At 33.3% G+C, this 65536-nt stretch overlaps 3 protein-coding genes across 15 annotated transcripts; 1 reads left to right on the forward strand and 2 right to left on the reverse strand.

Moving 5' to 3' along the window:
- Window positions 1-3613: 3613 nt before the first annotated feature.
- Window positions 3614-5734, reverse strand: LOC108332137 (elongation factor 1-delta). Its single transcript, XM_017567283.2, has 8 exons — window positions 5597-5734; window positions 5235-5343; window positions 5019-5135; window positions 4837-4924; window positions 4587-4716; window positions 4359-4472; window positions 3926-4087; window positions 3614-3809 (listed from the first exon to the last, which is right to left on the reverse strand). Coding segments are annotated over exons 2-8 (699 nt in total). The 5' UTR covers window positions 5321-5343; window positions 5597-5734; the 3' UTR covers window positions 3614-3807.
- Window positions 5735-35435: 29701 nt separating this feature from the next.
- On the forward strand, window positions 35436-47228 carry LOC108323422 (uncharacterized). 13 transcript variants are annotated; one of them, XM_017555878.2, is made up of 28 exons: window positions 35436-35670; window positions 35760-35934; window positions 36012-36139; window positions 36243-36359; window positions 36610-36756; window positions 36932-37324; window positions 37409-37563; window positions 38914-39035; window positions 39148-39239; window positions 39374-39620; window positions 39699-39768; window positions 40348-40511; window positions 40617-40687; window positions 40788-40958; window positions 41382-41453; window positions 41600-41701; window positions 42005-42094; window positions 44299-44374; window positions 44447-44540; window positions 44622-44691; window positions 44853-45032; window positions 45453-45575; window positions 45665-45748; window positions 45837-46021; window positions 46140-46278; window positions 46359-46418; window positions 46500-46604; window positions 46685-47228. In XM_017555878.2, the coding sequence occupies exons 1-28, from the start codon at window positions 35569-35571 to the stop codon at window positions 46796-46798; spliced, it is 3648 nt and encodes a 1215-aa protein (XP_017411367.1). In that variant the 5' UTR covers window positions 35436-35568; the 3' UTR covers window positions 46799-47228. The 13 variants fall into 13 exon arrangements, 12 of the variants coding, with proteins under 12 accessions (XP_017411367.1, XP_017411368.1, XP_052732891.1 ...); XM_017555879.2 differs by having other exon boundaries at window positions 36932-37309; XM_052876931.1 differs by having other exon boundaries at window positions 36932-37309; window positions 39699-39762; window positions 40363-40511.
- Window positions 47229-53027: 5799 nt separating this feature from the next.
- Window positions 53028-53902, reverse strand: LOC108323420 (calcium-binding protein CML37). The gene is made up of 2 exons (XM_017555871.2): window positions 53342-53902; window positions 53028-53186 (listed from the first exon to the last, which is right to left on the reverse strand). The coding sequence occupies exon 1, from the start codon at window positions 53804-53806 to the stop codon at window positions 53384-53386; it is 423 nt and encodes a 140-aa protein (XP_017411360.1). The 5' UTR covers window positions 53807-53902; the 3' UTR covers window positions 53028-53186; window positions 53342-53383.
- Window positions 53903-65536: the final 11634 nt, after the last annotated feature.

The following is a 65536-nucleotide window of genomic DNA, read 5'->3' on the forward strand; positions in this document are numbered from 1 at the left end:
CTTGTTCTAACATTAATCCATTAAAAACCCCTTTGAGCCTTAGGTCTATTTTCCTTGTTTTCAATCATTGTCAAATGAGAAAAAAAAGAAAAATCATATTTCCTTACTTAGGAAAGAAGAAGGAGTAATTGATTGTGTTAGAAGTAAGTGATGAATAGGTGTGTGGGTGAGTACCTCACCCATAAAATAATAAAAATGGCAAAAAGGAATATGAAAAGTTAAAGTTTTGATAAAAAAAATGGAAAAGAGAATGCAAAAAGAAAATCTTCCTTGAGAGAACATCAAACAGTAAAGTTGATTTTGAAAATCAAGTGTCATTACTCTTTCTATATCAATTTCAAAAAAAAAATCCTACCTCTGCCTTGGCCTTAATATAACCTTCAGAAAGCCCTCATGATCAATAATTGCATGTTTTCTTAAGTATGTGAATGTTAGAGTTTTGTAAAATATCAAGGGTGTCTACTTACATGAGTATTTTGAGTTTAAACACAGTCCAAAAACAACTAAGAGAGTTGGGAAGAAATAAATACATTTTGCCTTGAGGGATATATTTCATATTTGATTTTCTTGTGAATTCAAAAGGTAAACTCATGTGTGAAGAATAGAGTGATTTCATTTGCATGTCCATGACAAGTTGATTTCTAGATGATTGATCTATATCTAGTGGTATTCATTCTTTTGATCCAAATACAAATATGGAATAAAATGACCCAGAAGAAAGTCTTAGAATTAATCAATTTTGCCTATGAGTGCAAAAGGATAAGTGTGGGAGTGTGATGAGTTCATATTTATGCCCACATTTTAGGTTTTATTTCAAATTCTTAGTGGAACAATTATGTTTAAATGGTTGATGTCAAGAGGATTTGTGACAATTGAAATTATCGGGTTTGGGAGTTAAAGAGGCATAAAAAGTTATTTTTAGTGCATAGATTATTCTTGTATGTTATAATGTTTGTTGATGCAACTAAAGTTAATGTTTGAATGATTAAAAGGGTTAAATTTAAATGTCCAATATACAAAATACTCTCATTGGATGCTAAACTCTGGTCAAAGTTGGTCCAATATGGTCAACTTAGGGCTCCTATTCAATTTTGAAAAGAAAGAAAAAGCTAAAGTTCAATTAGAGAAAATTTATGGACTTCTGTGCAATTTTGAATAAAATAAAAAGGATTGAAATATAATTTTGGACAAGTTTAAATCTGTTAGATATTTTAAAAGATAATTTGGAGAAAATATATCTTAAGATATTTTATTTGATATTATTAAATAATTATCTTATTTAACTATATCAATAAATATCAAAAGATAATATTTGGCAAATCTTTTTGAATCTAGAAAGATATTATCAAATATTTCTCAAAAATTGATTAAATCTGTTGAATATTTGGAAGATATTATATATAAGATAAAAGATTTTATCAATAGAAGATTCAGAGTCCAAGCCCAATCAAGCCTTTATTAAAGGCATAAATCATAACTCATTCATCCACCACTCCTCTCACTTTTATTTTACCATGTATTTCACTCCATCCGTGAAGGGCTAAGCTCCTAGTACCATTATGAATTATGAGGTTAAGTTGAATTAATGAATTTGTTTCTTTTGATTATGGATTTGAGTTATTTTTCTTCTATGTCTTTTATCTCTCAATCGTATTAAAAGCAATGATTTTTGCATTATAAGGTGTTTGAATCTACATGCATATTAATCATATGAGTTCAAGGGTTTCTATGTCTTTGATTGAGAATTTACTTTGATTAATTAGCTTTTAATTTGGTAAGGAGATTTAAGAATAGATATGATTAAACACAATAAGATTTGATTGAGAATGTACTTTGGTTGAACTCATTGTGAATAATCTATAAAGGTCTTGCATTTGATTGAGAATCTACTTTATTAACTGCATGATCGCCCTCAAATTAATTAAAAATGTACTTTAATTAATTTGAAACTTGAACAATAATTAATTGAATAATTATCTAAGATCATGAATCTATATTGAAAAAACAATGGAATCAACCTATTTCATCATAATTATTTCTATGTTTCTTATTTGTTTTTCAAACATTAACTTCATTAGCATAGTTTCTCGCTTTTATTCTTGAACAGTGCATAACATTCATAAAAGTAAAATATTGAAAAACAATTTCGTATTCATTGGGAGACGACTTAGGGTTATTTTAACCCAATCTACTTTCTTAAATACTATTTGACAATAGTGAAGTTGCCTTAAAAAGTAGTATTAATTTGATAGTTTCAATGACAACATATCACAAATTCATATAACATTTTGTCAAGAGGAATTGTTTTCCATTAACCCAAATATTTTCAACTTACATCAAACTTTTTACAAAGATTTAAATGTGTGAGAGGTTTATCATATTTTATTAATAAAATATGTTCTTGCAAATTATTTTTACACTCCTTCAAATCAATAAGATAAACTTTTTCATCAATCTACACCAAGATCATATCTCCTTTATCTCCTTTTCATTTTCATGCAAGGAGAGCGTAATTGTCATAAAAAAATATTACAAGCATTATTAAAAACCTAAACAAATATACGTTTTTGTACTCATACATTTTGTAAAAAGATTAAAATAAATAACATTTTCCCTTTAAGCAACCTCAAGAAATATAAAATACTTACATGTTTGTCTTGTGAATTTTCATTTGTTTTTTCTTTTCCTTATTTTCTCTATTTTTCTCCTTTTCCTATTTCTTTTTCTGTAGAAAAAGTATATAATACTTAATTTAATTGACCTAAATCTGATTAAAATTTGTTAATTCTTATGTTGTGCTGAAAAAAAAATAAAAGAATTCAAATGAAATCATTACTAGTGTTCGCAATAATTTAAAGGAGTAATTTTCTCTATAGAAACAATTTATGTCTTTTCTATATAACAAATTTCCAATTTTGTTCACTGGAATACTTTTCATGTGCATATCTACGTAAGAAGCTAAATATGGAGAAAAGTATAATAATCGATAAACATATCAATTACTCTCTCACAAATAAATGCAAGGAAAATGGCAAAAGAAAATCGTTTTATTATTAATATGCTCAAGTACACACTACAGAAAATCAGGAAAAAAAAACAGGTTACACACTGACGGTTTTAATATCTAATAAAGAAAGTTATAATAATTAAAGCTACGTATTAGCATTGAAGAGTCGATAAAAGCAGAAGTGTTTTTGACAAAATAGTGTGATATAAGAAGTTTTGGAGGGAGCGAACTTTTTTGTTTGTCTCTAAAGCAGGGTAATAATATCCTTGAAGGATGGAGGACTGGACCTATCATGAAAACAGGTAGGTAGGGGAAGGCATTTCTAATTTTTTTCTTCCTTGTATTTTTTTTATTATTGTAAAAAAATTATAGAAGAAAGTAAGAAAATATTGTTGGACTGTTTTATTCGACGATGTTGTTTATGGATTGAATGGATCATTAGTAAAAACATAAAGAATTGGGAAAGATATTAGTGGAAGCGTCAAACTGCTACACCTATAGGAGATGATTGAAGGTGACAATGAGAAAACACTAAGAATGAGTTTGAAATTTGAGACACGATTATCTGCAACTACAATTTGAAAATAACGAACTCAACACGCATCAGACGATTAAAGCCTAAAATTATTACTCTCCAAATAATCCAACGGCATCACACAAATAGACCAATGTATAAAAAAAACAGTAACAAGCAGGCTTCTAAAAACAAAACTTCTCACATGAGAGCTTTCCCTACAACATAATTTCTAAATAGCGCAATTCCCCTCGCTGCCATGATTTTCAAATCCCACGATTGTTGATTCTGTAACAAAGGTTACGAAATTGCATTAGAACAAGCAGCAAAACCATAAACAATATGCAACAGAATACAAAACCATTTGGGAATTACTGAGAAAAAAAGCCACTTAAAATACTTACAAATTTTATTGAAGGCAACAATGTCACAACTCTGGACATATTCATTGATGGGCTCAACTGTGAGATGTTCCTCAATAAGAGTGTCGACAGAAACTAGGTCATCCACGATAGTAAGCATAATTTGCAGTTTCTTGATGCCGTACCCAACAGGAACAAGTTTGGCTAAGACACAAAAACAATTGATATCAGAACCGAAAAAGAGGAGCAGACATGATAAGCAGAAAATAAAAGTACGCAATGCAAACATAATGGAAAGAAAAAGTATGAATTCTCTCTAAATGAAAGACTTGAGAACACAACATTTACAAATACAGAATATTGAATCATATAATTCAACTATTTTAGGAAGTACATCAAAATGAAAACAGTTAAGTTCAAAATACGTAAAAATATCAACAACTAAAGCCAAAATATATAAATAAAAATGACATACATGCACCCCAAAGCAAGCCTTCCATGCTAACAGATCTCACTGCTTCCTCGAGCTTCTTCATGTCCGTTTCATCATCCCATGGTTTCACATCCATCAGAACAGATGACTTCCCGGCTGAAAAATAGAGTCAGCCGAAAATCAATGCACGCACAAAGTGCTATAAACAGGGGAGGGGAGGGGCGGCATAAAGTTCAAAGATAACAGGTAAATGACAATAGTGAAACTTACATTCTTTCTTTTTTCCAGATGCCTTCGCTGCAGCTGCCCGTTCCTCCGCTGCCTTCTTCTCTTCCTCTGTCTCTTCACCAAACAAATCCACATCATCATCATCATCATCGTCATCCTCAGCAGCAGCAGCCTGAAAAACAACGTACATTAAATGAAAGGTCAATAAAATATTATAGTTAACCCACACAATGCTAAAAAGAAATGAATCCAACACCACAATCGAAATATCTATCATAAGAAAGATACTTGCCTTTGTATCAGCAGCTGGGGGAGTTGCAACAGGCTCAGCAACAAGAGATCCCTTAACAGTGACACCAGATCCCTCACCAGAAACACCACTGTAAACAGAATATTGGCATTAAAATATAATCATCTCACGTGCCAAGTAGTATACATATAATTGGCGAGCAAAGTCAAGGGAAGCGAACTTACGAGATTCTCAACAAAGCATCAATGTGCTTGAACCACCTAGACACATTGACATACTCAGTTGATGGAGCAGTTGGCAAAGCTGCATAGACAGTGAGATCATCTTTTGAAGCTTGGTACCTATAGAGCACGTGAAATGGGACAATACACAAAAAAGAAAGATAAGAAAAAAAAATAAAGAAAAAATACAAAAGAAGATGGATGAAAGCAGTGACATACCCGGTGATGTAACTGCGTGAGAGAAGGTACTCATCAAGCTTCTTCAACCCAGAGGCAGAGCTAAGGTCGTAGAATGTGACTGCCATGCTTGCTATGTGCGTTAATTCTTCTACAAAATATGCATAAAACGAATTGTAATATCAGTTTCAAAAAAAAAATTAGAAAAATTAGATCTTCGATTGAAATCCATTAACAGACTGCTTCGAACTTCGAAGTGACCTAAAAAGGCATTAAACCACACACAAAAATGTAATCCCACCAAGAGAATTTGGAAATTCGGAGAGGAAAGTGTTGCAATTAGGATAGGTTTTGGGAACCCAAATTCCACAGGAAAAAAATATGGATCGAAGGAGGCTTCTTACCAGTGCGAGAAAGGCAAACGAAGGCAGCACAAACGAGAGACTGACACAGTGAATGTGAGAGAGAAAGATAATCCCGTTTTAGTTGCTTCAAACTGAAACCCTAACCCGAATCTGCAATTCGGGGCATGGGCCATCATCAAATTGGGTTACCTGCCATTTTATGTTGATATGGAATTGCTATTCTCACCTTTTTTTTCCTAAGTTTACTACAACACATATTAGGCTAAAATATTTATTTGGTCATAATATTCAATATAATTATTTAATTAGGTTTCTTAATTTTTATTTGATTCAATTAAATTTTCATTTTTTTTAAAATAATAAAATTAGATTCTAATGGTTAACTACGTTAAAATCGTTAACAATGAAGTGAAAATGACTGAATTAGTACTGGTGTGTCCAATTTGAAAATATAATTTTGCTTATTGACTTTGATTTACCATATAAGAGTTTAGAGTGAGACTTTGATGTACACGTCTTTGCTTCTTCTTCACCTCACCCTTAGTATTTCTTTTGTTCTTCCTTTTGACTGGGAGAGAGTACACATAGGAGGTTTTCATCTTTCTCATTTTCTTTTTACTTTTTCTTATACAAAACCACATTCAAGCCACCTCTCTTCCTCTTTTTCTTCTTCTCCTAAATCCTTCTTTTCCCATCCATAAATGAAATAAACAAAACATTATTCTCCTCAAAAAACCACAACACAAGTAAAGCCTTTCTTCTCTCAGTTCCTTCATTCTTCTTTCTTTTTCACTTTTCGTTCTCCCCTAAATTTTCTTATGTTCTTCCCCAATCCAATACACTTCGTTGAGCCCTAAGTTAAGTGACCTTACTGGTGGGAGCAGATCCCCTTCATAGGGTCAGCTTGTGCTCGCCATAGCTGACTTAGTAGGAGCAGTAGTTATAGTGATGAGAACCTAAGTAGGTTCTCGCTCATTTCCCTCCATCAACAGCGTCGTTTAAATCTATTTTCACTTTAAGTGAGTAGGCACATTCTTTATGTACTAGTCGCTAGTCATTCCTTCTATGAACAAGTTTGTCGTGATTGTAAAGAGCCACCTTTGCCATTATTGGGCCCTCGATGGATCATCCCATTTGAACCCTAATTCATGATACATTTGTGAGGTGTAGTAGTGAATTATGAGTCCATAACTCCTTATGAGAGCATAAAGGACCTTCCTAGAGGATTACTAGGAGCATGACAAGAAAGGAGACCTCTGTAAGACCCGTGAAAAATATAGTATTTAGAAATAAAATAGTTTTGAGACTTTAGTATTTTTGTTTGGTAATTAGTGTTCTTGTGTGTACATTTTTGTTATAGCATAATTGTTATGTTATTTATTTTATTTTATTTTAATAAAGTGCAACACATGTTTGGTATGTTTGTTGGATTGTGATATGTGTGTTATTATCAATGTAATGTGTAGGCTTGTTGGTAGAGATGGTTGTTTAGGATTAAATGATTTTGGGTTCAAATATTATGGAGAAGAGTTTAAAAGAAACTTAGTTTTATTTGTATTTTTGCCTAGGGGCAAAAAGGTCATTTACCTTTATTTGTAGAAATTAAAATAGGGGAAGTAGGAAGGAGAAGCATGCAAAGTTATAAAATATAAATTGGAAGTTATAATTTACATAAATAAATGATAGATAAAGATTGGGTAGTTGTCCTTTTTAAAAGTTTGTTGAGAAAAGATAGGGAGATTTGTTGTTTTTTTGGGTGTAGATAATCATATCTTTAATGCATGTGTATGTATGAGAATGTGCTTCTATACTATGATATGGTGAATATCATGGTGGTTGTTGTTGGGTTTTCTCAAGAGAGTATGCATGATTGTTGTTGGGTTTTCTCATGATGGTATGTATAGTTGTAAAAAAGGATGAAGGTATGTATGTATGGGTGAGAGTTTTAACATGTAGATGTGTGTGATAAAGGGGTGTGTGATGATATATGAAGTATATTTAGTGAGGTTGGGTGTAATGTGCATGATGATGGACTTTTAGATTATACCTTTGATGTGTGTGTTTAGATAAGATTTCTTGTATCTATAAGGCATGTATGCATGAATGATGTGTCGAGTATGTTTACACGTGATTTAAGTATTGGTGTTTTGAACACTTGATATTTGTCCAAAATGAGTTTGGGTTTGGCGATAATCGATTATCTTACGTGGTAATCGAATATTTGTGCGTCGTTTTTCAGTTTCATCACTGGAATAATCGATTATCTGGGATGATTATCAATTATCCTTTCATATGTTGTATATCTAGAAAATTTTTTTGGAAACCTCTCTAGAATAATCGATTATCATTAGGTGATAATCGATTATCTTAGTGTATTTTTTCTAGAAACATACGGTTAGAAGAAGAATGAAGGAGGGACAAGCTTCAAAGGCTGCAGAACATGATGTTGAGCAGGGAATGGAGCTAGTTGCTATGTTTGGGGTCAATTAGACACCTGATTGATGATGAAGCACAAATATGTGATGTGAAGCACTAAGGTATGTGGTTTATCAATGAGCATGAGAGGTGGAAGACGTGTGTCTGCTTGTTGTACCTAGCAAATCCTGAGACTATCTGTCGTGCAATATGGGATAACAATTCTCTTTGGATTTATGTGTGAAAAGGGAGTGGTGTTCGAGTGTTGAACCTTCTTTGTATGGGGAGAATGATGTTTTGCCTAGTCCTTGTGTGATAGGGAAACAAGTCCTTTAGCCACGAAAGAGGACTTGAGCAGGCCTGTTTGGGGAAGGTACAAGTGACTTATATGGGAAGCTACAAGTGTGTGAGGTAGGGTACATGAGTGTGACCGAGTCTTTTCATGATGGAGTTCATGGGGTTGTGGATGCTCATGGTGATGTTCATGATGGGGATATTCATGATGGTATGTTCATGAGGGGATATTCATGATGGTGTGTTCATGATGGAGATATTCATGACAGTGGTACATTTATGATGATGATCATGGTGTTGAAGATGCTTCTAAGAATGCTATGTTGATAGTGATGTGACTATGATAGTGATGGTTATTGTAGTGTGTAGTTAGCATAGGTGCTTATTAATGGATAGACCGTTGGTCTATGTGTGTGATGTTTGTGGTGGAATCAAGGATCGAGGGATCGCTGTTGATTTGCATTGACGAGGGAATTACTGATTTATTGTGTTGTTAGTGCTTAAGATGGGGTTGCTTCTTGATGTTATGTATTGTTATTTATTAATCATATATTGTATTGTTATGATTGATGTCATTAACATCTTACTCCATACTTGTTTGTGTTTGTATGTTTGTGAATGAAATTATCAGCGATGATCGTATAATGTATTATACATGACCATATGATATTGCAGATGTTCCAGAAGTATGATAAATTTGCGAGGTGACACGTAAAGATTTGGGTTTTCTTTAAAAGTTCTTTTGTTTATACTTTTGAGAAAATGTAACTCATAATCATCTTTATGTCTTTGAATATTTTAATTCGTGAATAATGTAATTTGGACATTGCTTTCGGAACTTATATAATTTTGAATTATTTTCGCACTTTTAAATATTGAGGCTTGTGAAAAATATGTTTCCGCACTATAAGAAAGTTTTGAAATGTTCGGTTTTTGTAACAACTCGTGACACCCTGAATTTAGGGTGTTACATATTGGTATTAGAACCAGGTTTTCGAAAAAACATTGGGGTCTTGGGGAGTAAGCTCGTCTAGCTTTTTTTTTGGGACTGTAATGCATGCTTATGTGGATGATGTTCATTGTTGTGTAGATTCCCTTACGAAAGAATCTAAAACTATTATATACATATTGTGATTACTTATTATATTTTCGCTGTCAAGGTTTTGTTATGCTTGATCATGTATGTTTAGACTACTTTAAATGATTCGTTTTGTTTTAAAATATGATGTGCATGGTTGAACATTGATACATTATCGTTGAAGCTATCAAATTAATACTACTTTACAAGGCAACTTCGATATTGCCAAGTTAGTAGTCAAGAAAGTAGATAGGGTTAAAGTAACCCTGAGTCATTTCCCAACGAATACGACAATTGCTTTCCAATACTTAACTTTTATGAAGACTATGAAAAGGTTATAAATGCTATGCAATGCTTAAAAATAAGAATGAAAATATATCCTAATTAATTTAATGTTGAAGAATGTTGTGAGTTTAATTGAAGAACAAATGTGAAAGTTAGAAACAATTATAACGAAGTAGGCTAATTCCACTGCTTTTCCAAGAAAGTTTCATCATCAGTTATCCACATATTATTGCTCAATTGATTATTGTTCGGGTTTAAAATTGATTAAAATACATTCTTAATTAACTCTAGGGCAATCTTACAATTAATCAAAGTAGATTCTCAATCAAAAGCAAGATCGTCCTAGATTATACACAATAAATTCAACCAAAGTACATTCTCAATCGAATTATATTGTGTTTAATCATGTCTATTCTTAAATCTCCTAACCAAATTAAAAGTTAAATAATCAAAGTAAATTCTCAATTAATTATAGTTGAAATTTTTACCACCAATCAAAGTACATTCTTAATTAGTAGTAAAAACTTGTTTAATCATATGAAAGTTCCTGAATTCAATCAAAGTACATTCTCAATCAAACCTAGAAACCTTGAGCTCATATGATCAATATGCATGTAGATTCAAACACATTATGATGCAAAAATCATTACTTCTAATGTGATTGAGAGATGAAAGACATGGAAAGAGGATAACTCAAATCAATAATCATAAGAAATAAATACATTAATTCAACTTAACCTCATAATTCAAAATGAAATTACAGTGGAATAACCTTAAAAGCTTAGCCCTCCATGAATGGAGTGGAATACATGGTAAAATAAAAGTGAGAGGAGTGGTGGATGATTGCTCTTTTTCACGTATCTGATATGGACCTAAACACCTATATGCAACCATTCACACCATGGCAATGTCCTTTAGGTGCAGATTTTTCAAACCCAAACCCCAGATACTTGAACCTGAATGTGTAACCTCTTCATACTCATGAACAACAGGATTCATGCATGCCCATGCAAACAAAACGAAAATTCAATACTCCATTCCCAAAAATTTGAAACCTGTGTTAGATTAGATGAGACCCTTACCCTGAAACCTAAGCCCAAACCGAGAATTGTCAATCTCCTCTAAATCTTCACTACCCCATTGCATAGTTTTTGAGAAACCATACACCTACACTTGTATTCTCCTAACAATTCGCAACCCTAACCTGGTGATATGCCATAAAAAGATACACCATGCAGACTCTAACAAGATCAACACATAAAATTAGGGTTAAATCCCCTTACCTAGATAAGTTTTATCCCTTCTTCCCAACGTCTTTCATCCTAGGGTTTTCTCCCATTTTTGCTCCTTACTATCTCTCTCATGTTGCCTCAAAGTGCTCTCAGTTTTCTCCTTTCCCCCTAGTTCTTGCTGTGTTTTTCGTCTTTAAACAATCCCTAAAGATAACCTTTATTATCTTTTTAACCTTTCTGTTACCACCGAAACTCTTGGAGATGAATCTCATGCCTTCTATTATATTTTTCCTTATCTTCTTCTCTTTTTGGTTTGCATTTTCATCCCTACCTTTCATTTTCTTGTTTCAAGAATCTCCTATAAAGATTCAATATTGTTATTTTTACTTCTACAACCAAATATGTTTCTTTATTCTTTTGATTTGGTTTTAAAACTTTGTTATGCATATAATTCGTGGGTGTAACACCCTGCTTTTTGATATGTCACTGTGTAAAATATTTTCCCAACTTTTCTATAAAACATTCATTTGAGATGATCAAACTTTATTCAATTAAAATGCAAAACCAAATCATAACTTTAAACATCGTTTGTTCAAAACGAAATTCTTGAATTATCTCTTTTACAATAAAAATAACGAGTCTGAAATGACGAAGGGTGCACTATACTCAACATGAGCCGAAGCCTTTTGGGCGAGACATCCAACCCTCTCAAGTCCTCGCGCATGACGAAGGGTGACTCTTGAATCTCTATCTCTACACGAGACTCAACATCCTTAACGTAAAGCTCACACATGACCGACCATAGTACAAAGAAATTACGTAATTTTGCACTCTCATCACAAATCAATACGCATTCTCAATAACACGTATTATACAACAAGTCTAAGGTTTTAAAAGAACTCTCATTCTATTGCATACTTAATCTCTATCATATGCATTGCTCGTCTCATCGCCAATCTTGTAATTACAAGGTCAACTTCTCTTCCTACTAACCATACTATAAATCAATATTTAAAAAATAATAAACCCAAGTGATGCCATACCATCCATTCATAAGTAAACCCTTCCAAATTAAGAGTAAAATATATTTTATGAATTAACATGGTGTCAATACCCAATTTCGTCCGGGTAAATAAAACTCATCACAAAAATAACTAAAAAAAAACATAAAAAACCAAAATGAAAAATACTATTTATTTTACTTTTTGCACCCCCAAATTTTCTTTTAAACACTTAATCCAATGACCCAAAATAATCTCTTACTTTTTTTACTTCCTCACCACCCCTTTTCTCTTATCACACCACACTTTCCACATCACTCTCCACATCACCATCCACATCACCCTCCACATATCATTCCACATCATCTACCTTTTTCATTTACCTTTTCCACATCATTTCCATATTAATTTTATATATCAACTTTTCTAATTTTTCCACTTACATTTTTTAAGGTTTAATCATTCACTAAGTCCCTATTTTCGCATGGAATCTCAATTTCGTCCCTTTCTTTCTGAAAATCTCAATTGGGTCCCAATTTTATGAAAATTGCAACAAATCGATCCTTTCCGTTAATTTGGCTGGACGGCGTTAAAAAAATTGATGAGTGAATTCTGAGATGACGAACGAGCGCTCGTCCAGCAGCGAACGAGCGCTCGTCCAGCAGCGAACGAACGCTCGTACAGCAGCGAACGAGCGCTCGACCACCGAACGAACGGTTGTCCAGTGTGGAACGAACGGTTGTCCAGCAGTAAGAGGTCGACGAGCGTCCGTTCTCTGGTGGACAACCGTTCGTTCCACACTGGACGACCGTTCGTTCGGTGGTCGAGCGCTCGTTCGCTGCTGGACGAGCGCTCGTTCGCTGCTGGACGAGCGCTCGTTCGTCATCTCAGAATTTACTCATCAATTTTTTTAACGCCGTTTGACACTATTTAACGGAAAGGATCGATTTGTTGCAATTTTCATAAAATTGGGACCCAATTGAGATTTTCAGAAAGAAAGGGACGAAATTGAGATTCTATGCGAAAATAGGGACTTAGTGAATGATTAAACCCATTTTTTAATTATATCTTCTCCATCAACATTTTTTTATTATCCATTTTTCTCCACCTTATTTTTCCACCCACTTTTTATATTATTTCTTTCACTTATTTTCCACATTAACTTTTACTATTCACTATATTTTATTTCACCTAATTTCTCCACCAACTTTTTATATTATTTCTTTTACTTAATTTCCACACCTAATTTCTCCACCAACTTTTTATATTATTTTTTTCACTTATTTTCCACATTAAATTTTACTATTTACTATATTTTTCTCCACCTTATTTTTCCACCCACTTTTTATATTATTTCTTTCACTTAATTTCCACACCTAATTTCTCCACCAACTTTTTATATTATTTCTTTCACTTATTTTCAACATTAACTTTTTCTATTCATCTTTTTTTTAATTATATTTTATTTCATCTAAATTTTCCACCAACTTATTATATTATTTTTATTCATCAACTTTCTTCATCCTTAACTCTATAAATACCTACATTCCCTTCACTTCACACACACAATTACATAATATCCATCTCTTCTCTCTCAAAACCTCTTCATTCCATCCCAAAACTCTACTTCATTTTTCTCTCACATTTTACTATTACCTAATCCCTCTATACATAGTAAATCCCATACCACATTTCTACTATAAATTCATCTTCTTCACCATCAACCTATCTCTCCTTACAACTTATTACAAGCAAAGTTTTGCTTCATCTTTCAAATCTTCAACAAGGTACACATTTTCTTTTCATTCTATTTATATGCATTTTGATCATTTTTTTTAGTTTATAAATTTATCCTATTTTCTACCACAATTTTATCCTATGCTTTTTTCTCACAATTTTATGTCATAGATATTTCAACTCACCTCTCTTCTTGATAAAAAGAAAACTAAAATATAAAAATTAAAGATAAAAAGAAAAATACAAAATTAAAAAAATTAAAAATTACAAAAATATGTTTTAAAGGGTTAAGCACATGTGTGATCGCACGCATCGTCCTTGTAACACCCAAATATTTTAAAGGGTATTACTGATAGTAGAGACTAAATTAATTTGATATCTCATATAAACAATCATACTTTATTTCAATTACTCCAAAGTACAATACCAAACTTACAAACTTTAAACAATATAGTCTTCATCATTGAAATTTCAACTTATAAGTTTTACACAACATAATCTTCCCAATACAAATTTATTCTTTTTACAAAAATCCCTGAAAGTTTTTCCCCGCATCTCTCTCATCTCTAAGCTTTTTCAACCGCATCTGCAACATTATCTAATCACATATAACATGAGTTATATGATCATAGAACAAACAAATAAGGGTAAGCCAACCATATCATATCAATCATTAAACTTGTAATAAGAATAGTTCAAACATGTATTTCTACAATTACTAAAATATCATTACCCCGATGTCATTAATTCATCATTATCAAAATCAACTTCCTCAATTTCATAAACCTTACAATTTTACCATGCTTACTCACGAAGCCTTATGGTCAGACCGCTCTCTGCCTGCTTCCTTAAGCCTCACCTGTATACTATGTATTACTCTCTGAAGCCTTATGGTCAAACCTCTCTCTGCCTGCTTCTATAAAACTTATGAACCACATATTTATGTCAAAGCCTTATGGTCAGACCACTTGCTGCCTCCTTTCATAAACCTCAGGTGTTACTTTGATCATATCAAGCTCCCATGGTATAAACCGAACATACTACTTCCCATAGGAAACATCATTTCATAAGCAATGATTTCTTGTATCTACTCCAACATTTCATCAAATCAACATTTCATACCCTCTTATCCACTCCAACATTTCATCAAATCAACAATTCATAACTTCTTCTCCGCATAACTCAATCATGTTCATTCTCTAATCATAATTTGACAATAACCTATTTTGGTGTCAATAAATTAAACATATTGCCAGATATCATACTTCCTATTATAAACTCATTTTGACCATACCGAGTATAACTCAACATATTTTCACCAAACACAGATCATGGATCAACCAAAATATATCAACATATCTTAGGAACTACATATTAAAGTCTGGGCTCAATGTAATGATAAATAAAATATATATGAAATTTTTACCATGATAATATTATGCATCTACAATCAACTTGTTTTATTTTATTTTCATCCTAGTAGAGATTTTTTCTTTACCCCAATTGGTCACCGGAGAGGACCCAGATGTCTGAACGCATCAAACTCACCTTCGACGCCAGCACATATGACTAGTCACAACTGACTGGACCAGGCCAGGGCTGCTCTATGATCAGGGATGTGCCAACTCAGGTTTTTAAGGTTCCTCTATCCTACCAACAAAAGGAGGCCTTCAATAATTAACAATTTATTTATTCAATTTATCTGCCTTGTTTTCTTATGCTCTAAATCTTAAAATGCCTAATTTTACTTCCTCTCACAACAACCTCAAACATTGTTTATATATTTAATACCCATATACAAGCTATTACAGAACTCTTATTCCAAACCTTCCAACAAGATTAATTTCAGCCAACAAACTCATTCAATAAATTCATCACAATAAATATTCATAATAGAATTCATACAAAATAATTATAAACAATTAACAATAATAAAACATTACTATAAATGGTCATATAAGAATACAATATTTGACAATCATAAAAATAATCTTAATATAAAAATTCATGGGGAAACAAGAAGTTGAATCTGGCAGAGCCGGTTAGACAACTTCTAATCCATCCATCAATACAATATAATTAAATAACAAGAACAATACATGTCTGGGGAAATAAGAAGTTGAATCTGGCAGAGCCGGTTAGACAACTTCTAATCCTTCCAAAAATGCAATAAAATAAATAAGCAAAGAAATAAATAGTTTGGGGAAACAAGAAGTTGAATCTGGCAGAGCCGGTTAGACAACTTCTAATCCTTCCAAAAATGTAATAAAATAAATACGGAAGGAAATAAAAAGTTTGGGGAATCAAGAAATTGAATCTGGCAGAGCCGGTTAGACAATTTCTAATCCTTCCAAAAAAAACAATAAAAATAAATAAGGAAAACAATAAAATGTTTGGGGAAACAAGAAATTGAATCTGGCAGAGCCGGTTAGACAATTTCTAATCCTTCCAAAATACAAAAATAAACCACTAATAACATACAATTGGCATAACATAATCAACATCATATTTTACAACTATCACACTTGGATATTAATACAAAACATACTCTTATTTAAAATTCAAAATCATACAGAAACAAAATACTCCATATTCAAGATTTAAAATCAGACAAAAGAAAAATTATAGCATATTCAAGACTCAAGATAATACAAAAAGAAATACTCAAAGTTAGCTTCCCTTACCTCTATTCCAGACTTAGTTTCCTCTTCTCAAACCGTTCTCCGGAAACTTCCAGAATTTCCCCTCTTTAACTATAATTTCCTCCAACTCTCTTCTCTCACAATTTCTCTAGAATTTTGGTGCAAATTTTCAGCCTCCCCCCCTTGGCTATTTATAGCCAAAAAAAAATTTACTATTCATTTTTTACTATTCATTTTTACTATTCACTTTTACTATTCATTTTTACTATTCAAAAATTATTTTTTTATTCATCATTCTTATCTCTGAATGATTAATTCTACGTGGAGTGTTCTCTTCCACAATTTATTTTAATATTTTTTTTTTAACTATTCACTATTCACTATTTACTATTTACTATTCACTATTCACTTTTCTTAAAAAAAATCCTAAATAAGTTATCAAAATTTTGAAGCTCTCCCTCTAGAATTACTATAACTTTATATCAAAAAATTTACATTTTTCTATCCATTAAAATTATTATTACTAATAAAATGTTAAAATTTACAATTATAAATATTTTTTTTTATGGATCTTACATTTTAACTTACTAACATTTTCAAGGATCTTACAATCTCCCCAACAACAATTATTTTCGCCCTCGAAAATTATTTATTTAAACAAAGACTAAAAAAAATTACTTACAAAAGAGATATGGATATTCCTTTATCATAAATTCTTCCAATTCCCAAGTCATTTCCTGTGTGTCTTCATTCCAAAGTACCTTTACCGTGCGAATATCCTTCCCTCTTAACTTTTTCATTTGAACATCTAGTATACGCACTGGGCCAACTTCCATTGTTAAATTTTCCTTGACCTGAATTTCATCAACTTCTGACACATGCTTTGGATCTGGAATATACTTCCTCAGTTGGGATACATGAAAAACATTATGCAAATTTGTCAATCGAGGTGGTAGTGCTATCTCATAAGCCACTGGTCCAATCTTTTTGAGAATTTGATACGGTTCGAGAAATTTTGGTGTCAGTTTCCTCATCTTGATAGCTCTCCCGACTCCTGTAGTTGGCGTTACTCGTATGAATACATGATCTCCTTCTTCAAATTCTAACGGTCTTCTTCTTTTGTCGGCATATGACTTTTGTCTACTTTGAGTTGCTTTCATCCGATCTTGGACTAATTTTATTTTTTCTGTGGTTTGTTGTAATAGCTCGGGTCCCACTATCAGTGCTTCCCCATCTTGAAACCAACACAACGGTGTTCTACATCTTCTTCCATATAAAGCTTCATATGGTGGCATACCAATACTGGAATGATAACTGTTGTTGTAAGTAAATTCTACTAATGGTAGTATCTCATTCCAACTTCCAAGATGATCTAATACACAAGTTCTCAGCAAATCCTCCAAAGATTGAATAGTCCTTTCTGTTTGACCATCAGTCTGAGGGTGATAAGCCGAACTCATCTTCAACTGTGTTCCCAGAGCCTTCTGTAGCGTCTGCCAAAACCTTGAAGTAAACCTTGGATCTCTGTCTGACACAATGCTTGTAGGTATGCCATGCAACCTCACTACTTCCCCGATGTATAACTCCGTCAGCTTTTCTAGTGACATACGTTGATTAATAGGTAAAAAGTGAGCGCTCTTGGTTAGTCTATCAACGATAACCCAGATAGAATCGTGACCTTTTGATGATTTTGGTAAATGTGTTACAAAGTCCATCGAGATACTGTCCCACTTCCATTGAGGAATGTCTAACTGTCGTAACATCCCACCCGGTTTTTGATGCTCCACTTTTGCCTTTTGACACACCAAGCAGGCTGCTACAAACTCGGCCACATCCCTCTTCATTCCATTCCACCAAAATGACTCTTTCAGGTCCTTATACATCTTAGTCATACCTGGATGTATGCTAAGACGACTTTTATGGCCTTCGTCTAAAATTAAATGTTTTAATTCACTCTTTGCAGGGATACACACTCTGTTTTTAAATCGAAGTATGCCATATTTACTTAGAACGAACTCCTTAGCTTGATCGGTGTCCAACAACATGATCTTTTGCTACAACTCTTGATCCATCGATTGCTCAACCTTCACTTGTTCTAAGAAGTCACTAGTGATTACTAAATGACTACACCATATGTGATCTGGGTTTAACTGCAACCCCAAGTTCATATCACGTAACTTTTCTAACAGTTCTAATTCCTTCACCATCATCGTTGTTATCTGAGCTTGTCTCCTACTCAATGCATCTGCCACCACATTGGCTTTTCCTGGGTGATATAAAAGCTCGAAGTCATAGTCCTTCATATATTCCATCCATCTTCTTTGTCGCATGTTCAATTCCTTTTGATCGAACAAATACTTTAGACTCTTATGGTCACTAAAAACTTGGAAACTTGCCCCATAGAGGTAGTGTCTCCATGTCTTTAATGCAAATACTACTGCTGCAAGTTCGATGTCATGCGTTGGGTAGTTCTTCTCATGCGCTTTTAGCTGCCTAGATGCATAAGCTACAGGTCTCCTTCCTTGCATTAGAACGCACCCCAATCCTTGATATGACGCATCGCAGTACACCTCAAAAGATTTGCTAGAGTCTGGAATGATTAATACTGGTGCTGACGTTAGTCGTTGCTTCATATTTTCAAAACTGGCTTCGCACTTGTCAGTCCACAGAAATGGTTGATCTTTACGAGTTAACTGAGTTAGAGGACCTACAATCTTGGAAAACCCTTCGACAAAACGTCGGTAATAACCGGCTAATCCTACAAAACTTCGTACTTCAGTTACAGTTTTCGGCCGCTCCCACTTTAGCACAACTTCCACTTTTGCTGGATCCACTGAGATTCCTTGAGCAGAAATCACATGACCCAAAAATTGTACTTTCTCTATCCAGAACTCACACTTTGACAGTTTCCCATACAGTTGATGTTTTCTTAAAATTTCCAACGCCACCCTCAAGTGTTCTGCATGCTTTTCCTTATTCTCTGAATAGATAAGAATATCGTCTATAAATACTACCACGAACTTATCTAAACATGACCGAAATATTCTGTTCATGTAGTCCATAAAAATCGCTGGGGCATTCGTCACACCAAACGGCATTACCACGTACTCAAAGTGTCCATAGCGAGATCTGAAAGCCGTCTTTTGTACATCTTCCGTCTTGACAAGAATCTGATGGTACCCAGATCTGAGATCAATTTTTGAAAACACCTCTGCTCCTCTCAACTGATCTAATAGATCATCGATTCTTGGCAAAGGATATTTGTTCTTTATTGTAACCTTGTTCAACTGTCGATAATCCACGCACAACCTTGAACTTCCATCCTTCTTCTTCACTAGCAATACAGGAGCTCCCCATGGAGACACACTTGGACGGATAAACTTCTTCTCCAACAGATCTTCGATTTGCTTTTTCAACTCTGCTAGTTCGGCAGGAGCCATTCTGTATGGAGCCATAGAAACCGGGCCAGCTCCGGGCACTAGATCTATTGTGAAATCGATCTCTCGACTAGGTGGTAAACCTGGCACTTCTTCTGGAAAAACATCAACATATTCTTCTACCACAGGTATTCCGATGATTTGTTCTTCAGTATTCTCTCTTTTCTCCTGAGCTAACACCACATAGCAGGTAGCTCCATCTTTGATATCCTTCGCAGCGACTCGAGTTGAGCTTAGTTCTAAATCATTCAAATTTAGAAACTCTATATTTTGTTTCCCACAATCAATAAGAACGTGATTGGCAGTCAACCAATCCATTCCCAAAATAATGTCTAGATTTTGAAGGGGTAAGCAGATCAAGTTCACTTTGAACTTGCGTCCTGCAATTTGGATCGGGCATCCGACACAGACTGAACTGGTCGTAACTGGTCCCGATGCTGGTGTAGAAACTACTAATTCACACCCTAGATCAAGCATTGGTAATCCGAGTCTTTCTAAACATGCTAGGGATATAAAGGAGTGTGTGGCTCCAGAGTCAAACAAAACATATACGCATTCTCCTAACAACATACAGGAGTGTAAGATTAATGTACCTGGCTTAGTAGCCTCTTCTGCAGACATTGCGAATACTCTTCCTGTTGCCCGGGGCTTTACTTCAGCAGAATCTTGTTGTTGTGGTTCTCCCACCTTCTTTTTCTTTGGACAAACATTAGCAAAGTGTCCCGGATCATTGCAGATGAAACATCTCTTCCCTTCAACTTTTTCCCCAATAAGTTTAGGGCAGTCACGTCTGAAATGTGCCCCTCCACACTCAAAACACTTCACCGTTCCCCGATATGATAATTGTGGTTTTTCATAAGGTTTTTTGTTGAATTTCATTGAAGATTCTCCCTTTGCAAGTCTGGAAACTCTACTTGGATCAAACTCCAACAATTCTATCATTCTGGCTTTCTCTACCAATGCTGGAAACTCTTGTATTTCCAATGGCATAAGTACCTTCTTCAGTTCATGCCTTAGTCCTCCCTCGAATTTTCGACATCTCCATTCTTCTGTGATATTCTGAGTATAAAACCTCGAGAGATAATTAAATTTTACTACGTACTCTTGTACTGATAACCTCCTTTGTTGTAAGGTCAGAAACTCCGCCTCCCTTGCAAATTTTGCACTGTTTGGAAAATATTTTTCCAAGAACCTTATCTTAAAGTTCTCCCAATTCACAGCCTCACCACGAACCGTCATCAACTGTTGCATACTTTCCCACCAATATTCAGCTTCACCCACCAAAAGAAATGATGCATAAGTTAATTTTTGTTCTTCTGAGCAAGTTATTACCCGAAAAATCTTCTCATTCTGCCTTAGCCAAGAGTCAGCCTCATCAGGAGTAGCCTCCCCATTAAATTTAGTTGGATCATGCCTTAAGAAGTCATTCAAGCTAGAATGATTTTGAGGTACTTGATCAACTTGTTGTTGCTGCATCTTTGTCGAGTTTAAATGATTTCTTCAAAAAGATAACAATACAATTTAGCATATGATAATCAATTTCCTCCAATAGTCATTTTCATCATAACAATTAATAGTTTTACTAAGAATAATAATTTCACTCCCCATAGTCCCAAAATACTTTCGAAAACCATTGCTCTGATACCATAATGTAACACCCAAATATTTTAAAGGGTATTACTGATAGTAGAGACTAAATTAATTTGATATCTCATATAAACAATCATACTTTATTTCAATTACTCCAAAGTACAATACCAAACTTACAAACTTTAAACAATATAGTCTTCATCATTGAAATTTCAACTTATAAGTTTTACACAACATAATCTTCCCAATACAAATTTATTCTTTTTACAAAAATCCCTGAAAGTTTTTCCCCGCATCTCTCTCATCTCTAAGCTTTTTCAACCGCATCTGCAACATTATCTAATCACATATAACATGAGTTATATAATCATAGAACAAACAAATAAGGGTAAGCCAACCATATCATATCAATCATTAAACTTGTAATAAGAATAGTTCAAACATGTATTTCTACAATTACTAAAATATCATTACCCCGATGTCATTAATTCATCATTATCAAAATCAACTTCCTCAATTTCATAAACCTTACAATTTTACCATGCTTACTCACGAAGCCTTATGGTCAGACCGCTCTCTGCCTGCTTCCTTAAGCCTCACCTGTATACTATGTATTACTCTCTGAAGCCTTATGGTCAGACCTCTCTCTGCCTGCTTCTATAAAACTTATGAACCACATATTTATGTCAAAGCCTTATGGTCAGACCACTTGCTGCCTGCTTTCATAAACCTCAGGTGTTACTTTGATCATATCAAGCTCCTATGGTATAAACCGAACATACTACTTCCCATAGGAAACATCATTTCATAAGCAATGATTTCTTATATCTACTCCAACATTTCATCAAATCAACATTTCATACCCTCTTATCCACTCCAACATTTCATCAAATCAACAATTCATAACTTCTTCTCCGCATAACTCAATCATGTTCATTCTCTAATCATAATTTGACAATAACCTATTTTGGTGTCAATAAATTAAACATATTGCCAGATATCATACTTCCTATTATAAACTCATTTTGACCATACCGAGTATAACTCAACATATTTTCACCAAACACAGATCATGGATCAACCAAAATATATCAACATATCTTAGGAACTACATATTAAAGTCTGGGCTCAATGTAATGATAAATAAAATATATATGAAATTTTTACCATGATAATATTATGCATCTACAATCAACTTGTTTTATTTTATTTTCATCCTAGTAGAGATTTTTTCTTTACCCCAATTGGTCACCGGAGAGGACCCAGATGTCTGAACGCATCAAACTCACCTTCGACGCCAGCACATATGACTAGTCACAACTGACTGGACCAGGCCAGGGCTGCTCTATGATCAGGGATGTGCCAACTCAGGTTTTTAAGGTTCCTCTATCCTACCAACAAAGGGAGGCCTTCAATAATTAACAATTTATTTATTCAATTTATCTGCCTTGTTTTCTTATGCTCTAAATCTTAAAATGCCTAATTTTACTTCCTCTCACAACAACCTCAAACATTGTTTATATATTTAATACCCATATACAAGCTATTACAGAACTCTTATTCCAAACCTTCCAACAAGATTAATTTCAGCCAACAAACTCATTCAATAAATTCATCACAATAAATATTCATAATAGAATTCATACAAAATAATTATAAACAATTAACAATAATAAAACATTACTATAAATGGTCATATAAGAATACAATATTTGACAATCATAAAAATAATCTTAATATAAAAATTCATGGGGAAACAAGAAGTTGAATCTGGCAGAGCCGGTTAGACAACTTCTAATCCATCCATCAATACAATATAATTAAATAACAAGAACAATACATGTCTGGGGAAATAAGAAGTTGAATCTGGCAGAGCCGGTTAGACAACTTCTAATCCTTCCAAAAATGCAATAAAATAAATAAGCAAAGAAATAAATAGTTTGGGGAAACAAGAAGTTGAATCTGGCAGAGCCGGTTAGACAACTTCTAATCCTTCCAAAAATGTAATAAAATAAATACGGAAGGAAATAAAAAGTTTGGGGAATCAAGAAATTGAATCTGGCAGAGCCGGTTAGACAATTTCTAATCCTTCCAAAAAAAACAATAAAAATAAATAAGGAAAACAATAAAATGTTTGGGGAAACAAGAAATTGAATCTGGCAGAGCCGGTTAGACAATTTCTAATCCTTCCAAAATACAAAAATAAACCACTAATAACATACAATTGGCATAACATAATCAACATCATATTTTACAACTATCACACTTGGATATTAATACAAAACATACTCTTATTTAAAATTCAAAATCATACAGAAACAAAATACTCCATATTCAAGATTTAAAATCAGACAAAAGAAAAATTATAGCATATTCAAGACTCAAGATAATACAAAAAGAAATACTCAAAGTTAGCTTCCCTTACCTCTATTCCAGACTTAGTTTCCTCTTCTCAAACCGTTCTCCGGAAACTTCCAGAATTTCCCCTCTTTAACTATAATTTCCTCCAACTCTCTTCTCTCACAATTTCTCTAGAATTTTGGTGCAAATTTTCAGCCTCCCCCCCTTGGCTATTTATAGCCAAAAAAAAATTTACTATTCATTTTTTACTATTCATTTTTACTATTCACTTTTACTATTCATTTTTACTATTCAAAAATTATTTTTTTATTCATCATTCTTATCTCTGAATGATTAATTCTACGTGGAGTGTTCTCTTCCACAATTTATTTTAATATTTTTTTTTTAACTATTCACTATTCACTATTTACTATTTACTATTCACTATTCACTTTTCTTAAAAAAAATCCTAAATAAGTTATCAAAATTTTGAAGCTCTCCCTCTAGAATTACTATAACTTTATATCAAAAAATTTACATTTTTCTATCCATTAAAATTATTATTACTAATAAAATGTTAAAATTTACAATTATAAATATTTTTTTTTTATGGATCTTACATTTTAACTTACTAACATTTTCAAGGATCTTACAATCTCCCCAACAACAATTATTTTCGCCCTCGAAAATTATTTATTTAAACAAAGACTAAAAAAAATTACTTACAAAAGAGATATGGATATTCCTTTATCATAAATTCTTCCAATTCCCAAGTCATTTCCTGTGTGTCTTCATTCCAAAGTACCTTTACCGTGCGAATATCCTTCCCTCTTAACTTTTTCATTTGAACATCTAGTATACGCACTGGGCCAACTTCCATTGTTAAATTTTCCTTGACCTGAATTTCATCAACTTCTGACACATGCTTTGGATCTGGAATATACTTCCTCAGTTGGGATACATGAAAAACATTATGCAAATTTGTCAATCGAGGTGGTAGTGCTATCTCATAAGCCACTGGTCCAATCTTTTTGAGAATTTGATACGGTCCGAGAAATTTTGGTGTCAGTTTCCTCATCTTGATAGCTCTCCCGACTCCTGTAGTTGGCGTTACTCGTATGAATACATGATCTCCTTCTTCAAATTCTAACGGTCTTCTTCTTTTGTCGGCATATGACTTTTGTCTACTTTGAGTTGCTTTCATCCGATCTTGGACTAATTTTATTTTTTCTGTGGTTTGTTGTAATAGCTCGGGTCCCACTGTCAGTGCTTCCCCATCTTGAAACCAACACAACGGTGTTCTACATCTTCTTCCATATAAAGCTTCATATGGTGGCATACCAATACTGGAATGATAACTGTTGTTGTAAGTAAATTCTACTAATGGTAGTATCTCATTCCAACTTCCAAGATGATCTAATACACAAGTTCTCAGCAAATCCTCCAAAGATTGAATAGTCCTTTCTGTTTGACCATCAGTCTGAGGGTGATAAGCCGAACTCATCTTCAACTGTGTTCCCAGAGCCTTCTGTAGCGTCTGCCAAAACCTTGAAGTAAACCTTGGATCTCTGTCTGACACAATGCTTGTAGGTATGCCATGCAACCTCACTACTTCCCCGATGTATAACTCCGTCAGCTTTTCTAGTGACATACGTTGATTAATAGGTAAAAAGTGAGCGCTCTTGGTTAGTCTATCAACGATAACCCAGATAGAATCGTGACCTTTTGATGATTTTGGTAAATGTGTTACAAAGTCCATCGAGATACTGTCCCACTTCCATTGAGGAATGTCTAACTGTCGTAACATCCCACCCGGTTTTTGATGCTCCACTTTTGCCTTTTGACACACCAAGCAGGCTGCTACAAACTCGGCCACATCCCTCTTCATTCCATTCCACCAAAATGACTCTTTCAGGTCCTTATACATCTTAGTCATACCTGGATGTATGCTAAGACGACTTTTATGGCCTTCGTCTAAAATTAAATGTTTTAATTCACTCTTTGCAGGGATACACACTCTGTTTTTAAATCGAAGTATGCCATATTTACTTAGAACGAACTCCTTAGCTTGATCGGTGTCCAACAACATGATCTTTTGCTACAACTCTTGATCCATCGATTGCTCAACCTTCACTTGTTCTAAGAAGTCACTAGTGATTACTAAATGACTACACCATATGTGATCTGGGTTTAACTGCAACCCCAAGTTCATATCACGTAACTTTTCTAACAGTTCTAATTCCTTCACCATCATCGTTGTTATCTGAGCTTGTCTCCTACTCAATGCATCTGCCACCACATTGGCTTTTCCTGGGTGATATAAAAGCTCGAAGTCATAGTCCTTCATATATTCCATCCATCTTCTTTGTCGCATGTTCAATTCCTTTTGATCGAACAAATACTTTAGACTCTTATGGTCACTAAAAACTTGGAAACTTGCCCCATAGAGGTAGTGTCTCCATGTCTTTAATGCAAATACTACTGCTGCAAGTTCGATGTCATGCGTTGGGTAGTTCTTCTCATGCGCTTTTAGCTGCCTAGATGCATAAGCTACAGGTCTCCTTCCTTGCATTAGAACGCACCCCAATCCTTGATATGACGCATCGCAGTACACCTCAAAAGATTTGCTAGAGTCTGGAATGATTAATACTGGTGCTGACGTTAGTCGTTGCTTCATATTTTCAAAACTGGTTTCGCACTTGTCAGTCCACAGAAATGGTTGATCTTTACGAGTTAACTGAGTTAGAGGACCTACAATCTTGGAAAACCCTTCGACAAAACGTCGGTAATAACCGGCTAATCCTACAAAACTTCGTACTTCAGTTACAGTTTTCGGCCGCTCCCACTTTAGCACAACTTCCACTTTTGCTGGATCCACTGAGATTCCTTGAGCAGAAATCACATGACCCAAAAATTGTACTTTCTCTATCCAGAACTCACACTTTGACAGTTTCCCATACAGTTGATGTTTTCTTAAAATTTCCAACGCCACCCTCAAGTGTTCTGCATGCTTTTCCTTATTCTCTGAATAGATAAGAATATCGTCTATAAATACTACCACGAACTTATCTAAACATGACCGAAATATTCTGTTCATGTAGTCCATAAAAATCGCTGGGGCATTCGTCACACCAAACGGCATTACCACGTACTCAAAGTGTCCATAGCGAGATCTGAAAGCCGTCTTTTGTACATCTTCCGTCTTGACAAGAATCTGATGGTACCCAGATCTGAGATCAATTTTTGAAAACACCTCTGCTCCTCTCAACTGATCTAATAGATCATCGATTCTTGGCAAAGGATATTTGTTCTTTATTGTAACCTTGTTCAACTGTCGATAATCCACGCACAACCTTGAACTTCCATCCTTCTTCTTCACTAGCAATACAGGAGCTCCCCATGGAGACACACTTGGACGGATAAACTTCTTCTCCAACAGATCTTCGATTTGCTTTTTCAACTCTGCTAGTTCGGCAGGAGCCATTCTGTATGGAGCCATAGAAACCGGGCCAGCTCCGGGCACTAGATCTATTGTGAAATCGATCTCTCGACTAGGTGGTAAACCTGGCACTTCTTCTGGAAAAACATCAACATATTCTTCTACCACAGGTATTCCGATGATTTGTTCTTCAGTATTCTCTCTTTTCTCCTGAGCTAACACCACATAGCAGGTAGCTCCATCTTTGATATCCTTCGCAGCGACTCGAGTTGAGCTTAGTTCTAAATCATTCAAATTTAGAAACTCTATATTTTGTTTCCCACAATCAATAAGAACGTGATTGGCAGTCAACCAATCCATTCCCAAAATAATGTCTAGATTTTGAAGGGGTAAGCAGATCAAGTTCACTTTGAACTTGCGTCCTGCAATTTGGATCGGGCATCCGACACAGACTGAACTGGTCGTAACTGGTCCCGATGCTGGTGTAGAAACTACTAATTCACACCCTAGATCAAGCATTGGTAATCCGAGTCTTTCTAAACATGCTAGGGATATAAAGGAGTGTGTGGCTCCAGAGTCAAACAAAACATATACGCATTCTCCTAACAACATACAGGAGTGTAAGATTAATGTACCTGGCTTAGTAGCCTCTTCTGCAGACATTGCGAATACTCTTCCTGTTGCCCGGGGCTTTACTTCAGCAGAATCTTGTTGTTGTGGTTCTCCCACCTTCTTTTTCTTTGGACAAACATTAGCAAAGTGTCCCGGATCATTGCAGATGAAACATCTCTTCCCTTCAACTTTTTCCCCAATAAGTTTAGGGCAGTCACGTCTGAAATGTGCCCCTCCACACTCAAAACACTTCACCGTTCCCCGATATGATAATTGTGGTTTTTCATAAGGTTTTTTGTTGAATTTCATTGAAGATTCTCCCTTTGCAAGTCTGGAAACTCTACTTGGATCAAACTCCAACAATTCTATCATTCTGGCTTTCTCTACCAATGCTGGAAACTCTTGTATTTCCAATGGCATAAGTACCTTCTTCAGTTCATGCCTTAGTCCTCCCTCGAATTTTCGACATCTCCATTCTTCTGTGATATTCTGAGTATAAAACCTCGAGAGATAATTAAATTTTACTACGTACTCTTGTACTGATAACCTCCTTTGTTGTAAGGTCAGAAACTCCGCCTCCCTTGCAAATTTTGCACTGTTTGGAAAATATTTTTCCAAGAACCTTATCTTAAAGTTCTCCCAATTCACAGCCTCACCACGAACCGTCATCAACTGTTGCATACTTTCCCACCAATATTCAGCTTCACCCACCAAAAGAAATGATGCATAAGTTAATTTTTGTTCTTCTGAGCAAGTTATTACCCGAAAAATCTTCTCATTCTGCCTTAGCCAAGAGTCAGCCTCATCAGGAGTAGCCTCCCCATTAAATTTAGTTGGATCATGCCTTAAGAAGTCATTCAAGCTAGAATGATTTTGAGGTACTTGATCAACTTGTTGTTGCTGCATCTTTGTCGAGTTTAAATGATTTCTTCAAAAAGATAACAATACAATTTAGCATATGATAATCAATTTCCTCCAATAGTCATTTTCATCATAACAATTAATAGTTTTACTAAGAATAATAATTTCACTCCCCATAGTCCCAAAATACTTTCGAAAACCATTGCTCTGATACCATAATGTAACACCCAAATATTTTAAAGGGTATTACTGATAGTAGAGACTAAATTAATTTGATATCTCATATAAACAATCATACTTTATTTCAATTACTCCAAAGTACAATACCAAACTTACAAACTTTAAACAATATAGTCTTCATCATTGAAATTTCAACTTATAAGTTTTACACAACATAATCTTCCCAATACAAATTTATTCTTTTTACAAAAATCCCTGAAAGTTTTTCCCCGCATCTCTCTCATCTCTAAGCTTTTTCAACCGCGTCTGCAACATTATCTAATCACATATAACATGAGTTATATAATCATAGAACAAACAAATAAGGGTAAGCCAACCATATCATATCAATCATTAAACTTGTAATAAGAATAGTTCAAACATGTATTTCTACAATTACTAAAATATCATTACCCCGATGTCATTAATTCATCATTATCAAAATCAACTTCCTCAATTTCATAAACCTTACAATTTTACCATGCTTACTCACGAAGCCTTATGGTCAGACCGCTCTCTGCCTGCTTCCTTAAGCCTCACCTGTATACTATGTATTACTCTCTGAAGCCTTATGGTCAGACCTCTCTCTGCCTGCTTCTATAAAACTTATGAACCACATATTTATGTCAAAGCCTTATGGTCAGACCACTTGCTGCCTGCTTTCATAAACCTCAGGTGTTACTTTGATCATATCAAGCTCCTATGGTATAAACCGAACATACTACTTCCCATAGGAAACATCATTTCATAAGCAATGATTTCTTATATCTACTCCAACATTTCATCAAATCAACATTTCATACCCTCTTATCCACTCCAACATTTCATCAAATCAACAATTCATAACTTCTTCTCCGCATAACTCAATCATGTTCATTCTCTAATCATAATTTGACAATAACCTATTTTGGTGTCAATAAATTAAACATATTGCCAAATATCATACTTCCTATTATAAACTCATTTTGACCATACCGAGTATAACTCAACATATTTTCACCAAACACAGATCATGGATCAACCAAAATATATCAACATATCTTAGGAACTACATATTAAAGTCTGGGCTCAATGTAATGATAAATAAAATATATATGAAATTTTTACCATGATAATATTATGCATCTACAATCAACTTGTTTTATTTTATTTTCATCCTAGTAGAGATTTTTTCTTTACCCCAATTGGTCACCGGAGAGGACCCAGATGTCTGAACGCATCAAACTCACCTTCGACGCCAGCACATATGACTAGTCACAACTGACTGGACCAGGCCAGGGCTGCTCTATGATCAGGGATGTGCCAACTCAGGTTTTTAAGGTTCCTCTATCCTACCAACAAAGGGAGGCCTTCAATAATTAACAATTTATTTATTCAATTTATCTGCCTTGTTTTCTTATGCTCTAAATCTTAAAATGCCTAATTTTACTTCCTCTCACAACAACCTCAAACATTGTTTATATATTTAATACCCATATACAAGCTATTACAGAACTCTTATTCCAAACCTTCCAACAAGATTAATTTCAGCCAACAAACTCATTCAATAAATTCATCACAATAAATATTCATAATAGAATTCATACAAAATAATTATAAACAATTAACAATAATAAAACATTACTATAAATGGTCATATAAGAATACAATATTTGACAATCATAAAAATAATCTTAATATAAAAATTCATGGGGAAACAAGAAGTTGAATCTGGCAGAGCCGGTTAGACAACTTCTAATCCATCCATCAATACAATATAATTAAATAACAAGAACAATACATGTCTGGGGAAATAAGAAGTTGAATCTGGCAGAGCCGGTTAGACAACTTCTAATCCTTCCAAAAATGCAATAAAATAAATAAGCAAAGAAATAAATAGTTTGGGGAAACAAGAAGTTGAATCTGGCAGAGCCGGTTAGACAACTTCTAATCCTTCCAAAAATGTAATAAAATAAATACGGAAGGAAATAAAAAGTTTGGGGAATCAAGAAATTGAATCTGGCAGAGCCGGTTAGACAATTTCTAATCCTTCCAAAAAAAACAATAAAAATAAATAAGGAAAACAATAAAATGTTTGGGGAAACAAGAAATTGAATCTGGCAGAGCCGGTTAGACAATTTCTAATCCTTCCAAAATACAAAAATAAACCACTAATAACATACAATTGGCATAACATAATCAACATCATATTTTACAACTATCACACTTGGATATTAATACAAAACATACTCTTATTTAAAATTCAAAATCATACAGAAACAAAATACTCCATATTCAAGATTTAAAATCAGACAAAAGAAAAATTATAGCATATTCAAGACTCAAGATAATACAAAAAGAAATACTCAAAGTTAGCTTCCCTTACCTCTATTCCAGACTTAGTTTCCTCTTCTCAAACCGTTCTCCGGAAACTTCCAGAATTTCCCCTCTTTAACTATAATTTCCTCCAACTCTCTTCTCTCACAATTTCTCTAGAATTTTGGTGCAAATTTTCAGCCTCCCCCCCTTGGCTATTTATAGCCAAAAAAAAATTTACTATTCATTTTTTACTATTCATTTTTACTATTCACTTTTACTATTCATTTTTACTATTCAAAAATTATTTTTTTATTCATCATTCTTATCTCTGAATGATTAATTCTACGTGGAGTGTTCTCTTCCACAATTTATTTTAATATATTTTTTTTTAACTATTCACTATTCACTATTTACTATTTACTATTCACTATTCACTTTTCTTAAAAAAAATCCTAAATAAGTTATCAAAATTTTGAAGCTCTCCCTCTAGAATTACTATAACTTTATATCAAAAAATTTACATTTTTCTATCCATTAAAATTATTATTACTAATAAAATGTTAAAATTTACAATTATAAATATATCTTTTTTTTATGGATCTTACATTTTAACTTACAAACATTTTCAAGGATCTTACAGTCCTTGTGCTAGAAACCTTTTCTTTCTTTCATAAAAATAATAACAAAAACCAAAAAATATTTTAAAGGTTAGGCACACGTGTGATCGCTCGCATCGTCCTTGTGCTAAATACCTTTTCCTTTTTTAAAAAAAAAATACCAAAAATATGTTAAAGGTCAAGCACATGTGTGATCGCACACATCGTCCTTGTGCTGAAAACATTTTCTGTTTATTTTGTAAACAATACCAAAAAATATAAAATCTTCAAAAACCAAAAAACATCAACACTTTTAAACAACAAACAATCTTCCTAGCCAGAACTACGTGATCCTTGATTCTCCATCAAAAGTGGAGATACGTAGGAGCAATGCCAGTCCTTGTCAGGTTCACTTCCCAAAAATCCAAAATCATTTCTTAAACAAATTTCTGAAACAAACTTTTCAAACAATTTCAAAAAGAACTACGTAACCCTGATTTCTCATTTTGAATGAGAATACGTAGGAGAAGGTCAATCCTTGTCGGGCCTAAAAAACTAAAAAATATATTTTGTTTATTTAGAATTTTATTTTAGGGAATAGTTAAACATTTTGAAAACCACATCCATATTCGCGCATTTAGTTAAAGGTACTGCCCTATGGCAGGCGTTGTAGGGTGCTAATACCTTCCCTACACGTAACCGACTCCCGAATTTAGAATCTCAATTTCGCAGACCATGCCTTATCATTTTATGGTTTTTCTGTAGTTTTCCAGAATAAACTATGGTGGCGACTCCAAATCTTTTTTCAAAACCCGCTCGTTTATCTTTTCTTCGGGTCGTCGTCCCGTCGCGATCCCGGTTGCGACACATGGCAAAGGAATTCCACACATTGGAAGAATCATTATGTGGCAACCACAAATGCATTACAAAATTTAGAAAAGACAAAGCAGCGAGGCTTACAAGGATTAAAGTAATTCCCTGCCTCTACATTCAAACCACTCTTCTAGCATTAAAAAAAATAAACTTCAAACTTGCAAAGTCACGGTCTCCCTTTAAACTTCCCTTTTTAATTTTATACTACCAAGGCGTAAGACAAACAATATAACCTATTCAGAAAACTAGTTATTTGAGAAATTAGTCTTGATCGCAAAAATATTAATTTTTGGTGCATTTTAGTGACACCTAGAAAATTGGGGTGTTATATTAGTTGAGAAATTTATGTTAGTATTTGAGTTGTTTACACCATTTGACATGTTTCCTTATACGATTTTGTCTAGGAAAGAGTACAATCTTTTCTGAATTTAAATCCTCAAGAGGCACAACAAAAGTAAATCAGATAAGAATGGATGATGACGCCAAAATTTAGCAGATTGATAAGTCAGATAAAGATTCACCATAAAGTGTTGAGTTTGGTATCGCGCAACGGAACGTTTTAAAGAGCATGATAACGGTCAATAATGAAGAGGGGAGGGGTGAATTGGTTCTTTCAAAAAATTATGAATTCGTCAAACAGTTTAAACGCAAGAGTTATAGAGTCAAAGAAAATCACACAAAAGACTATCCTGGCTCGAATCAACAGATTCTACGTCCAGTTGTTAATCACTATAAATAGTCGTTAACCTTTTGGACTAAAATGTTGTTTCATATTACAAACAGATTATTCAAAGATAAGAAATAGAAAACACCTTCCCTCGCACACAATGAAAGAACCTACCTCAATCAACTTGAAGAGAACCACTTCGACTTTAGATGCACTAAACGGAAGCTTCTCCTTTTCACAAGATTGGACTCTCTAAGACTTTGAGAACTTCCTCAGAACTATTCTGTATTCTCAAAATGGCTCAGTTATTTTTCTAAGGGTTTACGAAAGGGTATATATAGGCCAGGGGTAAGAAACTGAAAAACCTATGCCCAACTGCTAGTGATAATCAATTATCATAAGTGATAATCGATTATTTGAGGCCGTTATGGGTTTTTGAAAAAGTGATAATCGATTATCCTAGTGATAATCAACTATTTGTGCACCTTGGACAATATTAAACCAATAAGTGATAATCGATTATCCCCTATGATAATTGGTTATTTGCGCGAGCAACCCCTTTCTATTTTAGCTTGTGATAATCGATTATCCCCTTAGATAATCGATTATTGCTGTGATGAAACTCTAGTTTGAGATGCTTCTGAGCTTTTTACAATTACAAAATGAATCCTATACAATTGTTTCTACAAAGAATGATTTTAACATTGATACAAAAGATTCTTCATGTCTTCAACAGTAACATCATCAAAATCACTTCAAGACACCAATGTTTCTCATTGGTATCATAAAGATGTTAATTTTTGATAAGAATCAGAGTTCTAATCTAATAACCGAGAGAATCCTCTCTTAAAGAATGCAAATGCAAACAATATGACTCAAAAGTGTCTACATATGTGTTTGATTCCCTTATATATAGGTATAAATGTTTAAGGCACCTAACAAATCCTAAAAGAAAGCCGAAAGACATAAACCCAAAAATAACTCAAAAATTTTAAAGCAAAAATGAATTATTTACAATTAAAAGAAAATTACAAATAATTTTAAGTGCCTAAATTATTGTATAATTATGCTTTAAGCCATGATCTTCATGTCCCTTGAATTCCAATCTTTATGGAGCATCACGAGCCTTAAAGAGATTTGTTCTTCCAACTGTTTGTTCTTTGACCTTGTCATAGGTCATTTGAATTGCAATCCTCAAGTTCTTCTTCTATATGATGAAGAGATAGTCCTCCATCATATTCACTTCAATATCAATTGAAAAAATGTTTCATGTTCATGTTAGTATTTGAGTTATTTACATCATCTGACACGTTCTCGCTTTAATGTCAGTTAAGAAACATCTCATGCTAGATTTGAGTTGTTTACATCATTTGACAAGTTCTCGTGTTAATGTTAGTTGAGAAAATGTTTCATGCTAGTATTTGAGTTATTTACACCATTTGACACGTTTCTGTTTCAATGTCAATTAAAAAACGTTTCATGTTAGTATTTGAGTTGTTTAAATGTGTCCTTCAATGTCAGTTGAGAAAACACGTTTGAGAGATAAAAAAGTTTAAAATGATTTGGTTAAAAAGATTACATCTATTCTTTTTTAAAGTGTTTTGACTAAAATATATCAAAATTTCAAACGAATTCCAAATTCACATCAAACTTTAAAGTTTAAAAATATATTTAACCTTAAAATAATTTCTTGTAATAAAAGTTTAATTAAAACATTACAAGAAAACCAACTATTTAATATATATTTACTATTTTTTGGAATATACTGGAAGTAGAAAAAATGTCTAGTATTCCATTAGAAGTGTGAAGGTGTTTTGTTATCTTTTTCTCGTAAATATAAAGAAAACTATGGGCAGCTCGAAATCTCGAAAAACAAAGCATATCCCCTCCAGCGGCGCAGTATAAGACGCAACACTAAAATGCGCTACCAACTTGTCCCAATCGACGGGCAATGGCTATTGTGCGCCAATCGTGCGTTGCACCGAACTGAGAAGCAGGCACGGCAGAATAGTAGGAAAAAGACGAAGCAAACAAAAACACACACCAATTAATGAATTAATAATAATTAGCAACAATTAATAATTAATTAATAATAACATGATGACAGTCAGCTATATATAATATATATTAGCAACAATTAATAATTAATTAATAATAACATGGTGACACACTCACCTATATCTATATATATATATATATATATATATATATATATATATATATATATATATATATATATATATAATCATAACTAATAAAAAAATCAAACCAAAAATCTGCAAAAATCGATCATTTCATTCATATCCCCTTTCTTTCTTTATTCTCTCTTCTTCTTGTTATGTGTGTCTGTCCTTGAAGCTAGAAGAAGGACACGAAGCAACAACGAAGAAGAAGCATGGTTTCAACGAGACGCAACAGTGGATCTTTCTCCAACGCCAACAAGAGGCCGTCTTCTTCTGACGACAAAACTCCCTCCCCTTCCCCCAAGCGCCAAAAGGTTTTACCTTTTTTTTTACCCCTTTCTCTCAATAATCTCTATTTCTCGCTCGATTCACCTCTCTGATTCGCTCCCTTATGTTTTCTCAGGTCGACAATGTTGCTGCCGCCTCGGAGAAACCGATGCCGCCGGCGGAAAATTCCAAGGATTTGGGCATGCGGGAGCCTCCCGCTGATCCCGGAGAATGCGAATCTCGAGACGCTCAGATCGCCGGTGACGTCAATCCAGACGGCAAGGCCGATCCCACGCCGCCGATCGCCGATGGTTCATCTTTGCCACTAACACTTTCATCTTCAGTTTGTTATTTTTTTTTATAATTTTTATTGTTTTGTTGCGTGAAGGTTCTACACCGACTGTGGTTGCTGATAAACCTAGGGGTTCGTTCTCTTCTTGGGCTATATATCAGAAGCAAAACCCGAATTTCGAGGCTTCTGTTCCCTGGTGCAGACTCTTGTCTCAATCTGCGCAGGTAAATTTGTAATATTTTATTTCTTTGTTATTTTTGTTTCTGAGTGAATTGGGGGTCACTGCAAATTTTGTTTACTTGGAGTTTAATTTTATTATTGCTGCAGAATCCCAATGTTTTAATTTGCACACCCAACTTTACTATTGGGTCTAGTAGGGGTTGCAATTTCCCGTTGAAGGACCAGACTATAAGTGGAAATTTGTGCAAGATCAAACACACGCAGGTACACACATCTCTTGGAGTCTGAGATTGTGCGAGGAATGGAAGGATTGTTTTTTTTTTCGACCACAAGTCTTGACACTTGCCAGTGATTTTTTTTTTCTTTTGTGTTGTTTGAGATGTGCGTGAATGCTTGTGCGAAAGTGTGTGCTTGGTTTGCTTCCTTCCTTTTCTTTTTCTTTACAGTTGTTTGAGGTAAATATCGTAGGATATGTATGTGCAGTATGATTACTGTTGTTTCTGGAAATGATCAGCGCGAGGGAAGTGCTGTGGCCGTGCTAGAAAGTACGGGTAGCAAAGGATCGGTGGTAGTGAATGGCACGCTCCTCAAGAAGAGTACCAGTTATGTGCTTAACTCGGGGGACGAGGTGATTTTTGGTTTGATTGGGAATCATTCTTATGTATCCTTTTACACTCTTTGCATTCGAATATGTTGTCAGTCTTTTCTACTACTGTTTTTCTTTTTTTCTAAACGGGAGTTATCAAAATTTTCTATTTGCTTCCTTGTATTAAGTATTTATGTCCTTCCTTTTCTATCTCTGTCTGCATGTGGTTCCTTGATTTATTTTGACTTAGATTTTTCAGCAAATAAATCCTGAAGTTGCAGTTAAGGCTGCAGAAATTCAGGGTGGTGTCAGCAAGTTTTTCCAGATTGAAAGGAGGGCTGGAGACCCTTCAGCCGTGGCTGGAGCTTCTATTCTGGCTTCTCTTTCCAGCCTCAGACCGGATCTTACAAGATGGAAGTCTCCATCTCAGACTGCTGGTAAACCTATTCAGGGTACTGATGTTCCTAGTCATTCTGTTCTCCCTGATGGTACAGAGACCGGGCTCGAAGGTGTGGAAGGCAACTCTGTTCCAAATATAGCGACAGATAAAGCTGCTGATGTTGGAGCAAGTGACAAGAATTTGCCTATGGATTGCGATTCAGATGATGCTGGCACAGAGGCAGGCAATGTAAAAATCTCTGGGGTGAATGCTTTCCTAGGGCCTTTCTTCAGGATTCTAGCTGGATCTACTTGTAAAGTGAAATTGAGCAAAAGTATCTTTAAACAGGTATTCGAAGAAAGACATGGGACGAGGGATGTGCAAGCTGCATCGACTTCCGGTACTTCTGTTCGCAGTGCAGTTTTTAAAGAGGATGTTCATGCTGCAATACTTGATAGGAATGAAATAGAAGTGTCCTTTGACAACTTCCCTTACTACTTAAGGTATAACTAGTGGATTTCTCAGTCAATTCCACAGCTTTTGTCTTTGTTTTGGCACTTTATGTGTTAAGTGAATTTCAAATTGTCATTCTTTGTTGTTCCTTTCATGTGCTTTCTTATCATTCTCCTTTATTTAAAGATAATTCCCATTGAACATTTAATGTTCATTTGTTTCCTGCAAACTAATTGAACATGCAATTGCATTCTTTAAAATTTATAAAAGGAAATAAATTAATCATTTTTAAAACAATTACAATTTTTCTTTATAAATGGGAATTTTTATGTCCTATACTAGATAGATATATGGACTTTACTGTGTTAGGAGCTACATTGCTAACAAAGGTCCATGCTACTAATTTGAATCAACAATCAAAACATTTCCAAGGGCAAAGGCACACATTGTCAGACACTAAGTAGTACAATATACTTGTCTGATTTACAATTCTAGAGTAATTGGATTTCATCGTTTCTAGTTTATTGATTTCAAGTAACCATTTTATATATATACTTGATACAAATGGTATATTGTGTTCTGTTATTAGATGATATCCAAACGATAATGTTTAAATTCAATTCTAACCCAAGCCTATATTTCCTCTCCCCCCTCTAAACTTGTATTTCTCGTGTAAGGTAAGTAATGAAGTGCTCTCAAACGGGTCCTTCCAACAAGCCCAATTTTTTTATTTGGAAAACAACACCTAGTTTTTCCCTTATCAACACAAAAAACCTTGCAGCCTTTTATTCACACAATATGTACTGAATACTGATGGAAAATTCCGCTACTCTTACATTATGAGCTAAAATAAGAAGCAGGGATTAGAACTAAATATTGGTTAAAGAAACAGGTACAATGTTATGACATGAAAGAGAGACTTATCGAGGCAGTTGTTTCGTTTGTATATAATTTATTCTCTTCTCTTCTTCATTTTACTGTTTTGTATTTGAATTTGTTATATGCAGTTGGATGCCATGATTCCAGTGCTGTTTTTTTATCAACTATGGTTTTTCATCCAATGTGTATTGGTAGAACTTGGCAGTGGCATGACATGTGGTTGTAAATTTTGAAAAAGATTTTAAATTGTGGACTTGATTGCATTTGTGTTTAATATGATCTTCAATACCTGGGTTTCGCAGGGGTACTATAATGAGCTGTTTTAGCTATATCATATGATATTTTCCTCAATTTAAAACCTCGACTGTGAATTTTTTTAAAGGTTCTTTGTTTTTAATACAAATTTAGGAGTTCAATATGATTTTATGTTTGTGGTTTCATTCATGCATTTTACTTGATTGTTGTAGCTTCTTGGTTTGATCATTGATTGCGTTTCTGACCATATTTATATCTTCTTTCAGTGAGAATACAAAAAATGTTCTAATTGCAGCTTGCTTTATACACCTGAAGCATAGAGAACATGCAAAGTACACCACTGATCTTACAACCATAAACCCTCGTATTCTACTTTCAGGACCTGCAGGTGTATGCGAATTGCATTACTCTTCTCCTATATTTTTCCTTTCCAATGATTTTATTTTGGTTTTGACTTCCTTCTTAACTCACTGTTTCTCTCAATTGCCATTTTTTTGCAGGGTCAGAAATATATCAGGAGATGTTGGCAAAAGCACTTGCGAAACACTTTGGAGCTAAATTGCTCATATTTGATAGCCATTCGCTTTTGGGTGTAAGATAAAGTTTTCTTATTGATCTGATATTTGGATTAATCCATGAACACCTTTTTCATTAATGTGCCATTGAAGGTTATTTACCTATAAGCTGGTAATGAATCTTCATTTGTTCTATGTTCATATTTAACAGGGTTTAACTTCCAAGGAAGCTGAGCTGCTCAAAGATGGATTTAGTGCTGATAAATCCTGTGGCTGTGCTAAACAAAGTCCTTTAACTACAGACATGGCTGGGAGCATGGATCCACCAGTTAGTGAACCAGAGACACAGAACTCCTCAAATGCACCTACTCCATGTGGTTTTGAGTCTCAACTTAAGTTTGAAGCTGATAATTTACCATCTACATCTGGGGCATCTAAAACTTGTGTGTTTAAACTAGGTAGGTTTGCTTCATTTCTCCATTTAAGGAGACTTAATTTGTCACAAAGGTTAATGTTTTTCAGATATAATCCTTCAGGTGACAGGGTAAAATACAGTTCATATTCTGGGGGAATATATCAGCTTCAGACAATTTCTACAAGGTACAGGTTTGTGCTAAACTGTTCTCGGCTGGTTTCCATTTCTCACGATCTCATTGATACAAGGCGGAATTTGTTTTACCTAATTTAACAGTCACATATCACCTGAATTTATGATTGAAACATGGTATTACTTCAAATAATGAATTATACAATGTATGGTTTTGCGTGTGAATACAATGTTTTTGAAAGCAAGCTATACCAGTTACGCCAGATAAATGGCACTTCTACTTTAGTCATTGCCAATGCCAAATTTTTTATCTGCATAAACAATATTCTATATCTATCCACTCCAGGTTGCATTGCAACTTTTACTTTGCTAGGGAGAAATGGGTTATGAAAAAGTGAGAAACGAAAATGAGAGGGATGTATTAGAAATTATTTTTCTTTCTTTTTTGGCAATCAAATAAATGTAGGGCAAAAATGGTAGGTACAAACTGCCCTATTTGCCTAATACTTGCTTTCAATTTCATTAAAATGATATTTACAGATTGTGTGATTAAGGATAATATAGTAGTTTTTCTTTTGATTATATTGTTTACCAAACAAAGTGAAATTGTTTTTATTTTTGGTTATAATTTTGCTCAGCAATCACATATACAGGGGTCCACCTAATGGAAGTCGGGGGAAGGTTGTCTTACTTTTCGATGATAATCCCTTGTCAAAAATTGGTGTAAGATTTGATAAACCCATACCTGATGGAGTTGACCTTGGAGGTTGCTGTGAGGGTGGTCAAGGATTTTTCTGCCATGGTAATCTCTTATCTGTCTTATAAATTATCTTTTTAGATATTTTGTATTTTTATCTACAACTTTATCTTTGTCCTACATCTCGAACTTATCTTTTTCTCATTCCAGTGAATGATCTTCGGTTGGAAAACAGTGGCATTGAAGAACTTGACAAATTACTCATTAATACATTATTTGAGGTCACCTTTTACTCCACTCTGTGATCTAGTAAAATTTTCCTCTAATCATATTATACAGTCTCTTAATCTTACAATAAGAGTTTGTACATGTTTATTTCAGGTTGTGGTCAGTGAGAGCAGAAATGAACCCTTCATTTTGTTCATGAAAGATGCAGAGAAGTCTATAGTAGGAAACGGAGATCCATTTTCATTTAAAAGTAGGCTTGAAAATCTTCCGGACAACGTGGTGGTAATAGGTTCACATACTCACACTGACAGTCGCAAAGAGAAGGTGATAATTGAGTGTTTTTGTAATGCTAGAATGGTACAATCGTTGAGTCATTTTAAGCCATCAGACGAATACTGATTCAGAAAAATATTTTAATAGCCCATGGTGAGAAAATTTAGCCAAGTTCTATTTGCCATATCATTAGTTTTTTTACCCGACTTGATCAGTTTCCAGTGATCTATATTTTTGGTAGCTGTGGGCTTTTTATATATATATATATATATATATATATATATATATATATATATATATATATATATTTCTGGTTATATTTTATTGAGAAACTGAGAAAGAAGTCCGTTGTCAAAGTAAGATACGAATTGGATATCCTAAGTACATGGTTCTTTGTATTATCGTTTGATTGTTGGTCTTAATGAATGTGTATAAATGATTTTGTTATTGATATTTAACTATTTTTTCTTGCAGTCACATCCTGGGGGTTTACTTTTTACGAAGTTTGGCAGTAATCAGACGGCTCTTCTTGATTTGGCTTTCCCCGTAAGAATATCATCTCCTTTGGAGTATAGTATTTATATTTGAAAGAACAGAACAAGAATACCTGTACATACTTTACATGTCTTCTTTAGGCTTTCACTGTTGCAATAACATCCCTCCCTCATTCTCTCTCTCTCTCTCTCTTTCAGGATAGTTTTGGAAGATTGCATGACAGGGGAAAGGAGGTCCCAAAGCCAAACAAAACCTTAACTAAACTTTTCCCGAATAAAGTGACAATTCACATGCCACAGGTTTGTATAACATTTTCTTTCAAACCAACTACCAAAATTTTGAAGTTCTTGGGTGAAGGTATATGAAATGGTTTTATATTTTACACTCGCTCACTCAAAATCCCTTAGGGTTGGAGCAAGGATAATGCTGACATATAATTGTAAATTTCAGTTTCAGTTAGAAAAATGCCAAGGATTGAACTCTTCACCAATTGTTCATATAGGACCTTTTATACTGTTATGAATAAGAAATTCAAACTGTTGGGCGAAGGTACATGAATTTTTCTATATCTAACAATATTCAGTGTATGTTTCCTGATCCAGGATGAAGTACTTCTAGCATCTTGGAAGCAGCAACTTGATCGAGATGTTGAGACTCTTAAAATTAAAGGAAATTTGCACAATTTACGTTCTGTAAGTTCTTGTGCGAGCTTGTAATTTTAATTCAATTTTTTTCATGGTAAAACATAATATTGTTATTATTAAACCTTACACCATATATTTGGTTTTCAAAATATTACTTTTGTGGATTGCGTCTTTAATTATGGGTCTACTACTTTTGGGTGATACTTTTGGTTTTATATTTGTATGGGTGACATGGAATGGGTGCTTAAAGATAAATTGGTTGTTCTGGACCTAAGTAAATTTTGTACAAGATAGTTAGTATAATTTTTGGGGTAGTACATCCTTTAATTGATATGGATCTAGCTCTTCTAAAGTGAGCAAGTGTGTAAAGTGAGAAAACAAGGATACATTTATTGTTGGTTTTGATTGAAGTGCCTCATAAATGCATCTAACTTTAAATGAATGATTGCCTTTACTTTCTCACCTTCCTGTTTGTGCACTGCACATTTTTGAGGAGGACTAAATAGACTGGATATGATATTTAAACTTGTTCTGAAGTGTCTGAGCCAAATTTTATTTGTTGTCCACACGCACTGCACATAGAATTCATGGTTACATCAATTATGTTGCTGAAAAGAAGCTTGAATATAATTTCTCATCATAAATTTGATATTATTTACATCCAAATTATTGTTAAATGTGATTGTCTTGACTGATACACATATCAAGCGTAGATGTTATTATCAACAATAAAAGCCCTATGCCACAAAAGTTAGCCATGTAGATTGCATGATGACATTAGGCTTGATTGAAGATAAATTTTTTACCGAAATTATTTACCGTGAGTTTCCTCTAAACGGAATTCTTCCAATATTCTTCAAGGCTGTCCTTTCATCAGTTTAACAGGGTTGAAAATCATTCAATCTACTTTTCTCATTGGTGCTTTCACTGACATTCTATGCATCTATCCAAACCATGATAACCTATTTACCGTAATCTTTTACTCAATCATGCACTAATATTTTCTAATACACAATCATTCCATATCTTGTAATTTCTTATGTGGCTACACATCTATTACTAGGGTTATTGTTTATAAATAATTTTAGGTTTGTACTGGAGTCTTTGGATGTTTGAAATGCAATTATGGCTGTGCAAGGTTTATTCTTCTAAATGATTTTAAATGTTGTCTTTGTGGTCCAATTTTAGCTCTTATGAGACTGGGACAGGGTTGCTATTTATTACGTTGTTGTTCTGCAGTTGTTATGCTTTAGTATTACTGCTATTGTTGTTAGTAGAACCTTTTGTTACTTGTGTACAACCCTTGATCACTAGCTGCATAAGTTATGACTCAAAATTGAGAGGTGAAGGCATGGCCCACAAAAAAATTAAATAACGTGGTATGAACTATGAAGAGATAGGAATTATGTAAGTTTCTTAATGGAACTTTAGCTTGTTCTTGAGGAGCCTGGCGTAGTGTTAATGATGACAGTATAGTTTTCTGTAGTTAATTCCTTGTCTCTTTTAGAAATTATCGGAATAGCATGCTTTTAGTTTTTCATAATTATTAGACAGTTTTTGTATTTAAAACTTTGCACCCAATTACTCACCATAGGAAATAGTACCCTTTTTGCCTAAAATGTCTATGGACGCTCTGTTTAACATACGGAGAAGGTACTTTTCATTTAATAACTTCATGTTAAAGGCCCCCCTCTAAATTCTGACCCAAGGGAAGCGAGATTTAGATAGGGAAATTTGGTGCTGTTAGTTAGAAGGGATTAGTTAATTTGTTGGGGGTATTAGTTCTAAACATAGATGAAAATAAGGATGGAAGGGGCATTAACAGAATTAGAATGTTTCTAGGGTTCTGGAGAAGAATTCATTCTACTACCATATTCAATTGTTCAAAAAAATTATACATTTTGGGTGTTAATTTGTGGGGGGTTAGTTAAATAGGTAGGAGGACATAAGGATAAGAGTGAGCATTCTAAACTATTATAGTGGCATTTGGGAATTGAACCACTGGTAGAAAGCCCCCTCCCCTCCCCTTCGTGATTAATTGCTTCCTTTTCTTTGTTTCATTCAATATTAAATAAAGAAGTTTTCTATTCTTATCTTCCGTTACTGGTTTCCTAACAACTCTTTCCTACATTCTTTCAGCTATAATTGTGTTTCTTCTTTTAGTCTTTTTAAATAATTCACTATTTGACCATGTCGGATGTGTTGATTGTAATTGCTTTCATGATGTACTAAATTGTGTCTCATAATTATAGGTTTTGAGCCGTTGTGGGGTGGAATGTGAAGGGCTTGAATCCTTGTGCATTAAGGATCAAACACTTAGTATTGAAAGTATGTTCTACTAGTAAGTGCTTAAGGTTTTACTATTTAAATCTCTTCTATATCATTTTTGCTATATTACAGATGCAGAGAAGATTGTTGGTTGGGCTATAAGCCGACATCTCATGCAGAATGCTGAAACTGATCCTGATGCAAAGCTTGTGTTGTCTTGTGAGAGGTAATTATTTAATATACATGCACACATATAAAACACTTAAGGGTCATGTTATTAATCATTAGCTATTTTTTATTCTGCCAGCATCCAGTATGGAATTGGCATCTTACAGTCTATCCAGAATGAGTCAAAAAGCCTGAAGAAGTCTCTTAAGGTTGTTGTTATGAACTTTTGCTGGTTTGATTGTGGGAGATAGCGACATGTAGTAGTTTGTTCCCAACTTACTACTTGGAAGTTATTCTGTTTATAGCGTTTAACCATTTGATTTCATGAGTGCTGTTTTCTGAAATATACCTCTTATGTTTTTGAAATCAGGATATTGTAACAGAAAATGAGTTTGAAAAGAGGCTTTTGGCTGATGTTATTCCACCTAACGACATTGGTGTTACTTTTGAGGATATTGGAGCTCTTGAAAATGTCAAGGATACATTGAAGGAATTGGTTATGCTTCCTTTACAGAGGCCTGAGTTATTTTGCAAAGGGCAATTAACCAAGGTATACTATACAGATTGAAATACATTCTATTGTTTAAGATGCATTCCCCTTTGTCTATTGACTGTTAGAGTTAGATTCTATTGTTTATTTCCTTCCCTGCTTTTTACTATTTTCTTTTTTCTGTTTGACTGATCAACGGGAAATAAATAATCTGACCCTGCTCATGGTGTCTAAGTAGTTTTTAAATGTGTGGCATGGCATGTCCGCAAGGGATTAAAAGTTTCCTTGAGAGCTTAGAGTATCAGTGATATGCAATTGTTTTTAAGAAACTCATTTTGGTGTCGTTTCCTAATATTGGAATATTTTTTTTTACTTAAGTAATAATAATCACAAATATTAAAATAAAGTAAATTTTTAGCCCACCCATTGTCAATTTTTTTTACTCATCAGATTTTGTGATTCTGATTGACTTCCATGCAGCCATGCAAGGGCATTCTTTTATTTGGTCCTCCTGGAACAGGCAAGACAATGCTTGCAAAGGCAGTTGCTACCGAAGCTGGTGCAAATTTCATCAACATTTCCATGTCGAGTATCACATCTAAGGTTGGGTTTGCTTCACTGGATTTATTTTAACGTCTATGCTGTTAGATATTTTTTCTTTTAAACTGTGTTCTTTTCCAATTTTGCTTCAGTGGTTTGGTGAGGGCGAAAAATATGTGAAAGCTGTTTTTTCCCTGGCAAGTAAAATTGCTCCTAGCGTGATATTTGTTGACGAAGTAAGCTTTTTGCATGAATATTTTTAGTTTGCTTTAATTCATCAGCTGAAAAATAAATCAGTGAAAACTAGTATGGCTTCTTGTATAGGTTGATAGCATGTTGGGCAGGAGGGAAAATCCTGGGGAGCATGAGGCCATGCGAAAGATGAAAAATGAATTCATGGTGAATTGGGATGGCTTACGCACGAAGGATACTGAGAGAGTTCTGGTGCTTGCAGCCACTAATAGGCCTTTTGACCTAGATGAAGCTGTCATAAGGAGGCTGCCTCGGAGGTAAGCACCATGTTCAACTGCACTTCAATTCCTTGGTGTTCTTATTTGGGAAGAGAGGGGGTCTTAATAGAACTAATAAATGTGTGAAGTTTTTCTTAATCAAATTGGTCTTCTGCAGGTTAATGGTAAATTTGCCAGATGCTCCAAATAGAGCAAAAATATTGAAAGTCATACTGGCAAAAGAAGATTTGTCTTCTGGTCTTGATTTGAATGCAATTGCAAGTATGACTGATGGATATTCCGGAAGTGACCTTAAGGTTATGGGCATTCTTTTTTAAACTAGTACACATTTTAAATTAAGGTTATACATGCCTTCAAGCTTGCTCTTTTATTGCAGAATTTGTGTGTAACTGCTGCACATTGTCCAATTAAAGAGATATTAGAGAAGGAAAAAAAGGTATGCCTAGTTACTTTATGGCAGAATGTTTTCAGCTTGCATCAATGACTTATACTCATCGTATAATTCGATGCATGGCAGGAACAGGCTGCTGCTCTGGCAGAAGGTAGACCTGCTCCAGCAATAAGTGGAAGTGCAGATATCCGATCTTTAAACATGGAAGATTTCAAGTATGCTCATCAACAGGTATATGAAAGGGGTCTCTTTCATACGAAGATCCTCCCTCTCTTAAAATAGATATATATAACTTTGTCATGTTGAAACAGGTGTGTGCAAGCGTTTCCTCTGAATCCGTAAATATGACGGAGCTTCAACAATGGAATGAACTATACGGTGAAGGTGGTTCAAGAGTAAAAAGAACATTAAGCTATTTCATGTGAGAAAACCCTTTGTACAAATGTTTTCCTATTGCTGCCCCTCATGTTCTAGAAGCCTCCAGTATTTGTAGTTTTGTGCCGGCCTCATAACGCTTGCAGGGCTTGATGCCGAGCCCGTTTCGTTTATAAGGTGAAATATAGGTTTTTCGAGTATTTTTTTATCCTAACCTGTGGGATGGTGGGTTTTGAAAGGAGTGGAGCCTTGCAGAATAGTGAACAGGCTCTGCTGCATCTATTTTGATCCTCATCCCCTGGCCGCCACCTCTCCAAAGATGTGTGTTGAAAATGTCTCTCCCAAAACAAGAGTCATAACGACCCCTGTGAAAGCATTTATTGCCCCTCCTAATGGAAAACAAACAATAAGCATTTAGATCATCCCTGCTTTCTGTCGTATGTACATATGCATCATATCATAGAAAATCCCTTAGTTCAATCTCCTTCACAATGCAAAATTTATTCAACTTTCAATACTGGCAATACTCGGAACAGTTATTAATGAAAAAAAATTGGCGTTTTGCATGTTAATTTCAACAAATAATGTCGGGATTTATGTCATGTAGTTTGTGTATTAATCGATATAACGATGACAATCACATGAAATCATTAATGATTTTATCACTAGTGAGTTTACTGTTATTTGTCCAATCTTTTGACAGAAGAATGTATCCAGCGCATTATCATGCTTTGAAAAAAATGTCTACATTATTCCCGTTATTGTATGGATTAAATATTTTGATCCCTTGAATTCTTAAAATATTTCACTAGTCTTTATCTTTGTAGGCTTTTATTAGAGTTTTCTAGTTTTAAAAAAAAAACAAAAAAGAATTAAGTTAGTGTTTATTTTTTTTAATAAAATAAAGTAATAAATTTTGAAATGGAATTCATTTTTCTCTTTTTGTCTTTAAGTTTTAGAAATATTAGAAATAAATGGATATAGCGTTTTCTAGTTAAAAAAAACAAATAAAAATTAAGGTAGTATATATTTATTTTTTAATAAAGTAGTGACAAATTTTGAAATGGATTTCATTTTTATTTTGTTTCTAAATTTTAGAAATAAATGGATATAACTTTTCTAATTTAATGATATTAATATTTTTTATTCTAGGTTCGCATATGATTTATAATTGTTAGATTCGATAAACAATTTAAATGTCAGCTTAAAATATATTAAAAAAATATATATAATTGGTAAGATGATAATGCAAGTAAGTTGTTCTGGTCCAAACATAAGTTTGAAATACATTAAAAATATTTAGTACAATTGATTAAAAATATTTAGTACAAATAATAGGATGTTAATGTGGGTTGGTTTATTTGGTCTCCATAAAAGTAGAATGGTCTTGCATAACATTTGGAAAGTTTCTCCCTCTACCTCAAACTATTTATTCGTGTACTTTCAATTTTTTTTAAGAATTAATATCTTTTTTGGTTTCTCCATTTGTGAGGTTTGTTAAAAGTTGTCCTTAGACGTTCACAGTTATCCTATATTTTGTAAAGAACGGTCCGACTGTTCAATTTTTCATGTGGCAACTGTGTGGCTTAATTGACATGGCAACGCTATAAGATTACCCAATGTAGGAGTATCACACACCGTAAGCTCTGCTCTGTGCTCTCAACTTATGGAACTGACAACAAACTATGCGGATGCCTTCTCGTGGTCGATGACCGGTACTGTTTGATCGAAACTTTCACCGATGGTGATCTTCGTCACACTCTCGGAGCCAGCGGGGAAGCCATTTTCAAACTCATTGACAGCATAATTGATGTTTACACATTTTTCCCCTATTTCGGGCTTTTTAATTTGAGCATAAATAAATTAAGTGGAAGTTGTAAATTGTTGATTCGCTTCTGTCCGAGGGTCTTTGCCACGAGTAAGGGCTTTTTCATATCTTTGCTACAACCACCAACACACAGATTATATACGATTGTCAGTCTGCGCTTTCGCCTTTCATCTTTCTTCTTTTGTTTTCTTTTTTTCTTTTTTCTCCTGTTTCTCCATTTCAACATGTTACTTTTCTTAACAAGTATTTTATATCAGTTAAAGATTTTACATACATATATGTATTTTTATTCATAACATTTTTTCACTTTTTTAAGTACTGATGATTTAATATACTTGTAAGTTTTCCTTTTATTTTGAGATATGTTCTTGATAGTTATCAATAATCAAACCCTAATAGATTTTGTAGTAATTGAATTGTGGATGAATAAGATGGTGTGTGTGATGTGGATAGTATATAATAGTCCTTCGTTTTTCCTTTAATGGGTATCTCTCTAATCCTCCAGATCTGAATCAATTCAAATTTTTTTGCCCTTTTGATTGTTCAAATCCACTTTTCCTTTTCGTGAAGCTTTCCAAATTTGGGCAGTCATTTGCTTTTTCTAGTTTGTTTTTCTTTCTTGGAACATAGAAATTGACATAAGAGAGTGAGCACACAGAGTAAGAAGAATGGGAGTGTCACTGACGGCGACGCCAAAAACAGTGTTGATGACGTCTTCGGTTGCACCGCAACCGTACGGTGGTGTTGCATTGCTCCTTGATTTTTGGGTGAAGAAGTAAACCTTAGTTATTTTGAAATACAAGTGCCACGTCAATTAGGCCACACAGTTGCCACGTATTGAAAGATTGTACAGGTTGGCTAAGTTCCGTTAGTTTTTTAACGCCGTAAGCAAAAATGATCAACTTGAACCATTTTTTTACAAAATATGGGATAATTATGAACGTCTAAAAAAAGGTAGGACAACTTTGAATAAACCTCACAAACCGAGAGACCAAAATAGGTATTAAACCTTTTTTTTTAAATTTCAAAACTATCTTTTGTAATTTCTTTTTTTAACTTAAAGTAATTATTTTTAAGTTTGTCTTTCTCTGCAACTCAAAAAATCTTATACCTTCAACTTTTTACGTTTCAATGGATTTCAAAATATGTAACACCGATTTCTAGGATGCTATGAATTATTAAAAATTGGTAAAATTAAAAAATTTACCATACTACAAAAACATACTTAAAAAGAAATACTTTAATTATATTATCTTAACTTGTAAAAAGAAATAGCTTTGAATGAATTTTAAGGTTATTCCCCATCTTTCTCGAGTCAATCACGCCTCTGAAACATTATCCTTAGGCTTGGTTCACGTCCATTCTTCATTAAATTCACCATTTTTCACCAAAATAAATTGTGATAATCGATTATCACTTAAGATAATCAATTATCTCAGTGAAATTCACCTAGAAACATCACGCAGGAAGGGATAATCGATTATCATCCCAGATAATCGATTATTCCTGAAACCACACTCAAAACCAACGCGTAGATAATCGATTATAACTAATGATAATCGATTATTCGAACGGTCAAAATGAAGAAACATATGTATGGAACCCGTTGTCCAAAAATCAGCCCGATCCAATGGTGACCGACTTCACATTGACGAAAACACTAGTGTAGATTTTATGATATTCTTCAAAACAAAGCTGTTGATGCGAGACTATTTTCTCTCAATCTAGACCTCTGATTGACGATCCAAACGGTCAGAATGAAGAACCATAAGTTTGGAACCCACTGTCCACGGTGAACAACTTCACAACGACGAAAACACCAATGTAGGTTTTATGTTATGCAGGAATGACTTTTTCTCTTCCTTTCTCTCTCTCTTGGCTTTTCCCTCTCTTCAAATGACTCTAATGTACCCTACTAATCTGAACCATCTCCACTAAAACAAAGTGAGACATAATGATCCACATTATTTGGTCTATTCTCCACAGGAAGGGAGCCCAATAACTCAACCCTTACAACATATATTTGCATAGAAACCCCCAAGCATCATAACTTTGTTCTCCCTTAGCATCAAACCCTTTGCTGGGATAACCCAACAAAACATATATAATACATTCATAGGAAAAGCTCATCACAAATATTACATAAACCTATACCCATTGATACACAAACTCTTACCCAACAATAACCACATATAACCATATTCATATACACATGTATTAAAACAAGGATTGCCAATCAAGATAATCAAGTACACATATAACATACAACCATAAATAAATAAAGGTAAGCTTCCACATACCTTGGCCAATCATAAGGTTTTACCTACAATCCTAAAACACCATCAATCTTCCTTTACACTAAGAGTTTCTCATCGCTCTCTCTCTTCTTGTCCCAAAACGCCAATATCCTCTCTTTCTCTGTTTTCTCACTTTGATTTAGAGTTTCTAGGGTTTCTAAACACAAAAACACCCCTTAATGAATTTCTGCACCAATTAAATAAAGGTAAAAGACTTTTTTTTGTCCCTAAACAAAAACACAAAAATAAATAAATAACACAACAATTATGTTCTAACAAAAACACAAAGTATCAAAACTACTTTATTTTTAAACTCCTATTTTCCCAAATCTTATAAAATCCGTTAAAAGATTTTTTGAAAATTTCAATAGATTTGAAAATCTGTTCAGGTCTTCAACAAATTTTAAAATTCATTAAGATGTTCAATGAAATTTGAGGATTTCGAAATCCATTTAAGACTTTCAATACATATATCTTAACAAATTTTGAAACCTGTATAACATATTCTTAATTTTTTTTTTCAATTTAAAAGTTAGTAAATATTTAATTTAATTTAATATATGCTAATATTTTAATATTTTAACATATATTTTATTAAACTAAAACAAGTAAAATATATTTAAAAAAATTAAAAACAAAAAAATACAAAAGAATAAAATTAAAAAAAATTTTAAAAAAATTATGAATGAATTTCGAAATTCATTGAAAAATGTAACGAATTTCGAAATCCGATAAAAAATATATCAGATTTGAAATCCGTTACATTTCTCGATAGATTTCGAAATCAGTTGAGAAATTTAACGAGATTTCAAAAATTTTAATTCTTTTAATTATTCTTTTAGTTTTACTGAAAGATATTTTGGTCTTTCGGAGGTGTAGGAAGAAATCTTTAGAACTATAAGGAGCAATAGTCTAACATTTGGCATGCGAGTTTGTAGGCCAGCTTGCAGTTTATATAAAAAGTTTAGTTTGGACTTGTAGTGAATATAAAAAAATATTTTTTTGTAATTTATTTATTTATTTTTATTTAATAAATTAGTAGAAATAATAGATTTTATAAATTTATTTTCTAAAATAGTAATATTTAATTTTATAATTTTTAACTTTTAAGAATAAGTATGTTGAGAATAAGAATGACTTTGAACCAGAGTGAAACAAAGAGACTTTGACCTAAATCGAAACAAGAAAAAACATGCGAATGAAGAAACTATTTTTGGATGAGTTGGATGCGGATGAGCAAGCTATTGCTATAGATGAATATGATAAGAAACACAATTTGAGCAAATTGTTTAAAAAAACACACATTACGGGTTGTTGAATTTAAGTTAATGTAAGCTATGCAAGCCAAATACAGGTGTCAGTAGTTGACAAAACTAAGCGGATTAAGAGATTAAAAATAATGTCTCACACTTTTTTGTGGGTCTGCATGTTGACTTACATTATCTGCCTCACAATTCATCATTAACAATTGAGTATGGAGAATCATATTTATTTATTTTTCAAGTTTAAAAATTAAATTGTATCAAAGTTTAAATCTAATTTTGCATTGAAGTTAAAAGAGTAGAATCATATTCAGTCCATTTTAAAATATTGCACACTGAAATATTCAGGATATTTTTATAAAACCGTAAAGATAATATGTCCAAACGGAGAATGAGAGTGCGAATAGCAACTTCGAAATTATTGATTTAGAAACAAGATTAAATATTTGTAATTGCAAAACAAAACACTTAACACAACTTTTAAAAAATCCCTTTATTTACATGAATATGATTTACTAGATGTTAAAGATTTCGTTTCAGACTCAACTAATCCGGATCAGTCAAGAGATTAGTAAAACTTGATCCAGTTTGTCAAAAATCAAGCTAGAGATATTTTTAGACAATTTAACCATAAATTCACCACATTAGTAACTTATGTCTAATTCATTATCTTTCTGTGTTTAGTCATATTCTAAATTCACAAGGCAGCTGAATTAATCGGGATTTAAATGTGGCTCTAAATGGATTATGGCCAAACACTTTCTAATATTACATGAAAAACCAGAATTGAATGAGTTGCTTATTCAAGATTTTTCTTTTTACTTGGAAGGCAAGAATCGAGAGAACGTTCTCAAGCAGAATTATGTATCAAGAGGATATGTATTTGATTGCACAAGACACGAGACACTTACTACACACCATCTAATAAAATTCTCACTATTATATTTTATAGTCTATTTTTGCTAAATAATAATATTCTAATATGCCATAAAGGGCACATAAAGATAAACTCTTTCCGCGAAGCAAGAAGATTGAAATAAGGCAATCATTCCTGTATCAGAATTTAACATATCTGGAGTTAAGTATGAAATTAATAGCAGTTGCAATGAAAGCATTATATCTCCAAAAACATAAAATTCCTTTATTCATAACAAATAATTGGGCAGTAATGAACCAGAATACACCATAATTAAGAAATATACATACAGATGATGTACAAAAAAATGAATGAAATCTGAGCTTTATGGGTCACTGCATCATGATTCTGAATTCTTCAAAGCTGAGGAAGCCATCGCCATTCAAATCAAAGTGTTTGATCATTGCTTTGCATTCATCAAGGGTCTTGGACTCACCCATCTTCTTAAGCATCCTCTTCAAGCTCTTTGGAGTTATAAAGCCACAGCCTTCAATGTCATACATCCCAAAAGCCACCTTCAAGTCCTTCAACTTCTGCTCCTCTCCTCCACCTTCCATCAGAGCAACGAAATCCTCCAAACTCAGCAACCCATCTCCATCAGAATCCAAAGATGCAATTGCCATCTCAGCCTCTCTCAACAGAAGCTCACCACCCATCATCCCTAACCCCTGCTTCAGCTCCAAAGGCGAAACCTTTCCATCACCATCTTCATCAAAGTATCTCACAACATCCTCTAACCCAACCTTCTGCCCCATCTCACAATACACACTCCTTTCTATATGTCTGTATGTTGGACCAAACAAACTCACAGACTGTACCAAAAATTTAAACTACCAAAAATTTAAACTAGATGTATGAAACTGTCTTGTGTGTGTATATATATATATGTTTTGATGTCGGTTTGACGACGTGTGGAGGCGGTGTATCATAAATTCTAATAAACCTATGAAGTTGCCCAGAGTGTTCCAATTTTCAAAACACAATAATTGATTAACAAGGACATGGAAGCCACGACAAGGGTACGTGGCAAGATATTACAGGTCAACCGATTAATTAATGTCATAAATAAACACTTAAAAATTGCAATTCAAATTTGGTACATGACTTAACGCGGTAACGGAAAACCGCTTCCGAATTGGTGGGAGCAACGTGTCCGTTTTCCGTACTAATACAATAATTTCATTGTCATAGATACGTTATAATTACGTTTTTCAATCATCTTAGTTGATTTTTTTATTCTATTATACCACGATTACTTTTAGAGCTTCTCATATTAGAATACCTTTTATCATAACTAATTTTTTTTGAGAAAAAAAGTTTTTTTCTTAAAGATTTATTTTTATGAATTAGCGGTTTACTTATCATGAGTTTTAAATTTACCGTTAGCCGGTTTTTGAAACTTAAATTTTAATTATCTTCTAATAAAAATGTCTTATGTAAAGATTATAAGATAATCTCGACACTATAATAATATATTTGCTGTTATGGTTAATGATATGTGATTTATTTGTATAGTGGGGCGGCACACGGTATGACTTCGCCTCGTATATTATTCTGAGCAAACGCGATTTAGAAATTGAAGTGAAAAACAAAGGAATAAACAATCACGTCCTTTTATTCTATTCCTTGTCTCTCATTATCAAAGAATAACTTAAGGATCTTTGGAACAAATTTCACACCAACTCTTTTTTTTTTCAAATTAAAATTAATTTATACATTTGCATAAAAATCTAAATTTTTATTTTAACTTATTTATTATTTAATTTTAACTTATGAGTAATTTTATTTCTTTGAGAAAGTTTATGTAAAAACTAGTTTAAACATAACCTAAATTTGGAGTGATTTATATAAATTGACATTTTTCTTTTGTATTTATTCCTTTTGTTGAAAAGATGGAGCACTGGTAGCACGTTACATAAGGAATAGCCATATTTGGTCTTGCATCACCATCACTTGCCACTTTTCATTATCAAATTTATCACACCAATGTTGCATTTTTAACCTTAGATGCCATGTCTTTTTTAACCTTGTTATTGATTTTGTACACATAAAAAACATCATTTGATCACTTTTAATAGATTTTCTTTTTCTACTTAAGTATTTACTTAGAAACACTTAAAACTAATGAGGATAATATTTATACTTTTGAACTGAGGGTTTTCATTTCACTTCTAAATATCGTAGTTAATTATTTTTTTATCAATATGTAAGAATATTTTCAATTTTTTTAATAACCAAATTTGTAATAGTAATTAAACAACAAAAGTAATTGAAAAGTTATATTAGTTTAATAAATGCAAGTGTATGGATAAAGTCTTGTTTTTAATTATAACACTCTAATTGGATTCAATTTACTAATATTTAAACCATTACATAGTTGATAAAAAAACACAAACCAAGTATATAAAATATATTTACAAATCCTATACGAGAAAAACTAAATTATTGAAAGATAAATAATACTTCATTTACTAAAAGGATCTACAATACAAAAATTATATACTTAAATAACAACCCACTTTTTATTTTAAAGAATATAGTGTTGAGTGATTAAGAAACTCTATGAAGATTCTCAATGAACATTAAGATAATCAAGGTTATTTAGATGTGAAAGTACACTTCAAGGAGTTCATGAGAAGAGAAAAAGTCATTTAAACAAAAAAACAAACAACGATGACAATTCTAACGCCCCCAAATTTTAAGGTGTCATGAGTTATTAAAAAAGTGGAAACTTCAACTTTTTATCATAGCACAGAAACAAATTTTTCAAAACCTTACTATTTAAACATGTATAATTTATTCAAAGCATATGAGTTTCAAAATATGAGTTTCAAAAGACTTGTCCAATTACATTATTCAAAATAATGGAAATAACGAATGAAATAAAATAATTCCAACTACATTGTCTTAAATTTAACAAAACAGCTTTCTTTAAAAATTCCAAATTTGTTCCCCGTCAGCTCTCGAATCTATCATGCCTCAACACCATCTGCAACATCATATGCTCACGTATAACACATTATACGATCATCACCGATAATTTCATTCATATCACACAAACACAAATACGTATGAGGTAAGCTACCTATAAAACAATCATAATAATAATAAGATATAAACACACTAAATATATATCAACCATAAACCACCCGATACCCAATAGTCATAACAATAAGATTCCTAATCCTCTAGCATGACAACTTAGTCAGAATGAATTACTCAATTCTCGATCCCCGATCTTTGATCCTTGATCTTCGATCCTCGATCCTTGATTCCTTGACCATTGATGATATTACTAACATCTCACACATAGACCCTTGGTCTATCCACTCATTAGCACCAATCCTAACTACTTACTATAACCATTATAGTAACATCATTATCAACATAGCATCACCTGGAGCATCTCCAATACCATGATCATCATCATAGATACATCACTGTCATTACTATCCTAGTCATAAACAACACCATGAACATCACCGTACCATGAATACCCTAGTGGAAAGAGTCAGTCTCACTCTTGTACCCTACCTCACTTGTTTGTAGTCGCTCCTATAGATCAATATATAACTGCTCCTACAAACCAATTTGTAGCATGTCCTATAGATATGTTTGAGTAGTCTCGCAATACAGCTTAAGAACAAGTAATCTTGTCACACAAGGATAAGGAAAACACTATCACCCCCACACAAGGAAGGTTCAATACCGGAATAACCCTTCCTTTGTACACAAGGCAAAAGGAAGCACCCTCTGCAGATAGAACCAGGATTTACTAAATACAATTAGTAAACCTATCCTCCACTCTCATGCTCATCAACAACATACTCAGGTACACCCTAACACTCACTCATGCTTCAACCTCAACTACAAGTCAAAACTGACCCTAAACATAATCACTAACCTCACTCTCTAACATTTCCTAGCTCCTCAAGCTTGGTCCACGTCCCTTCTTCATCAAAACACACTTTTCCAATAAAAATACACTAAGATAATCGATTATCATAAGTGATAATCCATTATTCCCCAGAGGTTCACATTTACACAAAATAATCTGTGATAATCGATTATCACTTATGATAATTGATTATTTTATGGTTCTAACACAACGAACTTCCAAATTCATCATACATCAAAGGATAATCGATTATTCCTGAAACAACACTCAAAATCAATGCGTAGATAATTGATTATAACTAATAATAATCGATTATTGTCAATTCAAAACACATCTTGGACAAAATTCAAGTGTTTAAAACACACATACAACAACCGTAGATCACGAGCAAACATATCTAATACGTCATGCATGTATTTTGACCTCATACACCCTTATGATCAAACCCTAATGCATACATTATGTCACTTGAATCATCCAAAACACATCATTATGCAAATTATAACCTAACAAACCCAGTATTCTATATATGATTATCATACCATCTTTATAACATATATTTTCATGGTAAAACCCCCTCAAGCATCATAACTTTGTTCTCCTTTAGCATTAATACCTATTATAGAATAACCCAACAAAAACATATGTACTTTACATAGGGAAAACCCAATACAAACATGATATAAACCCTATTATCATGCAAAGCATATTCTCATACATACCCATGCATCAAAACAACATTAACTTTCAAGGTAATCAAGAACAAACCCTATTCATCATACAAGCAACAAGAAAAAAAATAAATTAAAAACATCTCCATACCTTGGCCAATACTAGGGCTTTATCTATACTTCAAAAACACCATAAATCTTCCCTTGCACTAAGGTTTGCTACAACTCTTCCTCTTGTCTCCTAGAAAACGTCTCTCCTCTCCCTTATCTCTCTCTTTTTCATTTTTAGAATTAGGGTAACAATGTGCAAACCCATTTTACTATTCTCCTTTTTATCTCTTCTCCCTCTATTTCTATTTTTTTGGTTTTAATAAAATCTCTCACTTTATCTCTAAAAACCCACCAAGATTTCCTCTCCCATATTATCTCAACTACTTTTTAAAATATCAATAACTAGTAAATCTTTTAAAATCCATGTAACCTTTTTATTATTCATATTTTATTTTCATTCTTTTACTTTCTAAACCTCCTTAACTTAATTTCTGCACCATTTGATGAAGGTAAAAAGACCCTTTTGTCCCTAGGCCAAAAATACAATTAAAATCTAAGTTTCTCTTAAACTTTTTTCCCTAGGCATTGAACCCACATCCATTCCATCCTAAACAACATTCCTAACAACAAACCAACACATCACATTGGTAACATCACATACACACACAAATCACCAATTTAATAACATATCAATCATGTGTTGCACTTTATCAATACTAACATTAAATAATTAACATAGTAATTATAATTCTAAGAAACACCTAGACATTAAACACCAATTCCCAAGCAATAAAACTCAAATCTCAAACCCACTTTATTCCCTAATTACTACATTTCTCAGGTCTTACAACAATATAAACACAAACGGATTAATCTAGCATGCATATAAGTAGCCAAAATGAAAGAAAAAAAAAACTAACAAAGTGGGAAGATAAGAAGAGGGGATGAGAAACTAAAGGGAAACACGTCACTTAGGGGGGCATAAAGTTTCACCAACCCAAAATGAGTAAGGATGCCACCACTTGAGTGCAAGTCTCAAGATGAGGCTAAGAAAAGAACACTCATAAAAGAGAGCAAAGACAATGGTCGAATATAATGTATGTATTTTCTCAAAACATTCAACCCTTTCAAAAGTCTTGAAAAGCCCTTTATGTACTTGATGGTAAAAGTCTCTTTGAACTAATACAAAGCCAAATGGTGTACACATAAAAAGACAATCTAAGCTTCTAGAAGCTAGGTCTAAAGGATGTGTCTTGAAAATGAGAGAAACCTAGCTTGGTCTCCAAGCCAGTCATATGCGCCCTTAACCTTCTAGAAGAAAAGGTCAACTACTCATGCTTCTCCATATTCACTTAGGTATGTTTGGCTCCAAGGATGAGCCTCTCCTCCTCTCCATGTGGTATTATTTCCCTCCAAGATAGGCTTAATAAAGTTTTTAAAAGTTTTCACAAATAAGTGTTTAAGTACTTTTGCAGGGATTAGGAAATCTGCAATAAGTGTGAAACACTTAAGTATTTCTAAATTGTTTAGGAAAATTTTTAAAACCGAAAGCAATAACACAAACTTATTTTTATACTAGTTCGCTCCAAACTAAGCTACATCCAGTTCTTCCTTAAACACTCTTAAGAGGTTTCACTAATCTTTCCAAAGATTACAAATGAGTTTGAACACTCTTGGTTTTACAAACTTACCTAACTGGTTAGACGAGTTTAAACACTCCTGATATCTCACTAGTACAACTGACTAGACCGTTTAACTCCACTGAGTTAACCAACCAAGTGTTTTAATTTACTTCTAAATATAAAAACACAACAAAGGTTTTTTACAAAAAAAATCCAAATTATAACTCTCATAGAGAGGATAAGTTTTCAATACAAAGAAATATGAAGGCTTGTAATAAAACTTTTCTTTTTCAAAGAAAGTGTTAGACGATGAAAACTTTAGAGAAAATGACAGCGTAAAATTCAGAGTGTTATTCTTCCTATCTTGAAATAACTACAAAACACTAGAAGAGGAGGGGTGGAAGGGAAGGAGAAGAGGTGAATAATGTTGTGGAAAACTTTTTGCCAAAAAAATCGTTTAATAACTTTATTAAGGATTAAATGATCTACACAAGTTGTTAAACGCTTAATTTGTAAAGTACTTTTTAATTCACTTATGAATATTTCAACACAACAAAGTGTTTTTACAAAACAAGTACAAATTGTAATTCTCATGGAAGAAAAAATCTAATTTATTTCTAAAATTAGAAGGAAAACTCTAATTTCTTTTTAGAGTTAGAAGGAAAATTATTTATTATTTTAAAATTAGAAAAAAAAAATTCATTATTCTTAAACCAATTCTAACCCTATTTTTTACATGTAGAAAAAATTATACATGGATCTAATAATTATATTTCAGTGATATAGTTAGAGTTAGAGTTAGCTTAAAAATAATGAAGAAATATTTAATAAAAATATGAATTTTAATAAAAATTGAATTTTGTCTTAATTTATAGAGGGACAAAATTAGAATTAAATTGAACAAAATGAATAAAAATTAGAACTAAATTGAAAAAATTAATAATAATTAGGACTAAGTTGAATACAAGACACTGACACACAAGACTAATACTGACTTCATACGTGACACTGACATTGCCACGTGACACAATGTGATTTGATACAGTGACAACTTATTGTAAATAAAGACAAATTTTTAAAAAAATTAATAAAAATTAAAATATCACAAACTAACATGTGATAAAGATTAATCCTCTTACATTAACAATTTAGGTAGAATTATGGAAAAGGACCAAGTTGAACATAATTTACTAAATTAAGAACCACATTGAACATCTGAAAAAGAAAATTAGTCACACATTGAACAAAGTCGACGAAAATAAGAACCCAAAGAGTATTTAAGCGTAATAAAAATTATAATTCATCAATTTCAAAATCACACAAAGAACAAATATTAAACTAATAATAATTAAAAATTTTAACATAAATATTTCATCTTTTGAACTTCAATATATATTGGATGGTGATAAAAAATTCATAGCAATTATTTTAAATTATTATATTATAGTACATAAATTTATTTATGCAATTATGGTGATAAAATTAGACTTATAATAATGAGTTAGAAATTAAACATAATTATGTAAAAAGTATCAAAACAGTATTACCCATATTCAATTGAAAAATTTGAGTATTACCCATACTCATACCCGTACCCAAATCAGAATTCTCTGTCATATATGAGGTTTCCTAACTTGTGTACGCTTGTTTTTCAGTTGGTAAATTTTAGCAATGTGTACCGAGTTTTAGTAGATAAAAATATCCTCATATATTATGGATTCTAAGTTTTAAGGTTAAGGGTATTTGAATAATTTTATTCTCAAAACTAAAAAAGAAACAAAAAAACCTCAAACCCTTACCCACCTCCCTCATTTTTCTCAACCCTTTCTCTTTCATCTCTCTCACTCTAAAATTTTCTCTCTCATCCCTACGGTAGCCCCAAGTGAAAAAATCAGAAACACTCGCCGTTAAACAATTTGCCTTTCTAAAGAGTTGAGTCAGTGACATATTCACCTTCAGGCAAAGGTTCATTCAAGATCTCTTCAATTTCATCATCTTCACTAACCTCTCTAATTTCATCATCTGCAGATGTTGAATCATCATCTCTTCAAAAACCTTCTAGGCCAATTACCAATTCCTTCAGATGTCATTATACTTGTGAAAATTAGATAAGAAAAAAATTATAAAATGAAAACTCATTATAAAATCATTTTTTGTAAGAAATTGTTTAACAACGAGTGTTTCTGATTTTTTCCAGGTCAATTACCAATTCCTTTAATATCATTATGCTTGTGAAAATTAGATAAAATTAGATAAGACAAAAATTATAAAACGAAAACTCATTATAAAATCATTTTTTGTAAGAAATTATTCAACCGCGAGTATTTCTGATTTTTTCCAAGTCAATTACTAATTCCTTCATATGTCATTATGCTTGTGAAAATTAGATGAGACAAATTATAAAATGAAAATTCATCATAAAATCATTTTTTGAAAGATTGTTTACAACTGTGTTTTTGATTTTTTTTTTCAGTTGGGACTACCATATGATGACAAAGAAAATGTTGGAGTGAGAGAGATGAAAGATAAAGAGTTGAGAGGAATCAGGGTGGTGAGTAAGAGTTTTGGGGTTTCTTGTTTTTTTTAGTTTTGAGAGTGAAAATTATTCAAATAGTCTTGACTTTAAAACTTAGAATCCATAATATATGAGAGTATTTTTGTTTGCTAAAACTCGGTACACATTGCTAAAATATACCAATTGAAAAACATACGTACGCAAGTTAACAAACCCATATATATATATATATATATATATATATAAAATATATATATATATATATATATATATATATATATATAACATTTATACAAATAATAAATTTGATTGAATTTAAAAAGGGACAATATTATTTCATTTTGAAAAAAAAATACAACTAAATTGAATTAAATAAACATGTATAACACGTAACATTGTCTGTAACATTGTCTGTTATCTAATACTGATAGTGTTATGTGTCATACTAATAACCCTGTTATGTGAAAAAAAAAAAGAATTTTAAAGTAAAAAAAACTATAAATTTATTTGTAACATATAGTTAATGTTGTTAGTAATTTTTTTCTAAACAAAAACCTAACTAAGACACTATTTTCAAAAAGTTAAAACAATTAAAACATTTTAAAAAACGGAAACTAAGAAATTTTCTCACTAAAATGGAGATCAAGCAAGTAATTAAGGGAAAAATATTATGAAAATGTTATTCCACGTTTTTTCTATATAACATTGGTTTGTGGTCGTTCAATGCAAACCAAGGAAATCAATATGTTTTTTTATGAAACTTTAATTTCTTTTTTCCTGTTGACGTTTCATTTCTCTAATAATGAAAAGGTTTTTTTCTTTCTTTGCACTTTCATAAAATTAAAATTCTTGAGCACCTCTCATTAAAATATATCATTACATGACATATAAAATGAATGTCAACATTATGCCTTCATTGCACGTGCGTTAAGTAAGAGTCTTGTCTAATAAATGATTTGTGTATTTTAAAAATATTATTTATCGCACAAACGTTGTGAGAACCTGATTAATTAAGCACTTAAATCCACACTCTGATCACCATTTATTACACCTTGGCACGTCAAAACCCACTCACTTCCACTCTGCATGCGCCTGCCATGTGTCACTGAGGGAACGTTCCAAAAACGTTAGTGGAAAACAAGTGGCATGCAGAGAATGGACGTTCGTCCTGCGTGGGAAGAGAAAAATATTTTCTGGAAACCTCTTCTCCATTCCTTGCATGCTTCATCTTCTTCCCAGAAAATCTGAATTCAAATCCTCCAACTTCTCTCTAAAACTTACTCACCTTCTCTCTAAGATAACTCACCGTCATCCACTCCGATTCCATTTCAGATACCGTAGAAACATTCCCTACACCGTGAGCATCGTTCTGAACCGAACAGAACTGAAATCTAAACTGGTAAGTTCTCAAACCCTAAAACGCTCCGTTCAGAGTTGCATGCGGACCCTGGTACTGCTGCATGTTAGAATTTAAGCTAAGTCTTTCTACATTTCTTGTGGCTAGATTTAGTGAAACACTTGAGAAGCACGTTGCGGGTAGGGAAACCATATTTGGACGAGTTAAAAATCACTCGCTTAAGGAGTTCACTGCTAGACCAGGTAAGGGAAGCTTTAGTAATTTAATTTAATACTTGTTTGATGTGTATGAAAGCAATGAAGTGTACTGGATGTCTGAAATGCATGAAATATTTGATGTTTAAGTATACATGAACGAGCATGGTTGCACTGGATGTATATGATGAATATTGTTTGAACTGTATGCTGAGAATGAAACGTATGATTTGGAATATGATTAAGTTTCTGTATGGTTTGGGATGATAATATGAATTTTGTAATGTATGAGATTTATGGTGGAGAGAAATTATAAGTTATGAATCGTATGAAAACTGTAAAGTTATTGTAAAATGAAAAATCTGGAAAATATCATATTCTCTGCTTGATAATGTACGCTCGTCATCGAACGGTCTTATACCGTTCGGTTTCCCTTGAAAAGGACTTAGAATAAGAATTCTTTCATTCGGAAAGGATCCTGATGAAGAGCGAGCGTCCTTTGAATGAAGGGTTAGGTTTGAGCGTTTGGCTCAGCCTAGCGTGTCCAACGATTGAAATAAATTGAAGTATATTTAGTAACGCTCGGTTTTATATTCCAGCGTTCGTCATAGGTAGCGCTTAGTCTTATACTGAGCGTTCGTCCAAATGAGCTCTCGGTCTTAGATTGAGCGTTCGTCCTAGTTAGCGTTCGGTCTAATACCGAACGTTCGTTATAAATGAGTGTTCGTTCTATTTAGTGCTCGGTCATTTACCTAGCGTTCGTCCTAAGCAGTGTTCGGTTTTATAACTGAACGCTCGTCCTTATCATTGATTTCTGAGCGAACGTAAATAGCGTTCGTCCAAATTGTGAGTTAACGTTCGGTCATTGACTGGCAGTGTTGTCTTCTGAATTAATTATACGTTGGTTATTTATCTAAGTTATTTTGTAAGGTATTTATCCTTTTGATTCAACCTAAAGTCCTTGTACTCAAATTTTTCTAAGTATTATTCAGATCATCTAAAATCAGTCCATTCAAATTATTTAAGTGTCGAACGTCCGTAAGTGGATAATGGTTCGTTTCTTTTGTTCAGAAACGAGGATGCAGTGTACTGAAATACGTTCGTCCTTATTTATTAAAGGATGAATGTTCGTTAATTTATGAGAATGGAACACAGAATGAAAATGTAAATGAAAGAAAGGGTAAATGTGTGAGAACGTTATTTTGAATAAATTATTGGAAGTGGAATTTGAACGAGCGTTCCAAGGAGGAACGTCTCTATGATTTGAATATGAGAGTTGTATAGTATGACCATGGTAAAATCGCTGATGGCTGTTCATCCTGATATTCCGTGAGTGCTCGTCCTCATGTAGAGGGGAGTAGGTCATGCGTGGGAATGGCAGGAGGCCCTAGTCCTATTGAGTACTTTGGACTGATAGGGTTAACCTCGGGTGGCAACTGATGGATGGTTCCAGTTACTACATCACCCGGGTGCACGAACGCCTGCGGTTACATGGATTCATACAGTCCGGACGGTCGTCATTTATGAGAGTTGGATAATTTATTCTATTCTGATTCATTGATGTATGTCTTGTGTGTTAATTTCTTATGTTAAATTGTATGTGAGCTGTATGAATTAAATTACCTAAGCTTACCCTTGCAATTCCTTGTGTTGTCTACTGGTTATGTATGTCCGTCTTGTCAATGCAATGATCATCCGTTGTGGATGTGAGCAGATGGAGAGGCGCCACTTGAAGATATGCTGGAAGAAGAAAATTTGGAGGACGCCAATCTGGTGGAAGTAGAGGTTAAAGCCGAGCCTTAGCGCGCTCGTTAAGTTTTAGTCTTTGGTTTATCTGTATAGTTTTTTTTGGGGACGTTCGGTTATTTATTTTGTAAAACCGTTCGTCCTGAATCTTGTATATTTTGGAAAATTTTACTGAACCTGGTATCCGTTTAGCGTTCGGCTTTTAATAGCTGATTTTAGTTAAGACTGCACTGTTTAACTCTGTAAATGTGATTAGTTCTAATTAATGGTAATTACTATTTATTGGGATGTTACAAACGTCAATCTCTCCAAAAAGAACTACACACACGTTATTGAAAATATTTAGTGCATATGAATATGCAATCCACAATTAACTTTGAATAAAATTAATATTATTTTGTTAAAACAATATGATTTCTACTAAAAACTAG

The sequence above is a fragment of the Vigna angularis genome, chromosome 4 (genome assembly GCF_016808095.1).
Source record: "Vigna angularis cultivar LongXiaoDou No.4 chromosome 4, ASM1680809v1, whole genome shotgun sequence".
NCBI classification, from domain to species: Eukaryota; Viridiplantae; Streptophyta; class Magnoliopsida; order Fabales; family Fabaceae; genus Vigna; species Vigna angularis.

Excerpts from the sequence above, each read along its gene's own strand:
- LOC108332137 (XM_017567283.2), bottom strand. The coding sequence starts at position 5,320 with ATGGCAGTCACATTCTACGACCTTAGCTCTGCCTCTGGGTTGAAGAAG. Across the intron at positions 4,925-5,018 it reads GATGCTTTGTTGAGAATCTC|TGGTGTTTCTGGTGAGGGAT; the intron begins GTAAGTTCGCTT and ends TTCTGTTTACAG. Across the intron at positions 4,088-4,358 it reads AGGCTTGCTTTGGGGTGCAT|CCAAACTTGTTCCTGTTGGG; the intron begins GTATGTCATTTT and ends TTTGTGTCTTAG.
- LOC108323422 (XM_017555872.2), top strand. The coding sequence starts at position 35,569 with ATGGTTTCAACGAGACGCAACAGTGGATCTTTCTCCAACGCCAACAAG. Across the intron at positions 39,621-39,698 it reads AACTTGTGTGTTTAAACTAG|GTGACAGGGTAAAATACAGT; the intron begins GTAGGTTTGCTT and ends ATAATCCTTCAG. Across the intron at positions 44,375-44,446 it reads TCAAACACTTAGTATTGAAA|ATGCAGAGAAGATTGTTGGT; the intron begins GTATGTTCTACT and ends GCTATATTACAG.
- LOC108323420 (XM_017555871.2), bottom strand. The coding sequence starts at position 53,806 with ATGGGGCAGAAGGTTGGGTTAGAGGATGTTGTGAGATACTTTGATGAA.